Source organism: Haliotis asinina, chromosome 13, assembly GCF_037392515.1.
Source record: "Haliotis asinina isolate JCU_RB_2024 chromosome 13, JCU_Hal_asi_v2, whole genome shotgun sequence".
NCBI classification, from domain to species: Eukaryota; Metazoa; Mollusca; class Gastropoda; order Lepetellida; family Haliotidae; genus Haliotis; species Haliotis asinina.
In genome coordinates this window covers 13,293,810-13,365,898 of record NC_090292.1, presented here as the reverse complement: position 1 = coordinate 13,365,898, position 72,089 = coordinate 13,293,810, and the positions used below count along the sequence as shown (strand labels likewise).

The 72,089-nt window shown below is 40.7% G+C and overlaps 3 protein-coding genes across 3 annotated transcripts; 2 read left to right on the top strand and 1 right to left on the bottom strand.

Annotated features, from left to right (window-relative positions):
- Positions 1-31,788: 31,788 nt before the first annotated feature.
- Positions 31,789-33,245, bottom strand: LOC137260152 (uncharacterized). Its single transcript, XM_067797850.1, has one exon. It carries the CDS (start codon positions 33,238-33,240, stop codon positions 32,239-32,241), a length of 1,002 nt encoding a protein of 333 aa, XP_067653951.1. The 5' UTR covers positions 33,241-33,245; the 3' UTR covers positions 31,789-32,238.
- An 8,968-nt stretch (positions 33,246-42,213) lies between these two features.
- Positions 42,214-49,324, top strand: LOC137259353 (uncharacterized). Its single transcript, XM_067797030.1, has 5 exons — positions 42,214-42,245; positions 47,463-47,897; positions 48,018-48,153; positions 48,303-48,593; positions 48,701-49,324. The coding sequence occupies exons 1-5, from the start codon at positions 42,214-42,216 to the stop codon at positions 49,322-49,324; spliced, it is 1,518 nt and encodes a 505-aa protein (XP_067653131.1).
- A 2,065-nt stretch (positions 49,325-51,389) lies between these two features.
- Positions 51,390-69,242, top strand: LOC137260499 (sodium-coupled monocarboxylate transporter 1-like). The gene is made up of 16 exons (XM_067798173.1): positions 51,390-51,734; positions 55,097-55,165; positions 56,919-56,970; positions 59,448-59,515; positions 60,255-60,335; positions 61,662-61,735; positions 62,177-62,317; positions 63,396-63,531; positions 64,172-64,257; positions 64,986-65,101; positions 65,878-65,948; positions 66,156-66,242; positions 66,810-66,997; positions 67,396-67,496; positions 68,188-68,312; positions 69,036-69,242. Exons 1-16 carry the CDS (start codon positions 51,390-51,392, stop codon positions 69,240-69,242), a joined length of 1,947 nt encoding a protein of 648 aa, XP_067654274.1.
- The last annotated feature ends 2,847 nt before the right edge of the window (positions 69,243-72,089 follow it).

Sequence of the window (72,089 nt, the reverse complement as noted above, 5' to 3'; positions counted from 1 at the left end):
CAACGAAGGACAGTAAAACAACTAGAATATCACAATTGCAATTAAAACTAGCATGAAAAGTTAAAACTAATATCACTAATATACTATTTAGACAATACAATCTAAAACAGGCTATAGATCGCCAAAAACAGAAGGTAGATCACCATACTAAGGACCATGGGGACTTACAGTACCTTTGCTACCTGCATGGACCCTAGCTGGATTTACATCATCCCTTCAGCTGCTGGCGAGTGTAAAAAATGCTTGAAGTTACTGAAAAGTAATAGGTTACTGAAGACGTGTCGATATTTTCCAACACTTCAACACGTGGACACAGCTGTAGTGAAAGTGGGTGACTACTGCAGAAGTGGTATCTGTGGCCTATAAGTTTCTGTCAATGACCCCTCTCATGTGGAAGTCAGTACATCGGTCACAATAGCCGATTGGGCGTATCATAATGGACTCTGGGACCTGGCGGGAAAGCGAGTCGTTTCGGTTCAGGAGCATCAAGACTGGGCAGGTAGAAGGTGAGAGAAGTTGGTGAATATACACTAGTGTATCCTGGATGGCTTGTACCATATGTCCTTTCTCAGAATCCCCAACTGGCTGATAAACAGTGAGAGACTTTAAGCCTAAGTTTTTGTAGCCAGTGACTGCCATAATTTGAGCTGCACTGAAGTGACACCTTGACAGTAGTGTGGCCCCTGTGGCACAGATAGGGTGATTTTTGTACTCTGTGGATAGACTGCAATTGTTGCTTAGAGACATGGATTTCTGGAGAGTATTGACTTCAACGGGAACGTTGCAATACCAAATTGTGACCTTTAGTGTTCATTTACAAACAATGCAAACAAATTGTAATAATAATTGTAATAATTCAAACACATGTAAATAACATAATCATCGTTATTATAAAGATTTAAAAACTGACATGTTTGAACACCAATACTTTACGCATTTCACACAATTACAGGTCGAAATGGCGACAGGTGGCGCGACAGTGCGATCCGAAAGTCAATAACGTGTATGGTCTTCTTGAGCATTGACAACAACGTGGCATGGTCTGTACACGGAGACGGTTGATGAGGGCCATATGATGTTGCACCAGACTCCTTCTTGAGCATTGACAACAACGTGGCATGGTCTGTACACGGAGACGGTTGATGAGGGCCATATGATGTTGCACCAGACTCCCTCTTGAGCATTGACAACAACGTGGCATGGTCTGTACATGGAGACGGTTGATGAGGGCCATATGATGTTGCACAAGACTCCTTCTTGAGCATTGACAACAACGTTGCGTGGTGTGTATATGGAGACAGTTGATGAGGGTCATATGATCTTGCACCAGACTCCTTCTTGACCATTGACAACAACGTTGCATGGCCTGTACACGGAGACAGTTGATGAGGGCCATATGATCTTGCACCAGACTTGATCAGTAGTACGACTGAAAGTGTTCAGCTGCAGTTGTCGGCCTTCATCTCATATCACTGAGACTCCTCTGACAAGTGTTCTATCAGGTTTAAGTCTGGCTATTGAAGAGGTTGTATGCCGTGTTGTCTCTAGTTGCTCTGGCACGCGGGCTGTCCTGCTGGAAGACGTGGTTTCCATGACGACCAAAATGAGGCATTGGTGAAAGGTCTCAGCGCTTGATCAATGTAGCGGGCATATGTTACAACACTAATATTCTGGAACAGCACAGAGCACAGTTTGTGACTGAGAGGAGTAATAGCCCCCTCTGTGAGTATCTTTCCAGGGCACAACCATCTGCAAAACGTACGTGATTTGACCAGCGTGAACTCCAAACAGTCGTAAAGACCGATACATGTATTGCACCTTGGTTCTGTTAGCTTTAAACATACTGGTCACGGATTAAGTCCGATACTCGTTATCACTGTGACCATTGACAGGTTTAACATTAAGGGACGTAGTCAGCTGGTCTGTAAATTTCCAGTTTTCAATAATACATACCTATATAAAATATTGGTAAAACTTTGTCCAATTTTCCAATGTAAATAGTATTATGATGAAAACTGAACGATCTTCCTTGTAAGACATGTCGTCATCCAATGTATTCACAATTGTATTTGTGCCTCGTATGCCGAGTACACCTGCATGGGAGTAATACAAGTTCTGTTCTGTTGATATACAGCTTGTAGGTCTTTGCCTTGACATAGACGCAGACGTCGCTCAGACCTCGTCAGATCTCGGTCAGGTCTGACAGGTGCTGAAAATATCATTCCGGCATGAATGCAATATCTCAGTCTTTTTCTGTTTTCTTAAATAAGTGGAGTGCCTTCTACAACATAGGAGATAACTGTATTGTTGTCCTTCTGATATTGCCCCGAACGGATCAAAGCTGTACCCATTTTTAGTATAATGTGGATGTTTCAGAATTCTTAACTCTTTCCTTCTTCACCCTACATTCTTCTTCAGTCGTTTCAGTTGTAGTGCTGACGAACGTATATGGTTCAAGGAGTACCCTCAGTCTGGTAGCCAGAGAAATTACTGTGAAAGATCGTACTATGTATCGTCATCAAATGGCCAAGACAGAAAAAAAATGTCATTCATGCCCACATTTTACCCCCTTTATAGACACAGGATACTGTTGTTACAGGTAGGGCAAACGCTTTCCTTTGTTGATATCTACCGGTTGATGGCTACATATATGTAATCAGATTATTGAGAAAAGTTCGATGCAAGTTCTCTTCCACTGTATACCGAGTGATTAATTATAGAGTTGAAGCATGTGATTTACGACATACACTATCATCTGCAGTAGTACTGCCATACCTAGCATCGCATTTGTTACTCTCTTTCATAAGGTGAAATATCACTGGGTTGTCATGGTAACGACAATTTGACATACTAGGTATTGTCTTATTCTTTAATCTACGATTCAAATTTATATCAGATTTGACTTGAGCATGCTTAGAAAAAAGAAGCTGCAAGACGAAAAGTATTGTTATCGAACTTATAGTTCTATAGGTTTCAAGGCACCTGCATAAAAATCAATGTTCATTACAAATATCTGCTAATTAATGGCACGACTCCGAAATAATCATGAGCATGTGTTTGTGAATCATAATGAAACAGTGATGGTAAAAAGCGTGCATGCACATGCAGATGCACGTGCGAGTTAGCGAGATAAAATTAAAAGTCACTTCGACAATATTTCAGCCATATCGTGACCAAAACAATATATATATTATCAATAATGAAAGAAAGATTATACAATCCTGTCGACGAGGGGTAGTAAAATAACTAGAATATCACAGATACAAATGTAAAACTAGCAAGTAAATCTAAAACCTTTTAGGTATTGGGGACAAACATAGTCGATCAACCAAATGTACATTCAAAGGATATCGAAATCTAGGTTAAGCTATTTGAATCATATTTACAATAATAAAAGACCCAAACAATTTTCTAGTTTTCATTTACTTTTTTCCATCTTTTTGTCCCTGTCTGTATCACAGTCACAGAACGATATTACTTTCTCTTCCGCCCAGCCCTTACTGAAGCATGCCAGATATTCTCATGGGCAGTCAGCGTCTGTTATAATCTGCAGGAAAACTCACTGCAGTCATCGGGATACAGAGTAAACATATCTAATACCTATGATTAAGGCATCATAGCAGAACACAGGGGTCATTTCCTTAGAGCTTAAACTGATGGACTTTAAGTGTCACATATTTGGAACTCCGTCCAAAAGGGATCTTATGCTGTCTGGAAATATATATTATCTTTTTGTAATGCTTTGCTTACACTTAATGATAGGTGATTTTAAATGTGCATATGATGTTTTGAAGGATAATTTCAGCTGACTCAGATACTTTGTGCGGGTTTTCAACACTCTTTCCCCTTACGTCAAAAAAAAATAAAACCCTGTTGACGAAGAACAGTAGAAGCACTAGTATATCGCTGAAATGCAATTAAAACAAGTAAGAACCACCTCGGAGACATGAAACGAAGAATTTCTTCGTCAGATGATGAACCATTAACATGACGGCGGGTGTGCTTTGATGAACCCGGACACTTCTATTCCCCACACACCATGGAGTGTCAACAAGGGCAATGTTGCAGCGGAAACCAATCTGCAACACTAGTGTGACAAGGGTGTTATACTCAGATATGAAAACATCAAAAGCTGTAATGACGAAAGGAATAAATGTCAGACTAGTTCGGCCCATGACGTTCCCAAGAAATACAAAATTCAGAGGTTCGTATATCCAGATTGGTCCATGAGTCACTTCTGGCATTGAACTCTAGGCATGTTAACAAAACAAAATGTCATCCTTAAACACTGGTTGATAGACCTGCCATGAACAATAACTGTGAACCAAATGCTGTCCATACAGGACATGGCGTGACCAGCTGATTGATAGAATCGGGTCAATTCTACCACCCGTCTAGGTGAAGTAAGGGCCAAAGTGGTGTGTTGGGGAAATGGAACATTTGTCTAGATTCCAACTGCCCTCAACCATCACAGAGGCGCAACCCAAGGCAAACAGATTTAGAGTCGGCAATATGTCAGCCATATCGTAACTAAAAGCAACCAATAATTCCAGAATATTTAAAGAAAGACAGTAAAACGAACTAAAATATCATAGATGTCAATATAAAACAGCTTAATTGCAGGAGACAATGCAAAATAAAACAGACATATTGCCAAACAATGAAGGTAGATCACCTTACTTAGGAAAGTGGGGACTTACAGTACACTTGCTTCCAGCCTGGACCCTAGCTGGGTTTACACCATCCCTTCAGATGCTATGAAGTATTGACAAGTATCTAGTCATAAATTAAACTGACATTATACAGCAGTTTAAAATGTAGCAACTATAAATTCACATATTCACATTTTCTGCAAGTGTTTTGTACATGATTCAAAATCAGTTTTATAATAAGAGAGTAACAGTTACCATATTTCACGGCATGCGGTTTTCAAAGCACATTCCACAATGTGTAATGTTATCGTATTCATCACATGAACACGTGGTGGGTCTTGATCGATGCCCATGTATAGATCTACAACATAGGTGTTGGGTTTACCGTCCAACAAAAGTTGTCCTAGTAACAGTAGTTTGTTGCAGCATTAGTTCGATAAGGAAGCATGTTGCCTGTTGAGGGATCTTTCAAATGTTCATATCCCATGTGTGTGTGAAAAAAAGAAGCTCTTAATATGAAAGATCTGCGTTTTCTCCTGATAGTGTGTGAGTGAGTGAGTGAGTTAACATTTAACGTCACATCGGCAATATTGCAGCCATATCGTGACGAGAACATACGTGTCAAAAAGAATATATATGAATATTATGAACACCCTGTCGACGAAGGACTGTAAAACCACTAGACTATCACAGTTAGTGTTAAAACTAGCGTGGAAACTAAAAAAATGATAGTATCATTATTTGGACAGTGCACTATAAAAACAGACCATAGATCGCCAACAACAGAGGGTAGATCACCATACCAGGGACCATGGGGACTTACAGTACCTCTGCTACCTGCATGGCCCCTGGCTGGATTTACATCATCCCCTCAGCTGTTGGCGACTGTATGCAAGATTAGCCACAAATTAAAATGACACATATTCTACGATTAAATAAGTGGAAGATCAAATCTGACTTAAACCGTTTTGGGACTTACGTACCCTCTCAGGAGGACAATAATTTTACGGTACTTCAACCCCCCTCGAGGATACAGCCACTAACAATCTTAGTTGCTAATTCAACTTCCAATCATAAAATATTAATCTATTTACAAGTCATGTAACAAGTCTAATTCTTTTAAAAGCGCAATGATTAAATGAGCACTGACATTACTAAAAAGATCATTCATAGTTCTTGATTTAAAATACTGATCCCTTGTGATGGAATATTCCACACAGTCAAGCAGGACATGCTTGACTGTGATTCTTTCATCACAAGGGATACAAAACGGAGGATCTTCACCTTTAAACAAATACTCATGTGTATATCGTGTGTGGCCAATACGACATCGTCGCATGATGACCTCTTCAAATCTGGACTGACAACCCAAGTGAGTGTAACCAATGTAGGGTTTTATTTCATGTAGTTTGTTGATACCTACTTAAGTGTCCCACGTCTTCTGCATCAGATCACGGATGTAAGACCTAATGTTAGCTTTATAATCAGTGTAGGGAATAAGAAGTGGTGTCACAGATTGTTTAAGTGCTGCCTTAGCAGTAAGGTCAGCCAGTGTATTCCCAGAAATGCCCACGTGGCTGGGTAACCAACAAAATACGATGTCGTATTGGCCAGTAGCAAGATCATTATGCAATTCAATAATTTCTATTAAAAGTGGATGTTTGCAAGAAATATTTTTAATAGCCTGAAGGCAAGAAAGAGAGTCGGAATAGATTATATATTGTTTACGTTTAGGGTGTCTTTGAATATATTTAAGAGCCGTTAGTATGGCGTTTGCTTCAGCTGTGAAAATAGAACTGTTGTCTGGCATTCTAGAAGATATTGTTCTGGATCCAATGACAGTGGCACAAGCTACTGCGCCACCATCCTTGGACCCATCTGTAAATAAGGGTTTGTAATTGCTATATTTATGTTTTAATTGTTTATATTCTTGTTTATACTGTGATTCATTAGTTTCTGATTTTTTAAATGAAGTTAATGTTAGGTCGACTTGAGGCCTAACCAACTGCCAGGGAGGAGAAGAAAGAAGACGAGAGGGAGCTATGTTTTTCAGCTCAATGCCGGCCGAAGAAAGAAAGGGTTTAATTCTGTGCCCTAGAGGTGGAACCAGAGAAGACTTCTTGTCTTGTCAATCCCCATAAAGTGGATTGAACACACAGTTATATGCAGGGTTAGATTCATTAGAGTATAATTTAGTAATGTATTGTAAGGATAGTTTGATACGACGTTGTGTAAGAGATGGTTCATCAGCCTCAACGTAGAGACTGTCAATAGGTGAAGTGCTGAAGGACCCAAGACAAAGTCTTAGACCTAGGTGATGAACAGAATCTAATAGTTTCAGGTTGCTTTTGCAGGCTCCGCCATATACAATGGAACCATAATCAAGTTTGGATCGCACCAATGATCTGTATAAATGAAGGAGGGTAGTTTGATCCCCTCCCCACTTAGAATTGGAAACAACCTTCAGCAAATCTAGTGCCTTCAGGCATTTAACTTTAAGAGATTTAATGTGTGGTAAGAAGGTTAAATGAGAATCGAAACTTACACCCAAGAATGTAGCCTCCTTTACAACTTTGATTGGAGTGCCATTTAAAGATAGTTCTGGGTCTTTATGCGGTTTATATTTTCTACATAAGTGTATACAATTAGTTTTTGTTTGAGAAAATTTAAAGCCGTTTCCAAGGCACCATTTATTTATTTTATTTAAACACAACTGTAATTGCCGTTCAATGGTGCGCATATTTTTACCACGACAAGAAATATTATAATCATCGACAAAAAGTGATCCATCGATTGAATCAGTTAAAACCTTTGAGAGACTATTGATCTTAATACTAAACAGAGTGACCGACAAAATACTGCCTTGCGGGACACCCTGATCCTGAGTATAATGGTCAGACAGGTTTGAACCCACTCTGACTTGAAATTGCCTGTCATTTAAAAAGTTGGATATAAATTGAGGCAGGCGGCCTCGTAATCCAAAGTCATGTAAATCTTTTAAAATCCCATGTTTCCATGTCGTGTCGTATGCTTTTTCTAGATCGAAAAAGATTGACACAGCGTGTTGTTTATTAATTATGGCATTCTTAACAAAAGATTCTAAACGCACTAAATGATCGATGGTACTTCTGTTTTTACGGAAACCACATTGTATATCTGTTATAAGGTTATTAGTCTCCAAGTACCAAACAAGTCGATTATTTATCATGCGTTCCATGGTTTTGCAAACGCAGCTCGTTAGTGAAATTGGTCTATAATTCGATGGATCAGTATGATCACGTCCAGATTTAGGGATGGGCACAATTATGGCATCTCGCCACGAGGGAGGAAATTTTGCGGTTGTCCAAATGTCATCAAATATATGTAAAAGTGCCTCTAAACAGGATTCTGGCAAGTGCTTCAGAAGTTGATAATGAATATCAGCAGCTCCGGAAGCAGTATCGTGAGCTTGGTCAAGGGCAGTATGAAGTTCATGTATTGAAAAGGTTTCATTGTAGTCTTCCCCATTCTCTGAAGTAAAGTTAATATATTGCTTTTCCTGCTGTTTTTGATATTTTTGGAATTCAGGTACATAATTTGACGAGGAAGAATGTTTCGCCAAAGTCTCACCAAGTTTATTCGCAATATCTGATTTATTAGTCAATAACTGATTCCCATCTTTAAGATGGTGAATACTAGGTTTAGAGCCCTTACCTTTTATTTTCTGGACCATGTTCCATACCTTTGAAATTGGCGTACGTGAATTTATTTTTGAAACGTAATTTTGCCATGATTGGCGTTTATTTTGTTTAAAAGTACGCCTTGCTTTAGCATTTAAAATTTTAAATTTGTTTAAATTATGGACCATAGGACGGCGACGGAAATACTGTTCAGCTTTCTTCCGGGCCTTCCTAGCTTGTTTGCAGTCAGCAGTAAACCATGGTTTACGTATGTGTGGATTTGAAGAGGACTTCGGGATACATTCATCAGCTATTTGAAGAAGTTCTTTAGAGAAGATTTTTATCGGATCAGAAACATCAACAAAAGCATCAGGTGTTAGTTTTGCTGAGCAGCGAATTTCATACAAATCCCAGTCAGCTTTAGCAAAATTCCATCGTGATGATGGAGGGACATCAGAAGGTGTCACAGATTTTAGAATGGTAGGAAAATGGTCACTTCCACAGAGGTCATCGTGGACCGACCATTCGAATTCTGTAAGCAAATTAGAATCAACTAGTGATAAGTCAAGGCACGAATACGTGCCAGTGGCAGGATGTAAATACGTGTGAGAACCATCATTAAAAATGCACAAATCATTATTCAAGGAAAACTCTTCAAGTACTTTGCCCATGGTATTTGTATCATGAGAACCCCAAATTGGGTTATGACCATTTAAATCACCCATGATAACACATGGCTTAGGGAGCTGGTCATATAGAGCCTGGAGTTCAGACTGTTGAAGTGAATAGGAGGGTGGTATATAGAAAGAACAAAGAGTAAACACTATGTTTAATGTAACTCGGACTGCAACAGCTTGAAGGGGCGTAGCTAGAGGAACAGGACTGTGAATCACACCCTGTCGCACTAGTACTGACGATCCACCAGTAGCTTTAACTCCCGCGGGAGAATAGTGATGATATGAATTGTAAAGCCGTAAATCAAATTTATCTGTTGTCTTAAGGAAAGTTTCTTGTAAACAAATTACCGATGGTTTGTAATCTTGAATTAATAACTGCAGATCATTGAAATTATTCTGAAGTCCCCTACAATTCCAATGTATAATGTGACTTGCACTCATGGTGGGTTAATGGGTGAACGAGAACGTGAAGGAAGAACATTCCTTTTGGTTTGAAACGGAGTAGTAACCTCCATTTCCAGCGGTTCAAAAGAATTTTGAACCTCTACAGGTGGTTGCGAAGAAGGTGGCGCCTCCAAGTGTTGAAGCACCTTCGGCTTTTTTTTCTTGTGTTTTTTTTCTTTCCTTGTTTGACGAAGAACATTGTTCTCAGTGTCAGAAAGTTCTGGAGATTCTGGCTCTGTGATCTTCAATGGTGGGCTTTCGGTTTGAGAGGCCGAAGTATTTGTCATTTGACTTGATAGGATACTTTCACTTACAGATATTTGTTTATCATGAATCCATGAAATTTCAGTCTGGCACGATGTAGTCACTGTAGTAACTTTTTTCATAGGGGCAGGAGAAGATGCTACAGCTGAAAATGATAATGTACTTGGAACCGAAAACGGATCTGGCACCAACTTTTTGGCTTCAAAATAAGAAAGATTGTTTGTGCATTTAACTTTCATAATTTGTGACTGATAAACGAAGACAGGAAAGGACCTGGACGAGGCCAAATGCTCACCATCACAGTTTGCACACTTTATTGCATTGTTGCAATCAGAACTGGCATGAGTAACACCACAGCGAGAACATATCTGAGTGCGAGTACAAGTTCTGGCACCATGACCAAATTTTTGGCAAAGGTAACACCGGAGCGGATTTGGAACATAAACATCAACTCCGATGTTGAAGTATCCGGCTTTTATTGATTTTGGTATAGTTGGCAGGGTAAACGTGAAAAGATAAGTGTTGGTTTTTATCACAGTGTCATTTTGTTTCCTTGTAAATCGCTTAACAGCAATTACTCCTTGGTTTTTGAATTCGACCAGAAGCTCCTCCTCGCTCATGTCAGAAAGACAAAGAGCACGATCTCGAATTATTCCACGGCAGGAGTTAAGTGTATTGTGTGCTGAGACAACAACCGGGACATTTACAAACTGCTTTAATCCAAGCAGATTGACGGACTGTTGTCTTCGTATACATTCCACAAGAAGTGAGCCAGAGCGGAGTCGAGTCACGTTTTTAACTTCTCCACAGGCACCTTTGATGCCCAAGGATATGGCAAACGGATTCAACTTGATCGCATTACCATCGGAAGATGAAATGACAATAAATCTCGGCCAGTAATCATTAACTTCAGGTGTAAGTTCCTCATCAGATGATACACAATCAACATGACGGCGTTTGTTCTTCGACGAACCAGAGTATTGGTTGAGAGACATGGTGAGAGAATTATATTCGGCAAACTTGCTCCCCACCCGCCATCGAGTGTCAACAAAGGACGATGTTGCAGAGGAATCCAGTCTGCGTCATCAGGGCTACAAGTCTGCTATACTCCAGCAAATGTAACACGAATAGCTGTATTTGTCTACCAAAGTGACTGTCCAGCTGGTTCTGCACATGACAGAAATTTGGAGACCTACAGAATTCGGAGGCTGACATTATCCAGATTGGCCCATGAGCCACCGCCTTCTGACGTAGGACTCTAGGCAAAAACTGTAGATATTTTTTACAAATGTGAAGCCCAAACACAAAAGAGTAGGATAGTGGACTCAAAACATGGTATGTCCAACACAGGGCTTGACATGACCAGCCGATTGATAGAATCGGGCCCATTCCACCACCCGTCTAGGTGAAGTCAGGGCCAAAGTGGTGTGTTGAGCAGTAGGAACACAGTTCCAAGAACCCACTGCCCTCAACCACCAGGATCCCCTCCTCCACCGACACAGGGCCGCAACCCACGGCAAACGGTTTGGTGGACCAAATATCCCCCCGGGTCCACTACGGGGGTGTCAGCGAGCTCTTAGCGTTACCCAGCACCCACCACGAGGAGGTGGCTCGCCACGGGTGCCTCTCCTGATAGCTGTGAATGTTCTTGTCATTGTGTATTTTAGAATCTACTTAAAGGTCATTGGTATTTTCCCCTACAAGACACAGGTACCATCACTGAAGAGAACTACAGTCTACAAACGCGTGTCAGACGTTAAAGGAGATATACCAGATACTGTTCTAAAATTATTCAGAAATAAAGAACGGAATGAAAAAGAGCTTGGAAGTGTTTTCCATGTCAACATTTCAAGTGAAGCCAAGACGGGCATGTTTTCTGAGAGGCTATCGGATTATGATAGAACGATATTCAAAAAACTGCTGAAAGATTTCTCGAATCAACGCCAAGTTTAACATTCTTCCTCATCGATCATCTGGGATCCTACCGACATCACGGAATGATTCCTTGGGATGATGATATGGATATAATTGTCAATGAAAAGGAAAGGTCTAAATTGTTACAACGTATAAAATCTCTAGAACTGGAATATAGCTTTGACACTGGAAACTTATGCTGGAAACTGTTTCCAAGTCGGGGTAAAAACATCCGTCAATACAAGTGGAAATGGCCTTTTCTGGATATATTCTTTTACAGTGAAAATCAAACACACGTCGCCTTAAGGACACTGAAAAATGTGTCAGCCAGTAAGACGGACATATTTCCACTGATCAGTCGACCTTGACTGATGCTACCTGCACCGAAGAATACAAACCGTTATCTAAAACTGAGGTACAGCTCAAACAAATGCTGCTCCAGCACCTACGACCATAAGAGAGAAAGATTCCTTGAAAATGAACATGTATGCGTCTCTTGTCATCACCTTGCTCATATGTTTCCCTTTGTGAACAAAAAATTCCATAAAGCCTCAACCATTGAAATCCTAGAGGACGGGCATGTGGACTTCTTTCATAGAAAGGTATATATTTTAAACGAATAGGACAATGGTGTGAATATGGTGTGAAGTTGTTCAGTGGTCACGATTGGAACAAGAGTTGATGTGCCCTTGATATTTGTTTATGTTGCCTTTCGGTTAAACCTAATACAATTGCTAGCAGCTGAAGGGATTGTATAAACCCATCAAGGGTCCAAGCAGGTAGCAAAAGCACTGTACGCCCCTGTGGTCCCAGATATTGCGATCAACCCTTAGTAGTTGGTGACCAAGAGTCTGGTTTTAGGTTGTATTGTCTTCGTAAATAATATAGTTTTAGATTTGCATTAGTTTTAACCCTTGTCCTGCAACCAGGGACAAAGATGCAAGAATGAATATGTATATCCACAATATAATATGAATATGTTTTGTGTGGTCACTCAAGCATAACAACTGAATGTTGAAACAGTTAAGTCTACATTCACTCTGACACCCACTTTGGCGAGATATAAAAACTTGAGCCATGTGAAAGGGGGACCGTGGACGACGTAGCGGTAAAATCCTTATAATAATAATAAAAATGTGTAACACTTTGTTTCTTGTGGAGCCTCATATGAGTTGCACGATGGAGCCGAGCTGTGCCAGCGAGGATATTCACGAAGATGGTGTTACGATCACTCGACTGTGAAGACTGTCTTTTCTGTCAGATTCTACCCATGAAGGTTCGGGTTAGAATATTGATGTAAGAAGCGACTAATGGGATCTGGTAGTCAGGCTCGTTGACTTTGTTGACACATGTCATCAATTCCCATTGGAGAGATCAGTGTTAATGGCATTGGTCACTGGGGACCCATGAAGAGCCACCTCCTCTTGGTAGGTACTGGGTAACGCTAACGGCTCTTCTCCCATGTGGACCCGTGACAGAATGTGTCCACTGCACCCCATTGCTGGTCGTAAGAGGCGACCAAATTGGGCAGCCTGTTTAGTGTTATGGGGTAGTGCTACGGGGAATAATTTGAAAGAAATCCCCACAGAACCAGCAAAATATAACACTGAGAGTTCTGAAATTTTCAGTAACATGTATTCAGCAAAAACAAAGGCTAGATACAGAAAATTCAAAGTAGAGGTTACATAGGTCAAGCGGTGACGAAGGCAGTTAGATGTTATTCCAGTTAATCTCTATGTGTGTCCGTCGTCTCAAACACACCAAACAGCCTTTATTTACACAGTCACCGACACGTGAATGTTCGAGCGCATACGACCATCGCCATCAACGTAGATTTCTCTAGTAGTATCCCGGAAGTACAGATTAATCAAGGGAGGCAACTCTAGAGCACTTCCTTAAAGGCCTACAGCCCAAATACTAAAAACACTGATAGGATACGAAATATGACCCAAATAATAATTATTATTTAATCAATGATACAAATTTGCAAAACCACTTCTAATTGAATGTGACAAAATACAGAAAGCTACCATCTTACTATCTGTCGATATCTTAGCTGGACTCCATATTTCCTTATCTGTCCATAGGTCACTTAACTCAAGCAAATGCATTGTAAAGATGACATTTCTAAGCTTGATATAGGTTTTGAGTTAATAGAGCAAGGTGTGACACAAGTGGAACGTTTTACTCGGCGTCAAAATTGAGAAATACTTCAAGCAAACACCTAATTGTTTTCTTTAGTCTCTCTGTCTCCTCCAAAAACTATCGACGCAGGTGTTTCAAATGCCAGAGGTTTGGTCATGTGGTAAATTCATGCAAAAATACTATTACTTGTGCTCACTGTGGTGAGGAAACACATGCTACTGACGACTGCGAAGAGCAGCTTTAAGAAATGTGTCAACTGTTTGGGTCAACATTCATCCTCGTCAAAAGATTGTCTCATGTGGAAGCGAGGAAGGCAGATTTCTGACTCTACACATTGCACTGTTCAGTTTGTATGCTTCTAATTTAGGTAATGAGTTTGAATGGGTGGTCCATGATGACCTATGTGGGTGTGATCACTTCCCCACCATTCTCAAAACAAGAAAGCTGAACAATATTTTCGGCGACATCCTACTGTCCATAAATTTAACAAATTTAAAATTTTAACCGCCAAAACTCGACGTACATCTTAACGAACAGAAAGCACAAATACTAACGGTAAAATCATCAAAGAATTCAAATCCAATGACGAGTCAGACACTATTTTACATCCAGCTGCGGGAATATAGATATATCACTTTCTGACTAAAATTTATGTAACGAATTTGGATGGGTGAGTGACTGAGTAAATATTGCAGCCATATCGTGAAGAGAACAGTTTTATTTATATCAATATTAAAATCAATAAATTGAGGACGTGAAAATCTGCCATCGAAGGACAGTAAAAACGGTATACTATCACAGATATGAACATAAAACTAGCATGTAAAACTAAAACAGTGTAATGTATTTAAAGAAGACAATACAATATAAGACACGGGCTATAGATCACTATCAACTGAAGTTAGATCACCCTACTAGGGACCATGGGGACTTATAGTACATTAGTTGCCTGCATGGGCTCCTTAGCTGGATTTACACCATCCCCTCAGCTGTTAGCAAGTATTAAAACTACAGCGAAAAATTAACGCTTAAAACAGTGGAAAGTTTAAGTTTACTTGAATGTTAAGGGACTTACGTACCCTCTCAGGACAATGAGTTTACACTAATCTACACTACACCCCCACCCCCAGCTCGAGTATACAGGCTTATTAAGTAATTATCTATTTATAAATCCGCTAGCAAATCTAATTCTTGTGAAAATGCAATGATTAAATGAGGAGTAATATCGTCATAACGTTCGTGAGTTAGAACACTTATCCTTTGTGGTGGAGAATTTGGAGACCATGGTGATCTATGTTGGAGTGATCACTTCCCCGTCATTCTTAAAGGCATCATCCCAGGAGACGATCCAACTTTATCCAGACGAAACTTCTCCATGGTTGACTCGTCATTGCATAAAACACTTTGTTCTGAACACTTAAAACCCGGTGTTTCTTGTGAACAGCGAATATCCTATACAGCTGTTTTCTGATATGCTCAATACCATTCCTGACCAAGCTATACCAAAGTCCTGTGTACTTCCACACATTCGTTAGCCATGGCTCAATAATGAATGTAATCAGGCCAGAAAGTAAAGGAAGAAAGCTGAAAAGTATTTTCACCGACATCTAGATAACGTAAAAATACACTTACGCTCATTATAAAGCTACCATTAGATCTTATATCTGTTATCTGGTGCAGAAGACGTGGGACTCCCAAGTAGGTATGAATATATTACATCCGTTAAAACCTAATACTGGTTATACTTACTTAGCTATAGGTTGTCAGTCCAGATTTGAAGAGGTCATCATGCAACGATGTCGTATTGACCATACGAGACATACTCATGATTCTACCATGACTCACGAAAATGCCGATTCTGATTGGTTGTTCAGAAAAATCAGACGGTATCAATTCCGGATTGACACTCATCTGATTTTCGGGCCGCTTTACTGCACATTAACAAATCTTACCGTCAGAACTACCGCAATGATGGCGGATCATAACAACAATGCTATGGATTTTGACGCTGATAAAATTTGGAATTTCTATATAGGCGATATTTCGGAAGTTTACGAGAAATTTAATGAAATTCTCTACTATTGATACATCAAGTGAATTGACCATAAGCCTATTCTTCTAAGTAAAAAGCTATAAACATATCGCCAGCTTACAATCCAGTCAATAATTTTTGGCCGGAACTTTTATCCGATTTCACATTGAAATTACAATAAAATTTTAAAATTATATTTTTAGAAATACTCAACAATGCTCCTACAACGGAAAGAGACCCAGCACAGGTTGAAACAGAGGAAGAACGAAAAGCTGGCATTAGTACCGAATCTGAGGGTAATAGAATCGACATGAAGTTACTCAGATCTTCCTGTTTAATGTGATATCAAATGAAACAATGATAATTTCTCTCCTGGAAAACATAATATTGATCACTGGATTGTCTAGTCCAGACTCGACTATTTACAGACCACCGCCATATAGTTGGAATAATGATTAGGGCAGCGCAAAACTAAACTCATTGACACACTTACATCAACAGAATGCTAGAGTGCTTCATCTGTTTGACGTATATCTCAGTAACTTGATACTGGAATTAAAGCAGTACTGTTGATTTATGTCATTAGCCTCTGGAATACCCGCCAAGTGGAAGGAGAGTACTGAACGGAAAAGGGCATGAGGAAACGAAGCGAAAAACAGTTATTTACGTGAGATTTACGACAAGTCCTCCTACATGGGAAGTCTGAGAGAAATATCAACATCCTCCAAGATCTAGAATTTCACAGCGCCAGCAATGCCTTTGTCAGGATGTTAAAAAACTGAAAAACAAAGGGCCTTGACAATTCAAAACATCATGTAGCAATTTCAAACGCTTATCTCTCGAAACAGTTTGGCTCCAATTTAAATTTACTCGTCATCGATTCGGTAAAACATGTCTCTGATTTTCGAACACAGTATGTTTTTCTCCCATTGAAGAGTGAGGATCCTCTGATTGGTATCCCTTGTGTTGAAATAATCATGGTCAAGCATGCCTTGCTTGACACTGTTGAATACTCAGTCCATCACAAGGGATAGTGACTTTAAATCACGAACTATGAAGGCAGTTTTTAATAATGATCGTTCAAACTTAATTGTTGCATTGTAGTAATAATTATGCTTGTTAAATGATTTGTACATAGATGAATATTTGATGGTTGAGGGTTGAATTAGTAACTTAGATTGATAGTGTCTGTATCCTTGACGGGGGTTAGAATTACGTAAAATTATTGTCACCCTGAGAGGATACGTAAGTCCCAAAACTTTTGAAAGTCAAATTTAAACTTATTTTTTAAACGTAGTATTTTTGTCATTTGAAACGAATAGGCTAACTTTTCCTACAATGGCCACTAGGTGAAGGGATGATGTAAATCTAGCTAGGGTCCATGCAGGTAGGAAAGTGAATTACCTTGTGTAGTTGGCGATCTACAGCCTTTTCATTCCAAATTGTTTTGTCCAAATTGTGCTGTTAGTTTAAACTTCATATGCTAGTTTTATGTCTTTAAATTCGAATTGTGATACTTTTAGTTATTTTACCGTACTTTGACGATGTTTTTTTATGATACATACATATTCTTTAAAATCATGTTTATTCTCGTCACGATATGGCTGAACAATTTGCCGATGCGACGTTAAATAGCAACTAACTCAGTCACTATTGGTGACTGGGCTGTTGTGGTCCAGACTCGATTATTTACAAACCTCCACTGCACATATTGCTGAGTGCAGAGTAAAACTAAAGTCACTCACTTTACGTCACAAGCACGCAACTTTTTGTCTAAACTTCCTGTGTTTGATCAATGCAATATCAAAACAACCTGCACAGTATTAGTGTTGTTATCGTGAGTGATATGTATACATTGTTTCATTGAACAATGGTGATAAAGTAAACATGCCGTGCATCACAAACAACTTGTTACCAAAGATTAAATCTTCACTGTCGTTATCGTGGGTGAATCCCATTTAAGGCTAGTTCATCCGGGCAATACCTGCCAAACGTTTCATCTACTCGGTTGAATAAAACACCTTTCTGTGAAGGAAGTCAACATGTTCATCTTCCAGGATTTCAATGGTCGTGGTTTTGTGGAACTTTCTGTTCACAAAGGGAAACATATGCGCTAGGTGATGACAGAAGACACATACACGGTTAAGTTTCAGGAATCTTTCTCTTTTGTGGTCGTAGGTCATGTTGCAGCAGATGCTTGTGTTACGGAAATGTTTAAGGAATTCAAATGTATTCTTCGGCGCAGGTAACATCAAGTTCATGAAAGGTCGACGAATCAGTGGAAATATGTCTGTCTTACTGAGCACGGTTCTTGACTTGGTTTGTGTGACGATGTGTGTATGATTTTCAAAATAAAATAGAATATCCAGAAAGGGCCATTTCCATGGGTATCGGCTGGTCTTTTGGCTGTCACTCAGGAACATCTTCCACGACCCGAGTCCAAGATAATAGTTATATTCCGGATTCAGGGATTTTAAGTGCTTTAACAGTTCAGGTTTGTCATCTGCTCTAACTATAATATCCACATCATCGTCCCAAGGAATCATTCCGTGATGGCGGAAGGAGCCAAGTAAGGATCCGGCATAGAGAAAATAGGTTATAGTCGATGGCAAACTTTCAGAAAATCGTTTTATTAATTTTCTGAATGTCATTCGATCAAAATCTGTTATTCGCTCCAAAAACAGAGTCTTCAGGTCTTCACTTGGCCTGTCAGTATGGTAACCAAGTTGAGAACTCATTTCATCACTTTCATTATCAGGAAATAATTTTTGTACTGTTTTAAATATTTCTCCGTCTACTTCAGATATTTGCTTGAAGATTGTGGTCTTAACTGATACACGTTTCGTTGGTGGATAAATGCCAATAAATTCTGAGTAGATGGTCAAATATAGAATGACACATAGAATATTCACTGTTAAAAAGATGCCACAGAGACCTCTCATGATACTCTTGTATCTTCCGTTAGCCTCACCCCTGGCACAGAAATCTGTGTTCCCACCGCAAAGTCCACGAGATCAAATAACCAGGGAGGTCTAGGAAAACCTTGTGTACCTGTGGACAGGATTGTACGTTCATACTACAAAGTGGTTGTAAACCAGTTGACATGTATTTTTCAAGTTCTGGTCGTTTTTCGTGATTAAAAGGCCAATCTACCAGATCTATGTTTCACACCTTCTATATATACTCATTAATTGTCAACATGCAAGGTAATTACGTACATGTATCATGATATTGCATGGAGGCACAGACTAAGGATTTGGTTTTGTTTCAGACAAGACATGCAGAATTTTCCCATAAAATATGGAGTGAAGTACATAAGTACAAAAATGTTCCTGATCGTTCACAAAATATCAGTTTACCTCTACATTTGTACTTACCTTCAGTATGTGAGCACTTCCTTGGTAGTGCATGCATATGCAGCACAGATGTGTGTTAATTCTATACGACATCTGCGAGACAGATGGTCTATTTGTTTGAAGCTAAACGCATTTTAGAACTATTTAGGTTGTTCAATCAGACAGCTGTCAGTAAATGTCGTGGATACGTTGCCAATGGGAAAAAAGGTTTTCTCAAGCTTTCACCTGGACTGCCACACAATGAAAAGTTAAACAGTGACTATCACAGACAAATATAATGACATGGTATTTCAGGATTGCTTGAAAGATGATCAGGGTCCTGGTTTACCCGCCAAGTCACTTATTATCATAGGCAATGCACCACACCATATTGTGCAGAATGCAGAGGGCAAGGGCAGGGTCACACCACTAGGTGGCTGATGTCAAACTAGTATAAGGTAAAAATGCATACTGAAAGTTTTCATTTTCACCCGGATTGTTTCATTTGGTAGTGAAACAAGAAGGCAAAGTTATTAATATCCATTGCAATGGTAAAATACTCTTCATGACAACATTGGTAAAGGTTACAGTGTTTTCCGCATTGATTTAACCATAGGCAAACTGTAGCGCAGTCTTCTTATATGCCAGCGAAGCGAGCAAACTTTGGCAACGCACTTCCTTCGCTTTGGTTCGAAAATAAAATAGCGCCAGCAACAAAGGTACACTCCCATATCCTCACTTGGCTGTGCTCTCAGATTTCCAACCCCATACGTAATTATTACGCACATGAAAATGTTTCATTGAACATTTAAAGTGGTATTCAGATCGTTCTTCGCCTCTATTACTCGTGCCAGCTTCCGGTTCAAAGGCGTGAAGGAGTGAGTGAGTTTTGTTTTACGCCGCACTCAGAAATATTCCAGCTATATGGCGGCACTCTGTAAATAATCGAGTCTGGACCAGACAATCCAGTCATCAACAACATGAGCATCGATCTGCGCCATTGGGAACCGATGACATGTGTCAACTTAGTCAGCGATCCTGACCACCCGATTCCGTTACTCGCCTCTTACGAGAAGCATAATCGCCTTTGATGGCAAGCATGGGTTGCTGAAGGCCTATTCTAGCCCGGTACCTTCACGGGTAACGGCGTGAAGGAACAAGATTATGCAGAAATAAAAAAGAAATAGGATGTTGCCTAATTCTATCATGAACCTGTTGGAGTTCGTATGTAACTGTCGTCAAACCGAGGGAAGGGCGTTGCCAACCTTTGCTCGCTTCGCCGCGTATAAGAAGACAGGTCATATGCTGTATGCTTCGCTACTCCATTTGCGCTAGAGTTCTAAATAGATGTGATCTAAATAGATAAAGTTACACTCGGTACTGACCTTAAATAGTGTAAGACACGCAGAATGACAGTAACATTTAACGTCCCAGGGCCTCACCTGTACAGACATGACTTTATGTGAAAATCAGTGTTGTTGTGCTTGTTTTTAATGAGCAAGTAACATCATAAAATCAATATCAGTTCCAATCGTTTTGTTTCTTTTTTATGAGCCAAAGGACCGTTGGTCATGAAAAGTCATATTTTTCGATTGTGGTAACCACAAGACGATTTGTATACATGTTCAAAAGTTACAACAGTGATTATACAACTATTTCCTGCAGAATGGGTGCTTAATGCACCACTTAGTACAATAAAATGAGATCGACTCATTCAGCTGGATATATATTAACAAATAGCCATTAAAAACGCAATTTGACATTCATACTTTCTTTACTCACACAAATGTCAACAGATGCCACATGAATTGTGAATAATTTTACGACCTGATCAAACAGTGGCGAGACATCTCAGTAAACGAAAAACTGCCTATACACCGCCATAACATATACACATACGATTTTGTTAAAGTTTAGAATTACACTATTTTGGATAATACCATTTTCTTATGCAACAAAGAATTGGAATTTCGTGTCACCATAGTTGTTTTGTGTGTCGCTTCACCTCCGATCTACAAAATTCGGATCGGCTGAAAAGTAAGTCATTGTCTTATTTGGTTTATGGGACTCATGTTTCGGTATGTCATCATTGAAAACATTCAGGGGTTGAATGCTGCTCAGTCAAGTTCTTTGTGTGTATGTATGTAGACTATTCATAGCATATTGTAAACCAAAAGTTATTGTGTTCTGTAATCTGATTGGTTGAAAAACATGATCAAATGGTATTAGATTCCCGGAAACTGCAAGACTATTCACTGCGTATTGACACGTAAACAATTGTTTTGTTGTGTCATCAACAGTGGTGACGTAATTCAAATCATATTGTGACGTAAAGTTAGAATGACGTCACAAATGAGCAACTCCAGATGCTACCATGGAAACCAGCTGAAACGGCCAGATGACACTTCACTGCTGTACCCCTACTCGATGTAAATGAGTGCAGACAGTAAAACCCCTTTGGTTTTCTTTTTTGTTTACAATGTCGATAAACTTCATGTGTTGGCCAAATTCCGGGTGTTATTGAGTATTTGAAGCACGAGAATAATCGTTTATCTCCTAACTAGCATACTTATATCTACACCTGTGACGGTCCCGGGGTCCTGGGGTTGAATAGGCCTTCAGCAACCCATGCTTGCCATCAAAGGCGACTATGCTTGTCGTAAGAGGTGACTAACGGGATCGGGTGGTCGGGCTCGCTGACTTGGTTGATACATATCATCGGTTCCCAAATGGGCAGATCGATGGTCATATTATTGATCACTGGATTGTCTATTTCAGACTCGATTATTTACAGAGTGCCGCCATATAGTTGAAATATTGCTGAGTGCAGCGTAAACCTAAACTCACTCACTCACTTATATCTACAGAATGCTGGAGTGCTTCTTCCGTTGGATGTATCTCTCAGTAACTTTATACTGGAATTAAAGCAGCACTGTTGATTTATGTCATTAGCTTCTGGTATACCCGCTAAGTGGAAGGAGAGTACTGAACGGAAAAGAGCATGAGCACCAGGTTCAGTCGAAATCCAACTTGGAAACGAAAAACAGTTATTTTATTCAGAAATCCAAAACTACAAAAAGGCACCAGTTTTGGTTTGTTTATAGCTAAACGGCAGGAGAGTATGAAGCTGTTTAAAATAGGTTCTGCTCCGATAGCACCGACACTAATTTCAGTCGAAGTAAAACGTGATATTTTCTCCAACATTAGATAAATGAGACACAGTATGGTTCATAGATGTGTGACATAAAAATTATGCTCTCGGACCTAACTACTTACATGCACGTCTTTCGAATCATCCATAAACGAGTTACGAAAGTGCCAAACATTCAAAGTCAATCTGAACTTTCCACCTTTATATATTTGGCTTTTTTTATGGTATGGCTTGATTTGTCTAAACAGCTGCAGGGATGGTGTACTTATATGCACGTCTCTCGAATCATCCATAAACAGTATATGGAAGGACATAGAGAAAATCAGTCACCAGCACGCTGCTATGCATAGTAACATGGACTCTCTTTCCTGGTAAGTTGAATATATTGATTCTCGTATTGTGAAACAAGATGCTGCTATCGATAAGCCCGAAGCCTTCTGTCGAGATAACGCTGTCTTTTATGCACTTGCAGAACCACAAGACGATTTGATAACTGTAAGGATGGAGTGGTTTAAGGGGTTTGCAACTCCGTAAAATGTCGGTACTGTGTGAGACTGGTCATTATACGTGCGCATCGAATCGGCATAGAGTAACCAATTCAGGAGAGGCCACGCTCCCTCACAGCCCGGGTTCACTCGGAAAGGATAAGATCACTGACAGATAAGATTAATGTTTTGAATCTCCGCCCATAATACCACAGAAAAAATTCCGTTTCCGATCCGATGGTGTAAACACAACTGCAAATGATTAGGCTGTTTGAAAAATAGACACTGCTAAGTGCGGCCAAGATGTTCTTTTGCGTACTCAGCAATCTGTCACTTCGTCTCACAACATTCAATTCAACTTTAACATTTTAAAACTTTAAAACTTTAAAACAATACACTTACTGCTTAAATACCACCTCGAAACTTCCACTATTATCAAAGTGTTCACCACACAAACATAATAAACGGTTTCACAGCAAACTGTTTCATAATTTCACAATTTCACTTATGTTTGTTGAAACTATCCTCTACAAAATTCGGATCGGCTGAAAAGTAAGTCATTGTCTTATTTGGTTTATGGGACTCATGTTTCGGTATGTCATCATTGAAAACATTCAGGGGTTGAATGCTGCTCAGTCAAGTTCTTTGTGTGTATGTATGTAGACTATTCATAGCATATTGTAAACCAAAAGTTATTGTGTTCTGTAATCTGATTGGTTGAAAAACATGATCAAATGGTATTAGATTCCCGGAAACTGCAAGACTATTCACTGCGTATTGACACGTAAACAATTGTTTTGTTGTGTCATCAACAGTGGTGACGTAATTCAAATCATATTGTGACGTAAAGTTAGAATGACGTCACAAATGAGCAACTCCAGATGCTACCATGGAAACCAGCTGAAACGGCCAGATGACACTTCACTGCTGTACCCCTACTCGATGTAAATGAGTGCAGACAGTAAAACCCCTTTGGTTTTCTTTTTTGTTTACAATGTCGATAAACTTCATGTGTTGGCCAAATTCCGGGTGTTATTGAGTATTTGAAGCACGAGAATAATCGTTTATCTCCTAACTAGCATACTTATATCTACACCTGTGACGGTCCCGGGGTCCTGGGGTTGAATAGGCCTTCAGCAACCCATGCTTGCCATCAAAGGCGACTATGCTTGTCGTAAGAGGTGACTAACGGGATCGGGTGGTCGGGCTCGCTGACTTGGTTGATACATATCATCGGTTCCCAAATGCGCAGATCGATGGTCATATTATTGATCACTGGATTGTCTATTTCAGACTCGATTATTTACAGAGTGCCGCCATATAGTTGAAATATTGCTGAGTGCAGCGTAAACCTAAACTCACTCACTCACTTATATCTACAGAATGCTGGAGTGCTTCTTCCGTTGGATGTATCTCTCAGTAACTTTATACTGGAATTAAAGCAGCACTGTTGATTTATGTCATTAGCTTCTGGTATACCCGCTAAGTGGAAGGAGAGTACTGAACGGAAAAGAGCATGAGCACCAGGTTCAGTCGAAATCCAACTTGGAAACGAAAAACAGTTATTTTATTCAGAAATCCAAAACTACAAAAAGGCACCAGTTTTGGTTTGTTTATAGCTAAACGGCAGGAGAGTATGAAGCTGTTTAAAATAGGTTCTGCTCCGATAGCACCGACACTAATTTCAGTCGAAGTAAAACGTGATATTTTCTCCAACATTAGATAAATGAGACACAGTATGGTTCATAGATGAGTGACATAAAAATTATGCTCTCGGACCTAACTACTTACATGCACGTCTTTCGAATCATCCATAAACGAGTTACGAAAGTGCCAAACATTCAAAGTCAATCTGAACTTTCCACCTTTATATATTTGGCTTTTTTTATGGTATGGCTTGATTTGTCTAAACAGCTGCAGGGATGGTGTACTTATATGCACGTCTCTCGAATCATCCATAAACAGTATATGGAAGGACATAGAGAAAATCAGTCACCAGCACGCTGCTATGCATAGTAACATGGACTCTCTTTCCTGGTAAGTTGAATATATTGATTCTCGTATTGTGAAACAAGATGCTGCTATCGATAAGCCCGAAGCCTTCTGTCGAGATAACGCTGTCTTTTATGCACTTGCAGAACCACAAGACGATTTGATAACTGTAAGGATGGAGTGGTTTAAGGGGTTTGCAACTCCGTAAAATGTCGGTACTGTGTGAGACTGGTCATTATACGTGCGCATCGAATCGGCATAGAGTAACCAATTCAGGAGAGGCCACGCTCCCTCACAGCCCGGGTTCACTCGGAAAGGATAAGATCACTGACAGATAAGATTAATGTTTTGAATCTCCGCCCATAATACCACAGAAAAAATTCCGTTTCCGATCCGATGGTGTAAACACAACTGCAAATGATTAGGCTGTTTGAAAAATAGACACTGCTAAGTGCGGCCAGGATGTTCTTTTGCGTACTCAGCAATCTGTCACTTCGTCTCACAACATTCAATTCAACTTTAACATTTTAAAACTTTAAAACTTTAAAACAATACACTTACTGCTTAAATACCACCTCGAAACTTCCACTATTATCAAAGTGTTCACCACACAAACATAATAAACGGTTTCACAGCAAACTGTTTCATAATTTCACAATTTCACTTATGTTTGTTGAAACTATCCTCGCAAACTGTAGTTCCCGAACAGAAACAAAGATTTAAACCCTAGTAAAGGCTGAGCAGCGCTCATTCTAGCTGCTTTCATCTATTCAGACTTTTGTAAAGTGAGTGGAACTGCAAGACCGGTTTTGTACTCGTATAGCTTGTTATCGACAATAATCGGCATCTGGTACCTGCATGACCACTTCTAAAGAAAAGATGTAAGACTTCCGGGTTGTGTCATCTTCTTACAGTTTGGCCGTCGCATCGTGAAGGTGTGTAGTTCAATGAACCCACACAAGCAGAAATTCAATTGATTAAAGAATTACTTCTACACAAGAATGTACTTGTATTGCAAGTTTATGCAGACCACCGTGACGGCATCTGACGCATGAGGGAGTAGTCGATGTCAACATATGAAGCTGAGCAGTTATAAAGATTTATGATGACCATCACCAATACAAAAGCAGACTTGCCTGCCTATACGGCATCAAAAAAAATGCACGATGAGACAATGAATATCTAACGAAAAAAACAAAGAATATCTGTAGACAATAACTTTCCAATGAAGTCCACGCGAGTTTCAAGATGCCATGCTGTGCCTAAAAGGACCGCGCTGTGTGGTGCACCATGTTCACAGAACGGTACTGCGATCACTGGACCGTGAACAGAATTCTTTGCGCTAGTTGCACATCCTCCATATCTGACAATTACTGTTCAATTAAAAGTCACATATACTCTACGGGGTACACATACATAAAACATTTACTGGCATCGTCGTTAAAATTACTCATTTCGACATGTATATATTTTGAATCGACCTTCATGACAACAGTGCATTATTCTCTCCCGCGAACGAAAGTTTAGCCAATCAGAGGAGCGCGCCTCCGTGACGTAATGTGAAGTATACCTATGTGAGACACTGGAGAAGTCATGTACATTTCCGGGGTGTAAATGATCTTGTTTGCAGGTTTTTCGAAACCTGCAATAGTGACAATTCTTATGAAAAATGAAAGATTTATGTTTTCACAATCTTCTGTTCTTTAATCTAGTCACATGCTTTGCTAATCTTATACAAGTTGTTTTCGTGGTCAATTCTGTCACAATCGCTTGCCATAAATGACAGAATAGGCCTTCAGTAACCTTGCAACAATATTTAATGGATAACAAGATGAAAAAACGACGCAGCTCTTGATCTAAGATCACATGAATTTCCAATATTCGATCATGGATGCAGAATCGATTGGGAGCTTTTAAAACTTTCTGGACAGCAAATATTGTTCAATGCCCGGTGTGACCCCTTCTAGCACTGGTGTACGCCCGAACCTGGCTTTGCACTGAGGTGCTGGGTCTTCTGATGTCTCGAGAAGGGGTCAGACGCCATTCTTGTAGCAGAGCAGATGCCAAACCGTTCCTCGCCGATGGTTGATTGTGGCGTTTCCAAATACGACATCCCAGTTATTCCCAAAATGGCTCAATTGGGGATAGATCTTGAAGAGCTGGAACTTGCTTTCGTCACCGACCCGTGAAGGTCCCGGGGTAGAATAGGCCTTCAACAACCCATGCTTGCCATAGACGACGATTATGCTTGTCGTAAGAGGCGACTAACGGGATCGGGTGGTCAGACTCGCTGACTTGCTGGACAAATGTCATCGGTTCCTAGATGTGCAGATCGATGCTCATGCTGTTGATCACTGGATTGTCTGGTCCAGATTCGATTATTTACAGAGTGCCGCCATATAGCTGGAATATTGCTGTGAAAGTTATTCACACAACTGAATTATTGTTTCTGCCAAACTGTCATTAAACGGAAACATATATGATAGTACACTGGAACCCATATTTGATAATGCTGATACTTTGTAAATTATCTCATATCGGGTGGTCGGACTCGCTGACTTATGTAACACGTCCGCGGCTCCCACTTGCACAGATCGATGTTCGTGATGTTCGATGTTGATCACTTGATTGTCTGGTCCAGACTAGAATGTTTACAGGCCTCCGCCATATAGTTGTGATATTGCTGAGCGCGACGTGAATGTAAACTCACTAACTCACCACACAGATATGTAAAAAGGAGAGGGTGAACAATAGACTGGGCAATGTTTTACCCGTGAATTCACTTGTTATTACATGTATATATATGATGAACAATCCAGATAAAGTCAAGGTCGAATCACTATATGACGGACATCACAAACTCACTTTATAGCATGTTATATCACGGCATATGTTTTATCACAGCTTATAAACCTGCTGTGACGTCATCCTATCCTAATAGAATTTACTGTTTTTTTCTTTTAGTTTGGGGTTTTGTATCGAAATCCCTGCGATATTACAGAAAATATCGGAGGTATCACCTTGTGATCTGTACAGTATCCATTCTACTTGAAAGGAATACAAAACAGTTTCAGAATTTATTTAGTGAAGTTTACAGTTGTAGGTAACATGTTTGGCTCGAATTGACATTGTATGAAAACTACGAGTATTTTAGTTCAGGGCGTGGTGTTGAAACTTATATATATCCGGTTTGCTAGTATAATTGTCACAACCTCTTGATGCTCGTCAGACGGATGCTTCTAGGTCCTTATGGCCTCGCCTAGGTGTCCTGTAAGTGATAGATATACTTTTAAGAAAGAATTTCCGAGGTTTACGTTTCTCTACGGGGTTTTGTATATTCTAAGCATATAAAATGACTGTCGAATTGCTTTATCCTCCACAACCTGTAAGCAATAAGTTAGTTTACCATACTAATACATAGCAAGAGTTTATCGCCGACAATATGTCCAAAGAGAAAAATCGATTGCAGTTGACATACATATTTAGCTACAAAGGGACGACAGTGTGATTGTGAGAATTAAGCCTTGGTGTCAAATTGTTTGCAAAAGGATCACCTGATCCTCTTTTGTTAGGTATTTCGGGGTGAAATTAGAAAAATAATAAAAATACCCAAACTATATATTTGCGTAGATCGTGGTTTAATTAGAATAAAAACATCGTGTGTGTCGCAGTTATACAGTAAATTTTGTGTTTTAACACTGCGAGTTTTTACCGTCATGTGTGTTGATGATATTGAAGGACCGACGCGTTCGCTTCCTTTCCATGTTGACCACACTCTGCATATTGAAATGAGCGGGGTTAGCACAATTAGAGTTACACAGCCTTCCCTCACAAGGAACGGTTATTAAATATACGACAAATATAAATGACGCTTATAACGAATGTTTTCGTAATGACTTCGTTAATGAAATATGAAATATGTATAGAAATTTGCTACATTCACATTATTATAATACATAATTTAATATTTCTCGAACGTTTTACAGTGATTTCCGTGCTTGATACTAAAAATCGAGAAACTTGAAGCGCTCTTAAAATACTTGGTGATTTTGGAAACAGAATATTTCCTTTAAACACTTGATGTTTACTGAATATTTCGGTATATCTTACTGTGATCCTGCTATAGATTAATAATCTGTAAGTATCCGGCTGCATAATTCTCTAAAAGTGTATATTGTATTCTTGCCATCATATTTGATGTTGAACCATGATGGGTAGCCAGTAACTTTTGGTCCCATCAGAAATTGTCCCTCATTTGGCACCGGTGTTTCAAGCGCAAGATTAAGTTGTATGAGGCTTTTCAAATTAATAGTTAATTGGTAGAGAGTAAGAGAATTAAGTTTTAACACTAACTTGTTTTAACACTAACTTGCGGAATTTTATCTGTTTTCTATATTATATAATATCTTCTGTGTTTTTTAACATAAAGTGTCAAAACCAGCATCTGTCCAATCCGGCAGGTTGTCAACACCAGCATAAATTCTCAGTCCCATCAATGGCTTGTACATTTACTATCAACTCTACAATCCAGCACTTTGTCTAATCCGGATTATTTCTTCAGTCCCGGTGAGTGCCGGTTTAGACAGCTTCCACTGTACATCGTTCAGTCGGTTGTCTACCTCGACCATGCTTTACCACAGCCCTCCAAAAAGACATTTCTTTGGTAAGTTGTGCATGTTCTCTTAACTTCTTTTGTTGGTGTGTTTCTCTCAGGTTTTCATGATTTGCTTGCTTAACAAGAGGGTTTGGTAAGCTGTAAATAATCTAATTGAGCAAAATCAGTTTCTTGGATCTTATTATGCTTGAGTACAAATTTACATTGGTGGATGGGTGAGGATTGTTTTGCACAGTGCTAGCCGCCAAGGCGTTGGTCTGTCAGAAGTCGTCGTGGGGTCGTCAAATCTAGAATTAAACCTTTCAGAATGTGTTCAGTGTCGGCGTCATTGTCCCCACATTTTGTCAGTTCAGACAGTCCCACATCAATCTGTTTGGGAACCGCAGAATCGTCAGGACCACAGTCGTCATTGTCATTGTCCGCCGTTTGTCTTTTGGTACCAGAGTGTGTGTCTTTTGTCCTGAATAATTCCACTGCCATAAAAGAAACTGCGTGTAATTTGCGTGCTGTGTAGATGCTAGTCATGTCCAGAACACTGTGATCACGCCCCTTCAAAGAGGGGTAGTGATAAATTTGAAATCAGGCCTAAAGCTTGACATCCCGCTAAATTTAAACGACTGTGTAATGATTGTTTGATGGAAGCCAACAAGAGATCAGAACCTGTATTTACAGTCTGCAAGAAAGATACAAAATGCTTTCGTTAAATAATAGATCAACGCGGCATTGTGGAAAAAGATATTGAAACGGCTGCCACAGAAATTTGCCAATTTATTATTTACACCCCCCCCCCATCCCCGTTTGGACAGGACATGAGGAGAGTTAAAAATGATATTAGGCTTGTAAATTAGATACAACATTGACTTAACATTAATAACTTTCCCTGCTGCCCTGGTTATTAGAGTTAACTCGACCTGCCGTTTGTGTTGTTTGACCTCCTGGGTCATGCTCAGGTCAAGCTGTACAAGCTGTAGCATTAATATTATTTATATATTGATCCTTGGTAACAGAATGTGTTTGACTTCAAGGGATATTAGTAAGTGATCTACCGACCACGTGTAGATTTAGATATCTTCTATCTTTCACATTCTTGCAACTGGTTGTTTCGGATAAATTGATTATTCTCATATACATCAATATTACTATTCATTCCAATGGTTCGGTAATATATTTCCATCATGTTTTCTGCAATCACTTGTTAGCATGCAGCATCAACAGCACCGTTACAAGGTAAATGGTAACATATGGCGTGGAGAAAATCTATTCTATTATTTATAATGCAATTTAACAACGCACTGCATTGGCTTGCCGACAGGTTTATACACAGTATGGTGTTATTCATATAAAAATCGATAAAAGTCTTCGATATGAGCAACAAATGCCAACATTGTTGTAACAGTTAAACTATCTAACTATAAAGCTTCAACAGGATCCCTGTGTGCATATTTCCACCATACACGAGACATCACGAGTATGTATCCCGACATCCGTCATCCCCTTCATGTCATAGTCAGTTTCTAATTTAGTTTTTATTTACACCTAAATTGGACGGATACGTTTTAGTCCAATTTGGCGCCTGGAATGATACAGTAAAAGGTGCAATTTTTCTTTTAGGTGAGTGAGTGAGTCGATATTTAACGTCACATCGGCAATATTGCAGCCATATCGTGATGAGAACATACTTGACATATAAAGGAATATATGCATATTATGAAAAACCTGTCGACGAAGGATGATAGTAACACAACTAGAATATCATAGTTAGAGTTAAAAATTAGCACAGAGACGTGAGCGGCGGTATATTATACGCAACCCCTGCGCCGCTCGAAGCGTAATTACCGGGACAGAATAGACCTTCAGCAACCAATGCTTGCCATAAAAGGTGACTGTGGTTGTCTTAAGAGGCTACTAACGGGATCGGTAGGTTAGACTTGCTGATTTGGTTGACACTTGTCATCGGTTCCGAACTGCGTAGATCGATGCTCATGCTGTTGATGCCTGGATTGGCTGGTCCAGATTCGATTATTTACAGACCGTCGCCATATACTTGGAATATTGCTGAGCGCGGCGTAAAACTCAACTCACACACTCACTGGAAGCTTAATTGCGACCCCATCGTATATGGCGGAGCCTGCCACAGCAACTTAAAACTATTATATTCTGACCACCACCAAGGTCTAACACTTTGTTTGTTGATAGTGTCTCCGGGCCGATGAGCCATCTCATACACAATGAGAACATATCTGTGACGTAACACAGTTATTATGGAGACAAGTGCCTGAGGTGAAAGAACGTCGCCTACAGGCAGTCTGTGAAGTTCTGAGTTTCATATTTAACTCGGACACATGACAAATCTCTTTATCAAACTCGCGGACATGTAGGATGAGCATTTGTTTCAAAGGTATAGATTTACAAACATACGTAAATCCGGTCACAGCGTGTATTTTCCAACTGTACAGACATATATTTCAATGGTGTACTATCCAGTCTTTGGTCCTGTGATGGTCTGTGACAACGACTGAAAACTCTGAGGAAGTGAAATCCCAAATAATACACATGTTGCGACTGAAAACTGCTGTCGCCTTTTGGTTTCCAACAGCAAAACACGCGTCAAAACTCCTCAGTATTTAACACACTGACATCATAGCAAACATAATAACAGGCTATAGATCGCCAACAACAGACGGTAGACTGCAATACTTGGGACCATGGGGACTTACGGTGCTTTTGCTACGTGCATGGACCCTTGATAGAGTAATACAATCCCTTCAGCAGCTGGCGATTGTATGAAAATTTCCCGAAAGGTAACGTAAACAAACATAGAGGGCAGATCAACTCTTGTTCTCTTTTCGTGACCAGTGAACTAGTAAACAACTTCACACCATATTCGCACCATCGCCATATTCGTTTAAAATATACACCTTTCTTTGAAAGAAGTCCACATGACCGTCCTCCAGGATTTCAATTGTTGAGGCTTTATGGAACTTTCTGTTCACAAAGGGAAACATATGAGCAAGGTGATGACAAGAGACGCAGACACGGTTAAGGTATATTTCTCTCTTATGGTCGTACTTGTTGGTACAACAGGTGCTTATGTTGTACGACAGGTGTAGGAAGTCATATGTATTTTTTGGTGCAGGTAGCATCATGTCCATGAAAGGTCGACGGATCAGTGGAAATATGTCCGTCTTACTGACTAACACATTTCTGGTGGTCCTCATGACAATGTGTGTTTGATTTTCACTGTAAAAGAATATATCCAGAAAAGGCCATTTCCACTTGAATCGACGGAATTTTTTACTCTGACTTGGAAACAGTTTCCAGCACAAGTTTCCAGGATGAAAGCTATATTCCGGGGCCAGGGATTTTATACGCTGTAACAATTTAGGCCTTTCCTTTACATTGACAATTATATCCACATCATCGTCCCAAGGAATCATTCCGTGATGTCGGTAGGATCCCAGGAGGGACCCTTCGATGAGGAAGAATGTTAAACTTGGCGATGATTCAGAGAAATCTTTTAGCAATTTTCTGAATATCGTTCTATCATGATTTGATATCCTTTCAGAAAACATGACCGTCTTGGCTGCACTTGAAGTGTTGGTAGGGTAAACACTTCCAGGCTTTGTTTCATTCTGTTCGTTATTTCTGAACAATTTTCGAACAGTATCCGATATGTCTCCTTCGACCTCTAACATACGCTTGTAGACTGTGGTCTTTTTCACCGATGATGTCAGTGTCTTGTGAACCAAAATGCCCATCATCTTTGAGTAAATGCCAAAATACACAATGACAAGAACATTCACAGCTATAAGGAGAACACGTAGATCCTTCATGCTGAGAGCTTCTACCACTCGACCCGCACAGACACAGAACATGCGTTCGCAAGATCCCATAAAAGACCACCTGTTGCTTTATCGTCCGCACCAAACGCCCGATACAAAGACTAGCTTTGTTGGACGGGAAACCCTTTGTTGTAGATCTATACATGAGCATTAATCAAGCTCCAGCCCGTTTTCGTAATTCATATTGTACGTGCTTTGAAAACCAAATTCTGCATAAAATGGTAATTGTAAAATTACTGTGATTAATACAAAACGGATTATTTTGAAAGTTAGTGATATTTACAAAAGCTAATAGAAATTGTGACTATGTGAATTTATACTTGCTACTTTTGTAACTGCAGTATATGTCATTTTAATTTTAATGGCAAGACATGTTAACATGTGAAGGGGTGATGAAAACCCAGCTATGCAGGAAGCAATTGTACTATAAGCCCCCATGGTCATTATATATATATTTGTGTGTGTGTGTGTGTGTGTGTGTGTGTGTGTGTGTGTGTGTGTGTGTGTGCGTGCGTGTGTGTGTGTGTGTGTATTCAAATTTATATTGTCTTCTGCAGTTAAGCTTTTTTTTAAGTTTTAGATTTACATATTAGTTTTGTATTGATATCTGCGATTCGTTTTACTGGCTTTCAGATTTTAAACAACTTAGCTTTATGGATTCTAGAATTATTGCTCGTTTTTAGTAACGAAGTGGCTGAAACATTGTCCTATGCGAGCTTAAATCTAAACTCACTCTCTCACTTACTAAACAAATGACTGGTGTGATTGTATGAACCGTGCCTGGCGACAATATCAGTTACTAGTGTGAGCATCCGGAACAAAATAACACCTGCCAGTCGATTGTCTCGATTTCTGTTTACAAAGAGCTATGAAACGAAAGAGGGATCATTTATGTAACTGTACATAAGTATAATCGTGCAATTAATGGTCATTCTCCTATTTTTTGTTTTTGTTTTCTTGTTAGTTCTAAGCATGAATGTAAATAATAACTGAATCAAAAATAACACTTATTCAGAAAAATGTAGTGCACATTTTGAAATTTTGAAATGCTTACCCGGTCGTGCTTGGAGCCTTCGCTGCCTGTGAACATGCCTCGGACAACTTTTGAGATGCACGTGCATTTCTGCTTACATGGCCGATCGCCTGGCTGGGCCGATATTTTAAAATTGTCCTTGGATCCGTACAGATGGTGCTTCATTAATGTCCACGTATACACCCGTGCATTAATAAAACACCACCCTATATTGTCAATAAGATGTGATGCTACAGAAACGTTGGGGTCTAGCGATCAGTTTAACCAACATGTAGATGAAGAAGCCCTGTCCACTGACAGTTATAGAAATGCCATAACCTTTTCTATTCTTTCTGATGGTATATGTGAGGGGACGGAGGTTTTTGCCCAAATTAACTCATCCTCAACTGGAAGCTTTCCTTTGACTCTTTTTGTTATTGTCGTTCGGGAATTATCGTTAAGCAGGCATCTAAGCGGTTTGCGCGTTGAAATGTCAACACCAGTTGAATAGGGTCTTCGGCGTGACGAGCGACCGCTTTAACAACTAGGCTACCCCGCGGTCCCTAGCTCACGATTGACACCATCAGCCAGCTGGTGATAAGGAATAGAGGTTGCCAGTGGACGCCCTCTTTACTGTCTGTAATGCACTGTTAATACATCACAGGAAAACTGTACAGGTTTAGAGAGCACATGTATCGTTCATATAAATATCGATAAAAATATTTGACGTAACTAACACATGCTAATTGTGTTGTCGCCGTCCTTGACTTTAAAGTTGCACTACGATCCCTTTAAGTATATTTAGATCATCGATGTAGTATATATCAATTACCCATGTGAGTATATTTCTATAATCAATGAGAGTATATGTCCGATATCCATGTGATTATATTCCATACTATATGAGTATACTCCTGTCATCCATTAGAGTATACTTCCATGATCCATGAGAATATACTTCCATGATCCATGGGAGTACATTTCCATTATCCATAAGGATATACTTCCATCATCCCTGTGAATATACTTCCATGAAGTATATTATAAAGTACATATCTCCCGTCATGTGTCTAAATTGCTATCACCTGAAGGGATGGTGTAAATCCAGCCCATATTATACTGTGTTGTGCTTTATATTAAACTGTTTTAGATTTATTTACTAGTCTTAAATGGATATCTGTGATATATTAGTGGTTTTAATGTTCCTCGTTAAGAGGGTTTTAGCTTCTAATTTTCTTTCTATACAGTGTAATCATTAATTGTTCTCGTCACGATATGGCTGCAATATTACCGATAACAAGGCGATATTTGTTCACTCACTCACTCCATATATAATCCATTCGAGTCTAGTTCCCGACATCCGCCACATGCCGTGATATCATAGTCAATTCCTAATTTCGTTTTTATTTACGCTAGAAGCGTATAAATAATTTAGCACAATTTCACGTTTTGGAATTGAATATATTGCCATAAGGACAGAGTAAGATGCATGCTTCCTTGAAGGTTAAGTGACGTTATAATGTACACCACTACACCGATGCGGAGAACTGTTCCGCTCCAAGCTTGATTGTGGCTCCATCGTATATGGTGGAGCCTGCAAAAGCAAATTAAACTGTTGGATTCTGTCTATATTTTCAACGAATCGAATCCTGCTATTAACTATGTCGTAAATCCAGAGGGGTGGGAATAGCACCGTTCCCAGATACAACAAGAGTCAATCGTAGAATGTCTCAGTCATTTCAAGTTTCTGGTCACACATACACATCCTTAGTAACGAGTGTGACCATCTCCTGCAACAACGCACAACCATGCTCGCCGTCTCATCGATGTCCTCAGCCGACAAGTGAATTCATTTGGAAACCTATTCCACCCGTCCCTGGGAGCGTCTGCAAGTTCGTGTAGGTTCGTTAGGTTTCCTGGTTGTCTTTCCACCTGGCGATTCAGGTGACCCCACAAGTGCTCTCTGGGATTAAAGTCCGGTGAGGGTGCTGACCACGGAACAACTTCTGAGCATTCATTATGTTCAAGATAAATCGGGCTGTGTGTGGCCTGGCGTTGTCATGCTGCAGAAGCGTTTTCTCCCTGATGTTCCTGGGGAAGAAATGCTATTACTACGGGCTGAAGAATGCCATCTCTGTGTCACTTAGCCTTCAAATTTCTACGTATTACGACCAATTGCGTTCGTTTATTCCCAAACATTACCCCTCAAACTATCACACTGCCTCCTCCAAAAGAATTGTCTTCTTGGACGCAGATCGGCGATAGGCTTTCTCCCTTTGCGAACATGGTGAATCGACGTACGTCTGTAAAAATCTCGCAGCCAATTTCGTACAAGCCAGCGACGTACAGTAACTAAGTGAGTGAGTGAGTTAATATTTAACGTCACATCGGCCATATTGCAGCCATATCGTGACGAGAACATACATGACAAAAAAGAATATATATCTGCATATTATGAATACCCTGTCTACGAAGGACAGTAAAACCATTAGACTATCACAGTTAGTATTAAAACTAGCGTGGAAACTTAAAAAATTACAGTATGACTATTTGGACAGTACAATATAAAAACAGGCCATGGAGGGTAGATCACCATACCAGGGACCATGGGGACTTACAGTACCTCTGCTACCTGTATGGTCCCTGGCTGGATTTACACCATCCCCTCAGCTGTTGGCGACTGTATGCAAGTTTAGCCACAAATTAAAATGACACATATTCTACGATTACAAATGTGGAATATTAAATCTGACTTAAATCGTTTTGGGACTTACGTACCCTCTCAGGAGGACAATAATTTTACGGTACTTCAACCCCCTTCGAGGATACAGCTACTAACAATGATTAAATGAGAACTTACGTTACTGAAAAGGTCCTTCAGAGTTCTTGGTTTAAAATAATTGTCTCTTGTGATGGAATATTCAACACAGTCAAGCAAGATATGCTTGACCGTAATTATTGCATCACAAGGGATGCAGAACGGAGGATCCTCACCTTTCAAAAGATATTCATGCGTATACCTAGTGCAGACAATACGACATCGTCATATAATGACCTCTTCAAATGTGGACTGACAACTCAAGTAGGTGTAACCAACAAATGGTTTTATTGCATGTAATTTATTGATACCTACTTGGGTGTCCCACTTCTTCTGCATCAGATCACGGATGTAAGATCTAATGGTAGCTTTATAATCACTGTAAGGAATAAGAAGTGGTGACACAGATTTGTTGAGTGCTGCTTTAGCAGCAAGACCAGCCAATGTGTTATCAGAGATTCCAACAACGCCAGACTTCGAAGTTCAACAACCTCCAGCAGCAGACAGCACCCTAACCCATCGGCAAAAGCAGAGAGAGAGACTTTATTTCAGCATTGGAGGCCGCGTGGCCCAGAGTACAAATACAAAGTATTCACTGAACTATTTTCATACAATTCTGTTAACTATAAATGTACATTAAGGTATGGGAGATTAGGTACAATTATACATATTCCTTTCAAGGTAAATGGTTAGACCTTTCATGATGTTTTTATTTGTACATGACATCAATTGAATAAACTTATCTCTTGTTGGATATTGACAAAAAATATTTGGTAGGAGATTATGTCTACTTTCCTTAAAATATGGACAAGCAAGTACGAAATGAAACTCATCTTCAATAACTTTTAAATTGCAGTGTTCACAAAACAAATCACTCTGATCAGTACATTTGTTAGAACGCAGTTTTTGAATTTTTAAACAATGTGATAAGCATCTAAACTTTGCAAGTGTTTTAATCAAATCTCTATCAATATCCGCATTTAGATACTTTTCTTGTTCAAAGACTGTTTTATAAGAAGAGTAGGTTTTCAAGAATGAAGATGCTTCTATTTTCCCATACCAAGACTGAATGTTTCACTCTATACATGTCTGTTTATTCAAAGTCATAAAATGACATACATTTTCACATTCTTGAAAAATCCAAGCATATGAATAGCCAGTTTGAAATAACAACATTCTGACATGAGAAGTCCAGTTTACACTGCCAGCTTCATCTTGGGCTTTAAGCATATTATAACAAGCACGGGGGTATCGTGTGGAGTCCATATGGATCAATCTACACCAATACTTTATACACCGGCAGAAGTAATTAACTGAAAGATGATAACGTCCTAACTCACCAAGAACTGCATTTGATGAAGATCGTTTCGACAAACCAAGATAATGTTTGAAGAAATTACTCTGAACTCTTTCTATACTTTCCTTAAAGGTAAACCCCCAAATCTCACTGCCATAACATGCAATGGGTGCGTTTTATGTATCAAATATGGACAGAATAGCCTTCAAAGAAAGATCTGGGTAACTTTTCATGAACTGGTAGATAGGAAAACAGGCTTTCGATGCTTGATTTGCAAGAGTTTCACAGGCCGTTGACCAACACAGTCGTGAAGAAAATATTACACCTAGATATTTATAATACGTGACAGTTTTCATTTGGATGCCATTATAATACCACTTTTCAACATTTCTAATCATTCCACCGTTACGAAACACAATAATGTTTGACTTTTCTATATTAACCACTAATCCCCATTTACTGCAAAATAATTCTAAAACATTCAACTTCCTCTGCAAGTCAACCACAGAATCTGCAACTAACACAATGTCGTCTGCAAATAAAAGTATCTTAATAACTTCAACAGGATCATTGACAAAGATACCATGGCAATCGTCATTTTGCAGATCGGAAGCAAGCTGATTTATAAAATATGAACAATAAGGGACTCAGCATGCAGCCTTGTCTTATGCCACTAGATGTGGAAAACATGTCTGTAATAGTGTTTCCAACTTTAAAAAAAGCACGAACATTTTCATACATGCTTACTAAGACTTTGTAAAGTTTTCCATGAATTCCATGTTGGAGAAGCTGATCTAGCAGTTTGTTCCTATCAACTGAATCAAAAGCCTTCCGAAAATCTATGAATGCAGCGTAAAAACGATGTTTAGGTTTTCTGAGATATGTTTGTGCTGATGACTGCAGTACAAAAATATTATCTGAGGTGGAATAATCCTGCCTAAATCCGGCTTGAGCTTCAGAGAGAATATTATTCATCTCTAACCATACTCTCAGTCTGTGTTCTATGATACATGTAAACACTTTCCCCAGAGCATTTAATAAAGAAATACCCCTATAGGTATCTGGGTCAGTCAGATCACCTTTCTTAAATAATGGGAGAATCATTCCTTTGTTCCAAGATTTGGGAAACATTCCACAGTCTAGAACATAATTAAATAACGACTGTATATAAGGAATCAGATGTGGAGAATTTTCATACAACTCGGGTGGAATTCCATCTATACCCGGAGCTTTATTTTGCTTTAAAGACTGAATGGCTTTAACAATCTCATTTTCGGTAATGCCTTCAGATAACATAGTTGAGTTATTATAATCAAAGCAAGTTAAATGGTCATGTTCTTTGATAAATTTTGCTACGGAAACATCAAATTCACTAGTTTCTGAGTTAGGATTTAGCAGGTCTTTAAAGTAATGGTACCAAACCTCTTGTGAAATACCGTTTGATCTGTGTTTTGTTTGTAACAGGGATTTTACGGATCGCCAAAAAGATTTACAATCGCTGTAATGTAGATTTATACTATCAGTTTGCTCCGTTTGAAAAGCCTTCTTTTTTTCCCTGACATACTTTTCTGAATTCCCTCTTGCTTTGTAGGAACTGTTCATGATTTTCTTTACATTTTTGTGCTCTGAGGAGCTGTAGTTTACTATATTTCATTCTTTTCAAAATTGAACATTCCTCGTCAAACCACTCTGGTTGTTCATTTACAGCAGTTCCACACTCAGAATATGGAGCTTTCTGAAAGTGTTCTCCAGATAATTGTATAAGTTTAATCAAACAGACTACCGCCTCATCTACATTCACATCTACACACTGGAGGAACCTATCCAACAAATCTGAAGCCTGATTTGAGCTATAGTTTTCCATATAAACATCTCTACCCGTGTCGGACCAGATGTACTTCGTTATCGGGGTGGTGGTACATGTACCTGACAAACCTGTCTCATAACTAGCAGCATGGTGACTATCAAAAGAGATCTGGCAAGAAACGGGTAAATGGTCCGAATCTGTTCTACTATGTACAAACGAGTTTATCACCTTACCAAAATACCCAGTTGACACCAAAAAGTAATCAACCAAACTTGTTCCGGCTGGTCCAACATACGTAAAGGAGCCACACAAATCTCCAGACGTTCTACCATTCACAATATGCACATCTAGCTGTTTACATAATCTTAACAACAATAGACCATACTTACTTACTTTTCATCTTGCGTCTTTCTGGGTTTTGAAAATTCATCAATACTATACAGTTCACCTAAATCTTTGAAACGTTTATCATTCTGATTTTCAATCATAAAGTCATCCTTGGATGCAGTTCGGGCATTAAGGTCCCCGAATATAACAATATCTGTGCACTGATCGTATTCTGATCTAATACATGCGAGACGTGCACTGAGCTGGTCAATCCCGCTATCGTCCACGTCTCGGTACATCGGGGAGCCCTCAGGAAGAACATACACTCCACCCAGGATCGCGGTTGTGGCCTCCGACTCTAGTTTCAGGAAAACACAATTGCTCCAGGAGTCATGGATCAGAGTCAGGTACTGTGCGTAGGATTTCCGTACGTACAGAGCCACACCGCCTGAAAATCGGCCAAAGTGCTTAGTTCCACTGGCAGGCGACATGTAACATATGTGATTAGTAAATATAATTTAATCTTTTCAAGGCACCCGTGAACGACCACCTCCTCGTGGTGGGTGCTGGGTCATGCCAAGAGCCGTTCACCCCCCGTAGTGGACCCGGGGGGATATTTGGTCCACCAACCCGTTTGCCGTGGGTTGCGGCCCTGTGTCGGTGGAGGAGGGGATCCTGGTGGTTGATGGCATGGGAGCAGGACCACTGTTCCTAATGCTCAACACACCACTTCGGCCCTGACTTCACCTAGACGGGTAGTAGAATTGGCCCGATTCTATCAATCGGCTGGTCACGCCATGCCCTGTGCATGGACAACATTTTTTATGCAGTTATTGTACATGTTTGTACATTTTTGACACTTAATGTTTGTGTTTGAAATTTTATCGTATATGTCTGCCTAGAGTCCGATGCCAGAAGGCGGTGGCTCATGGGCCAATCTGGAGATGATGACCTCCAAATAATGCATGTCTTTAATTTCTTGGCTTGGGCCGAACCAGTCGGTCATAAAATTGGTAGGCAAATGCAGCTGTTTGTGTCGTTTCCTCTGGAGTATAACATCCCTGTTTTCCTAGTGTTGGCATCTTGGATATCCGGTGCTATTTGACACTGTTCTCGCTGACACTCCGTGGTGGGTGGGGAGCAGGGGTGCTGAATATTGTTCCTTTCATCACGGCACTTACACCTTCTGGTTCTTCTAGAAACGAAAAAAGAGACGCTTGGAGGATTTAGATCTCTCTACTGGAAATGTGTGTTCTAACAGTGATTCATGGGCTAGATTTGTTGTTATTGAGTCTTCAGACTTCCTTCCAATTAAACTTAATCCCTTTGCAATCTCGAAGGCCATCTCAGGAATTTGTGGAGAAGTTAAAAAAGTGTGCACGGAGACAGCCATCTCTAAATCTTTTATCAATCAAGACATTTGCAAATATAGAGGTTGTTGTATCTGTGCATAGAACCCTTAATTCTTGTCGTGGCATTATCCGTGACAGAGCACGCTGTCTCGCTGATATGTCAGAGGGGGAAATTGCTTCAGAGTTGGCAGATCAAGGTATATCTTCAGTGAAACGTTTTACAATCAAGAAAGAAGGACTGATTGAGAAAACAAACACCTATTTACTGACTTTTGACCGTTCATCTCTTCCAAAGTCTATCAAAGCTGGTTATTTTAACATCGGAGTGGATGTGTATGTCCCCAGTCCTCTCCGTTGTTATAACTGTCAACATTTCGGGCATGGATCGCAATCATGTCGAAACCAATCAGTATACCACCGCTGTGGTGAACGACATGAGGGTTCCGACTGTGAGCGAGAATATAAGTGTGCAAACTGTAATGGTCCCCATTCTGCTTCATCAAGGTCCTGCCCCATGTATCAGCGGGAATCTCAGAAAATCAAATGCCTAAACAATATTTCATACCTCGAGGCCAAGAAATTGTTGACTCCATCAACTCAAACTCCATCAAACCTGAACTACTCGGCCGCAGTCTCTCGCTCTGTAGCAACTTCCTCCGTTTCATGTCAGACTGACGTGACATGGGTAACATCCAATAAACCCATTCCTTCAACTTCAGCCCTTCAGAGTACTCCGCAAGTCACACATTCTACGTCTGCTTCTCAAACAGAAAATCACCATGAGCAACAATCTGAAACGTCTGTTTCTAAACCAGTCAATGACAGTTCAAAACAGAAGAAAGGAAAGAGATTAAACAGAGACAAACAATCTACTGTCCCTTCCTCTCATAACGTTTTAACACAGAATACATTTGCACCTCTAGATATGGAGGTTACTCTGTCCTCACAGGACACACGGAGGAATAATCCCTCCTCACATTCACGTGGCCTGACTCCAATTAAGCCACCATGAATCACTTGACAAATCTAATTCAGTGGAATTGCAGAGGACTGAGGAGTAACTTAAGTGAAATACAATTACTCATACACGATCTTAAACCCTCAGCATTGTGTCTACAAGAGACATATCTAAAAAACACCGATAACTTTAACTTAAGGCGGTATAGTGATTATCACTCTTTTGCCCCTCCAGGTGATAAGGCTACTGGGGGTGCTTCTATTTTGGTACATCAGAGTGTCATCCATAGCCCTGTTACTCTAACTACGGATCTTCAAGCTGTTGCTGTTCGTCTGACCTTGCACATTGCATTGACATTGTGCAGCTTGTATTTACCTCCTTCTTCTAATATTCAACAATCGGATCTTCAAAATCTGTATGATCAACTTCCGAAGCCTTGTGTCATCATCGGCGATCTTAACGGACACAACCCGCTTTGGGGTAGTCCTCACACAAATACTAAAGGAAAACTACTTGAAGAATTCATTTCAGATAACAATTTGTGTATTTTCAATGACGACTCTACCACTTACCTACACCCAGCTACGGGATCATATTCTTCCCTGGATTTATCACTAACCGATTCCAACTTATATAATGAGTTTGAATTTATCACTAACCGATTCCAACTTATATAATGAATTTGAATGGCATGTCCATGATGATCTATGTGGGAGTGATCACTTCCCCACCATTCTCAAAACAATCGACCCTGGTGATGATCCACCTTTATCTAGAAGGAATTTTGCCAAGGCTGATTGGTCATTATATACAACATTATGTACTGATCTTTTAAAACATGATGTTTTTGCGAACAGCGATGATCCAATACAATTATTTCCTGATTTGTTGAATGATATTGCTGACCGAACTATACCCCAGGCCTCTGCAGTTCCACATATTCGTAAGCCATGGTTCAATAACGAATGTAAACAGGCCAGAAAGTGTAGGAAAAAAGCAGAAAAGTATTTTCGCCGACACCCTACCGTACATAATCTAGACAGAGTTAAAATTTCCAATGCCAAAGCTAGACGCACTTTTAAGCAAAATAAGCGGCAGTCTTGGCGACATTATGTTGCTAAAATCAATTCACGCACGTCTGTCTCAAAGGTATGGAACATGATTCAAAGAATAAAGGGCAAAGGTTCTAAATCAACAGTTCACCATCTAAAGGATGGTGAAATTGTCTTAACTAATAAAACTGACATTGCAAATAAACTTGGTGAAACTCTTGCAAAACATTCATTCTCATCCCATTACCTCCCTGAGTTTCAAAAATACAAAAGGCAACAGGAGAAGAAGAGATTAAATTTTACCTCGGACAATGGTGAAGATTATAACGAATTATTTTCGTTGCATGAGCTCCAAACTGCCCTTGAGCAAGCTCATGATACAGCAACAGGAGCTGATGATATCCACTATCAGCTCCTGAAGCATTTGCCCGAATCGTGTTTGGAAACACTGCTAAAAATATTTGATATGATATGGACTACAGGGAGTTTCCCACCTTCGAGGTGTAATGCCATTGTAGTCCCTATATTAAAACCTGGCCGGGATCATACTGATCCGTCTAACTACAGACCAATCTCTTTAACGAGTTGTGTCTGTAAAACCATGGAACGTATGGTGAATAATAGATTAGTTTGGTATCTTGAAACCAATACCCTAATAACAAATATTCAATGTGGTTTCAGGAAAAGTCGCAGTACCATTGATCATTTGGTACGTATGGAATCCTTCGTTAAAAATGCTATAGTCAATAAACAACATGCTGTATCAATTTTCTTTGATCTTGAGAAAGCTTATGATACGACCTGGAAGCATGGCACTTTAAAGGATTTACATGAGTTTGGTTTGAGAGGCCGTTTGCCTCTTTTTATATCAGAGTTTTTAAAAGACAGGCAATTTCAAGTCCGAGTGGGATCAACCCTGTCTGATCATTATAATCAGGATCAGGGTGTTCCACAAGGCAGTATTTTGTCTGTAACACTCTTTAGTATCAAGATAAACAGTTTAGCCAAGGTTTTAAATGATTCAATCGATGGATCACTTTTCGTGGATGATTTTGATATTTCTTGTCGTGGAAGAAATATCCATACTATTGACCGGCAACTGCAGTTGTGTTTAAACAAAATTAACAAATGGTGTCTAGAAAACGGCTTTAAATTTTCTAAAACGAAAACCAATTGTATACATTTCTGTAGGAAATACAAACCGCATAAAGATCCAGAATTGTTTCTAAATAGTACTCCCATCAAAGTTGTTAAGGACGCAAAGTTCTTGGGTCTGATTTTCGACTCACATTTAACGTTTCTCCCCCATAGCAAGTCCCTAAAAAATAAATGCCTGAAGGCGCTGGATTTATTAAAGGTCGTTTCTAATTCAAAGTGGGGAGGTGATCAAGCTACCCTCCTTCACTTATATAGATCATTGATACGGTCTAAACTTGATTATGGCTCCATCGTTTATGGTGGAGCCTGTAAAAGCAACCTAAAACTTTTAGATTCTGTCCACCACCAAGGTCTAAGACTTTGTCTTGGATCTTTCAGAACTTCACCTGTTGACAGCCTTTATGTCGAGGCTGATGAGCCATCTCTTGAGCAGCGACGTATAAAATTAGCTTTACAGTATATCACAAAACTATGTCCCCATGAGTCAAACCCTGCATATGACTGTGTCTTCAATCCTCTCTATGAGGATTTATACAATAAGAAATCTTCCCTTGTTCCGCCTCTTGGTTTAAGAATAAAATCACTTATTTATGCTGCCGGCATTGAGCTGGATCATATAGCTCCTTCCCGTCTTCTTTCTTCTCCTCCTTGGCAATTGGTTAGGCCACAGGTCGACCTAACATTAACTACATTTAAAAAATCAGAAACAAATGAATTACAATATAAACAAGAATATAATCAATTGAAACATAGATATAGCAATTATAAATCCTTATTTACAGATGAGTCCAAGGACGGTGGCGCAGTGGCCTGTGCCACTGTCATTGGATCCAGAACAATATCTTCTAGATTACCAGATAATAGTTCTATTTTTACAGCTGAAGCTAACGCCATATTGACAGCTCTTAAATATATTCAAAGACGCCCTAAACATAAACAGTATATAATCTATTCCGACTCTCTTTCTTGTCTTCAGGCTATTAAAAATATTTCTTGTCAACATCCACTTTTAATAGAAATTATTGAATTGTATAATAATCTTGCTACTGGCCAATACGACATCGTCTTTTGTTGCTTACCCAGCCACGTTGGCATTTCTGGTAACACAATGGCAGACCTTGCTGCTAAAGCAGCACTCAACAAATCTGTGACACCACTTCTTATTCCATACACTGACTATAAAGCTATCATTAGGTCTTACATCCGTGATCTGATGCAGAAGAGGTGGGACACTCAAGTAGGTATCAACAAATTACATGAAATAAAACCCTACATTGGTTACACCTACTTGGGTTGTCAGTCCAGATTTGAGGAGGTCATCATGCGACGATGTCGTATTGGCCACACACGATACACACATGAATATTTGCTTAAAGGTGAAGATCCTCCGTTTTGTATCCCTTGTGATGAAAGAATCACAGTCAAGCATGTCTTGCTTGACTGTGTGGAATATTCCATCACAAGGGATAACTTTTTTAAATCAAGAACTATGAAGGATCTTTTTAGTAATGTTAGTTATCGTTTAATCATTGCGTTTTTAAAGAAATTAGACCTGTTACATGACTTGTAAATAGATAAGTGTTTTACGATTGGAAGTTAAATTAGCAACTAAGATTGTTAGTGGCTGTATCCTCGAAGGGGGTTGAAGTACCGTAAAATTATTGTCCTCCGGAGAGGGTACGTAAGTCCAGAAAAACAGTTGAAGTCAGATTTAATCTTCCACTTTTTTAGTCGTAGAATATGTGTCATTTTAAATTGTGGCTAATCTTGCATACAGTCGCCAACAGCTGAGGGGATGGTGTAAATCCAGCTAGGGACCATGCAGGTAGCTGAGGTACTGTAAGTCCCCATGGTGCCTAGTATGGTGATTTACCTTCGGTTGTTGGCGATCTATGGCATGTTTTTATAATGTACTGTCCAAATAGTGATAATATTAGCTTTTAAGTTTCTACGCTAGTTTTAAATACTAACTGTGATTGTCTAGTGGTTTTACTGTCCTTTGTCGACAGGTTCTTCATAATATGCCTATATATTCCTTTGTATGCCACGTATATTCTCGTCACAATATGGCTGCAATATTGCCGACGTGACGTTAAATGATAACTCATTCACTCACTCACTAATCTTTTCAATGTCATGTTGCCATGTTTCCACCTAACAGATAATATCAAACTTATGTAGGAAATTGATTAAAGCGACATTTTGTACTTTAGGCATAAGGCCTTGGATATTCCATGTGCATATATTAAGAATAGAACTTTCTAAAGTTTGTCAGGATTTATGATTAAAATTAGAATTAGAATTAGAGAGCCACTTCCCCTGGATAGTACCTGCTCGTGGGCCACGGCTGAGTCCCTAACTGACGTCCACCCCTCCTGCGTGTGTTGCTGCGGCAGGTGTCTGTAGTTACCGGCACCGGCTCGTTTCGCCCCTCTGTCTCCACCCTGGACCAGACTCTCGCCATCCTCCATCAGCCATGAAACCTACACCAAGAAAACTGTCATCAACCTGAGCTCCAAACAACTGACCACTGCCCAGATATCCCTCCTCTGTAAAGGCCTGAAGTTCGTCCCCACCTGCAGTAACATCAAGACTGACGAGTACATCACCAGCATCGAGAGCGGCCTACAACAACTGGCTCCCAACGGCAACATTGACTACCTCCGGCACCAGATAGCAGACCTCATCAAGCAGTCTCCTAAGCAACGCAGCAACCTGTCACCACAAGAGAGGAAAGCCATCAACGAGCTCCGCAACGACAAGAACATCACCATCACCAAGGCAGACAAGGGCAAGGCAGCCGTTATCATGGACACTCCTGATTTCCATGACCTGGTGAACAAAACTCTGAGTGACACTTCGACTTACAAGATCCTGCCCAAAGATCCCACCGCCAAACTTGAACGCCAGCACAAGAAAACTCTCTAGACTCTCCATGACAGCAACCAGATTAATGACATTGTGTATAATAAGTTAAATCCTAAGATTCACAAACAGCCTGTAAAAACTAGAATCCTTGTGTGTTCCAGAGGGTCTGTCTTCCATAACACTGCCCACTTCCTTGCCAGACTGTTTGCCCCTTTGGGGAAGGAAGGTAAATCCTTCATCAGTGACTCCTCTTCCTTTGTGCAAAAACTCTTGGACGCTAAGTTATCTGGCCGTATGGTCAGCTATGATGTTGTTGATTTGTTCACAAACATCCCTCTACCTGAAGCTCTTGATGTTCTCCGTGCTAAGTTATTTAGTTATATTGACACCCTTGACACCAAACCATTGACAGTATCATCAACCTTGTGTCTAGCTGTTGCTTCCAGACCTCGTACTTCACATGGCAGAACAACATCTACCAGCAGATCCATGGCCTACCCATGGGCTCACCTCTCTCTCCGCTGATAACGGAAATCTTCATGACCAGCTTTGAAGAATCTGCCCTATCTACATCGCCATTCCAACCGTTATGTTGGTATAGAAAATTTGATGACACTTTCACTATCCTTGATCGCAACCACAACCCTGCAGAACTCCTTGACCACCTTAACAAACAACACGCCCGCATCCTGTTCACGATGGAAGTAGAAGCCCAACACAAGCTGCCATTCCTAGACGTATCCCTTGACAACTCATCTGAAAGAATCGTTCCCACTGTTCCAATCGTTCCACCCACACTGACCAGTATATCCACCACCTATCCAACCACCATCCACAAATAAAGGAAGCCCTAGTCTCCACCCTAGCCAGACGTGCCAAAGCCATCTGTGACCCAGCCCACCTCCAAGACGAAATCGACCACCTCAAGAGAACTTTCACCACCCTCAATGCATACCCTAAACAACTCGTTGATCAGACTAGAGCCACAACTCTCCAGCATCAGAACGACCGCCTCAATAAACCTGAGCCTGCACCCATCCCAGTCAACATTCCATACCAAGGCAAGATAAGTCATCAAATCAGTCGACTCCTCAGAAAAACTGCCAGTGTTGATGTGACCTTGTATTCTGATAAGACATTGAAAAGCATCATTAGAGCAAATGGAAGAGGTGGCAGTGATCACACCAACCCCAAACCCAGAGGCTGCATCTACAAGATAAACTGTGATTGCGGCAGCAGCTACATAGGTGAAACCTGCAGACCATTCAACATCAGACTCAAAGAGCACAAAACTTCAGTAAGAAAATTAGATCTGAAATCGGCCGTCTCAGAACACATCGTCAACTATCCAAACCACTCCATCAACTGGAAAAACACCGAGATCCTGGCTTCCAACATCAGTGATTGGCGGAGAAAAGAAGCTTTGGGAAGCAATAAACATCAGAAGATTAGAACCTCAGATGAATAGAGATCAAGGCGTGTACCTACCCTCTGCCTGGTGTGTCAACAAGGACACGTACAATCTATCAGCTGTGTAAACAACCATGTACTGTCAAACATTCCTCCCTTTCATCTCTCCTATGTGATTGTACATACCTAATTACATTTATGTGCTTGTATATACATCTTTCCTCTCTGGCTTCATGTATACCTATATATATTCTGCAATGTTACCTATGCTCATTATCCACCTGACTAAGGGGCAAGAACTAGCCTTGAAACGTTAAAGAATTAAAGAAGTTGTCATCCATAATAGTGTCTTGTATTACCTCATCAACTTCTAAATGCTTTTGAAGAATCTCATGGCTGGGTAACCAACAAAAGACGATGTCGCACTGGCCAGTAGCAAGATTATTATACAATTCAATAAATTCAATTAGAGCACACCTTGATCCTTTATTTCAGATCCTATATCAAGGTCCGACATATCATCAAACAATCGACCACGATCTCTCACAATACCTTTACTTGTGTTCAAGGTCTAGTGAGCAGAGACCGTGACCGGAATGCCCACGAAAGATTTCATGTTCATCAGGTTCGTTGCTTGTTGCTTTTTCCCGCATTCGTCTTGCAGGGCACCCGAACGCAAGCGTCTAATGTTTTTCACCTTCCCAGCAATACCTTGAATATCCTTGGATACACCAAAGGGGTTCAACTTTAACGGTGTCTTGTCAGGAGTCTCAATAACATCGAAACGCGGCCAATATTCAATCAATGCAGACGGTCTATGGTCAGTATCAACAGGGTCAATGTCAAGTGGACGTTTTGTTTTTTTGGTTGGGGTTTCATACGCCATAGTTAGTGTAATATGGTTCATCATCCGAGCTCCCCACCCACCACGGAGTATCACAAGGACAATGCTAAAGCAAGCGGGCGTCCAGCTTACAGCACCAAGGATACGAGGATGACACACTCCAGTAGAAGAATTACAAAGAATTAATCCACCAGATTGGCCCATGAGCCACCGCCTTCTGGGCATAAGACTCTAGGCAAAATTCGTCTACCCTGTATCAACTCCGAATAAGCGAGTGTCATCTGGAGCCCCTACCCAACACACTTCAGGGCTAAGTAACGGTAAATATGCGATCGTGAAACAGTAGGTACAAATGGGACTATAAACCTTCTGTGTCACAGCAATGAAAAGTGACTGAAACTGTACTCATAAATGTGCCTACAAATCTGCCACAGCAATAAAAGATACCACACGAGGTTCATTTGTGGTTGAACGTATATGGTGTAGTCTGTTGTTTACAAGCACCCTTCACAACGCCCGTACTCAACGGAGAGAAAGGGGGACAGAGGGACTGAGGACTACTTTGGGTTTACGTAAGCAATAACAAGGTCACATCATGTGTTGTCATCTTCGAGGTTCCTCATTAGAATTGGTCTTCAGGGTCGCTGAGGGACTTGATACATGTTAGATTGATACTCGTTTTGTTGATCACCGGATTGTCTGATTCAGACTCGATTACATACAGACCACATTCGTATAGATGGAATATTGTTGAGACACCCCTAAAATACAGTGAATATGGATCCCAATCCACAAACGTTACCACCTGTCGCAACTCTACAGTTTACATCAAACTTACGAATGTCGAATGTTGTGGCGCGAGGAACGCTTTCTAGAACGGGACCCTGAGCTTCATAAGCTATGTCACCAACTGTACCCGATTGTTGAGTTGATTTATTTGTGGCCGTTCTAACCCTTTACATACCGAAGATTGTTCGCAGCTCAACGGCGTAACTTGAGAATGTAGAACATAAATACATCTTCCCATAAAACTGCAACAACTTTGAACGAACATTATGCTGCCCACACCTGTACTCAAACGTTTACGGGGGGAAAAACTTGAAAGCCGTTGCATGATGACACGTCCTTTTCTTTTCGCAGTGTATGCTGGTCTTTCTCTTGGCTTCCATAACCTATACAGATTTAAAGTGAGAGGCACATTTATGACCATATTGTTCTCCTGTCACGTGACTTCACACCGCATGTGAACGTCTCACGGAATCAAGACAGCTCGGGTAAAATGGCGGAAGAGCAGCGAATTTTCGGAGTGGTGGATTATGTGGTGTTTGCTCTCATGCTGGGTGTGTCTGCAGCTATTGGGATTTTCTATGCATTTTGGGGAAACAAACAGAAAACGACGGGAGAGTTTCTGATGGGAGGACGAGACATGCAGATTGTGCCCGTGGCCATTTCCATCCTCGTGTCCTTCATGTCTGCCATCTTGATTCTGGGAACCCCTGCGGAGATGTACAACGAGGGCACCGAGTACTTCGTGTACCTGATTGGCCTGATGGCCGCCATTGTGATTGCTGCTGTCCTCTACGTTCCACTCTTGTATCCCTTGAAATTTACGAGTTCCTTTGAGGTAAATTACCTTCGCAAAACTTTGAAGAATCTTGACATGCTTTCAGGGCATGTTGGGTTTTTTTGCGTGCTGGGAGGTTGGTGCTTTGGTCCTTTTGTTTATTTTTGTTTGGTTTTCATGGTTTTTTTATGTCACCGGAGACGCCATTTGCGTATCATTCGAATTCCACAGGAGCCACTTTAACGAATGGTGATTAAGTAGTTTTATTGTTTGTTTGTTTGTTTGAGACGACCGTATGCCAGTAACTAGGTTTAGAAATTAGAAATTAGAAACCCGGGATTGATATCATAAACTAAGTACCACCCAAATGACAGTTAGATGAAAAGCGATCATCCAATTCAGGGAACATATAGCCTAAAATTCTAAATCCGAAGTCCTTCCGGAATCTAGGTAGTAATTTAAGAATTATTGTGTTTGACGTACGTTATGTCTACAGCTGACATAATGCATGAGAGTATTTTTCAAAATTGACAAAACATCCACGGTGTATGTACTATTTTGAGCCTAGCACCCTACTTCGAAATATGAATGTGAACCCAAACCGTCAAAGACGGAAAATAATGAATCTCGAATACTTTTGAAAAAAAGATAATGTATGCAAAAAATTAAAAGGGAATATATCAAGAACACATTTGGTTGCGAAAAAAGAAATGTGTCTTGCAATTCCAGGATCGTCACTCGAAAACTTTCCCTGGAAACGTTGATGCGAATGTCATAGGAAGCGCTGTTAGACATCATCTGACAGGGTGGCATTCTTTTTCATAGAAATTTCTTCCAAGGAAAGACCCGTAAGAGTCGGGGTAGAACAGGCCTTCAGTAAGCCATGCTTGACACAAAAGGCGACGAAACTTCACACTTACTTTCTCACTCACGGAAATGGAAACGGTATCTTCAGTCCTATTCGCCCAAATCATATAAACTTTGTTGTCTCACATGCTGATCTCTGCAGCTGGAATGAAGGACAATGCAAACAGTGTGCATGTATGACAAATGTGCAGGCAGATGTGCATGCCTTGTTTTAACGCACCGAGAGCACCGAAAGTTCGACATATCGACCTCTTGTGTCGTATATACGGTGTATGGTGAGGTTTCCTCCGGTTCGTGTACTACGGGCTGTATACGCCATGTTCTAATATAATAACTTCACAACAAGCTACCCGTGAAGGTCTGGGTTAGAATACTGGCCTTCAGTAACCCATGCTTGTCGTAAGAGGCGACTATCGGGATTGGGAAGTCACGCTCGCGGACTTGGTTGACACAAGTCATTGGTTCCCAGTAGCGCAGATTGATGTTCGTGCTGTTGATCACTTGATTGTCTCTTCCAGCCTCGATTAAATACTATCCACCGCCATATGGGTGGAATATTGCCGTATGCGGCTTAAAACTAAACTCACTCACTCATATCTACTCTGTTTGACTGTGAGAGAAAATGGAAAGGGTGTGTTTACCGCCGTTTAATTACTGGGGCAGGTCAGGTTATAAACCAATAAAAGCCAAAGATATGTCTTCAACCAAAGATATGTTGGAAAAAGGTCAAGGTTGGATGTGAGATTCGAGCCAGTATACGGCCAGGAGGCAGCAAAATGCGTCGAGGCCGCTTATATTCCATGTCTTTTGAAAACACTGCAGGGTCCCAATCCGTGGTGTGTGCAAGTGTTGCACTTTACTGCCATGGCGAACGGCCTTCAATGATGTGAATATAACCTTCGCACGCTGTCATTTATATTACCTATTTAATACCCCGAAGAGTTCGGTTGTATATCTCTGACTACTTTCCGTGATTCTCAAGTATGGCAGGGATTTATGAGAAGACATTATGTTGAGAGGCACAGTGATTTATTGAAATGTAATGTACTTTCTGTGATATACATACATGCTATGTATGTGAACCTATGGTTAAAGTAGTCGAGAACCCATGGCAACGTTAACTATACATACTAGTTTAGCTGGGCTAGTATTCAGATAGATCTATTCAAATTATACGACTTTGAAAAGTGAGTTAATATGTATAACATATGTACATGGTCCTGTGTCCATAATGAACTGCAGAAATGCACACACACACACACACACACACACACACACACACACACACAGGGAGAGAGAGAGGGGGAGGGAGGCATGGTGCTGCCGTTCTCTGTTATACTTATAGAATAACATAATATCATGCCATGTCATTTTAAAGGAACATATCAAATATTGACATGGTTTGTGGTGTTTCCTTACTCATTGTTCAACTATTGACAGGATAGTATCGAAATCTGTATGATATGACACAGTACATCTTGACACGCACTGTGTGACTGTGTGTGTCTACCATTGACGTTCGGCAACGACGACATTAAAGGATTGAAGAAAGCCTTGGGATTGTTGTTCCACGTCAGAACCAAAGCTTATCTCAATTCAGTTAAAGCCAATTGTTGATTTTGGCTTGACGTTACGTCACTCAACTTATCTGATTGAGGTTAAAGCGTTCGTTCGTCACGTTGAAGACCCGGGTTTGATTCCCAACATGGGTAGAGTGTCCGCCACCGTGATATTTGCTGGAAAATTGCTAACAGCGGCGTAAAACCATACTCACTAATCTTACGCGTGCTCGAACAGGGGCAGGTCCGGAGAAACAAGTGACCGGGGAGAGTACAAGAATGTTCTGTTGTCTCAAGAAATCACGAGCATTATGAAGCATGAAGTTACGCCTCTTTCCATAAATGAACGACTGCACATTGGTCACATCCCTCTATCGAAGACCTCATGAGACGTAATGGTTCACATGTCATAACTCAGTTGCCGTATGTACACCTTGGCCATGTCACCTTAGCTGTCCACACGTAATCGCGCCTCGTCAGTGGACAAAACACCTTCCCCATCCTGTCTCCAGTAACGTAGGTGCCATCTGCACCAGACGAGACGTGCTTGTAGGTGACGTTGGAGTAGTACCGCAGGCCGTCGAGGCCGGTTATGTTGCCCCCTACAGTCGGTTGGTATAGCCCAGGAACTGACTGGACATAAGTCAGGAATGCTCCGAGCTGTTAAACCGTTCATGTTCCCATTATGTTGAAAACGTCTCCACAGAGATGAGGTCGTGTTTTGATGTCTGACACCAAAATGTCTGGCCACATTAGTTTTGTCCGTTTCAGTCTCTCCGGTGTCGTGACATGACGTACGCGTTGTGTAGGCTGAAATTAATTTGTTGCCTACATCATTCAGAGGCTAGGAAATATTGTGAGTGAGTGAGTTAATATTTAACGTCACATCGGCAATACCTCAGCCATATCGTGACGAGTGGAAATATTGTATTTACCAAAGTAAGGATTTACCCAAATATGTTCTGCATTGCCTAAATATACCGTATTACATTGCAGTATCTGGAGAAGAGGTTCGACTCTCGTGCTGCCAAACTAACAGGGACATGTATCATGATAATTCAGCAGGTGCGTGCCTGAAATACCTATAACTGCATGTAAAACTTGGTCTAGTGTGAGTTTGTTTCTAAGATCCTTCTTGTTACTCACATCCTCTTTTTTGCACACATCCTTTGTATTACCAGAACAATCTCCTTCTTCCTCACACCCTTCTTGTTCCTCTCATCCTCCTTGTTGTTCACATGCTTTTTCTTCCTCATCCTTCTTGTTTCTCACATCCTTCTAATAGCTACCATCCTTCTTGTTGCATACATCCTTTTTGGTGCTCACATTGTTCTTCATGCCCACATAATTCTTTTTGCACACACCCTTCTTACAGCTCCCATCCTTCTTGTTACTCTCGTCCTTCTTGTTACTCTCTTATGTTATTCATATCCTCCATGCTAATCACACTTCTTTTGCTGCTCACATCATTCGTGTTGCCCATATCTATCTTGGTCATTCTCCTACAATCGCCAGCAGCTGAGGGGATGGTATAAATCCAGCTAGGGGCCATGTAGGTTGCTAAAGTAACGTAAGTCCCCTTGGTTCCTAGTATGGTGATCTACCTTCAGTTGTTGGTGATCTATAGCCTACCTTTATATTATGTATTGTCCAAATTGTGCTGTAGTTTTAATTTCATCTGCTAGTTTTAGACTCGAATTGTGATACTCTAGTTATTTTACCGTACTTTGCTGACGGGTTTTATAATATCTACATGTTCTGTATAATCATGTTTATTCTCGTCACGATATGGCTGAAATATTGCCGATGTGACGTTAAATTATAACTCACTCACTCACTCACTCTATCTTGGTGCTCACATTCTTCGTGTTGCCCATATCTCTCTTGGTGCTCACATCCTTCTTGGCGATTACACCATTCTTCTTGTCATCCTTCTTGCTGTACACGTACTTCTTTTGCTCACATCCTTCTCTTAGCTGACACCCTTCTTGCTACTCACATCCTTCCTCTTGCTCACATCCATCTTGCTCACATCCATCTTGATGATCACACCTTTCTTAGCTACATGGTGACAGTCATGCTTCTTATTGCCATCATCCTTTTATAATCGTATTCTTCCTGTTGCTCCCGTCCTTCTTACTACCCATATCTTTCTTGTTACATCCTTATGTTACTCTCATTCTTCTTACCGCTCACTTCCTTCATGTTACTCACACCCTTCTTGATGTTAACACTCTTCTTATTACGTCCTGCCTGTTATTCACATTGTTCTTGTTGACCACATCCATCTTGCTGCTCATGACTATCTTGTTCGTCATATCCTTCATGTTGCCCCAAAACATCTATTACCTCCCCCTTGTTGCTGACGCCCTTCTGGTTGTCCATATTCTTCTTGCTCACATACTTCCTGCTGCTGACACCCTTATTAGTGCTCACATCATTCGATTTGGTCACACACGTCGTGTTGCTCACATTCTGGTTGCTACCCGTATCCTTCTTGTTGCTTCCATCCTACTTGATTCTCATATCCTGCTTTATATTCATATCCTTCTTGCTGATCACATCCTTAATACTCACAGCCTTCTTGCTGTTCACATCTTTGTTGTACAACGTCCTGTTTGTTGCTTATATCCCTCTTATAGTCGACATCCGTGTTGTTACTCTCATGCTCCTTGTTGCTCGCACCCTGTCTGGTACTCACATCCTTCTTGTTGCTGACATCCTGCTTGTAGTTCACATATCCTTCTTGTAGTTCACATCCTTCTTGTAGTTCACATCCTTCCGATATATTCTCAAGAAGTGTTTGTTGCATTACCAGGTGCTGTATATGGGAGTTGCATCGTTTGCTCCATCAACGGCCTTAGAAGCGGGTATGTTTTAATTGTCAAATTAAAACCCCAAAGGTGCTTATCTGTGGGGACGATTGTCTGTTCTTAATTTCAGGTCAGCTCTGAATTATAATAATCAGCTCGCCACTATATTATACAACATATATGTATGTATTGATACTCATTGATAGATTTTGTGTTGCGTTCGAGCTTGTCTCACGTTAACTAGACACACTTACAGAAAACGATCTTAGCAACGACGACCTAACATGTAGGAAGCGCTAAGAACTCTTCATGTAAGCGGACGCAGGCTCACGATCCACAAAGCGTTCATAGCGCTACGACATTCGTAGATCTACAGTAAACCGTAAAGTTACGACAGTTCGTAACCATCTCGAATGTTTAGTGGATCGGGATCCTGGTCCTTAAAGGGTACTAGACGTACGAATTATGTAGCCACGTAAGACACGCTATTTTTTACAACAACGTTTAGGCAACGTTGCTCTGCTGCAGTAGCACCAGATTTGATTCTGTTTAATTTTCTTCGCCATTTTCCAACTGTGGTTGCTGCTAACAGACATCCGGTGATAAAAAGCATCCCATAAACACTCGATGAGGTTTAGATCTGGAGACATAAAGCACAAAAGGCCGCTGTCAATCTTGCTGCGTGTGTTCATTCTCGGGTTTCAAAAAGTCGTGTGCTTGTTGTATAATGGAAATAAAGTGCGAAAGTCACTTGTGGGACGTTGCACCATTACGTTGTCCCAGACGTGTCCTCAACATGCTCCGCCTGTTGGGGTGAACTAGCCCACATCATGACACTTTCGCCTTCAAACCTGTGTACGTCCTCTACGCTGTATCAAACACAACATTCCCCTTGCCGTCACTAAACCAAACACGTTACCATCGCTGTGGTGGTCTACTACGATGCTGGAACCTGTCTCGTTTAGACGGTTCCTCGTCACTGCCTGGCCTAACATCCCACGCAGTCCAGTATTAGTTGTGGCTGCGGAGGTGGTCGTGGTGACTGTCTGCGTTAGCCTGTCCTGAGCTTCATTTCCATCCCGTGGACGTCCGGATCTGGGTAGATCACGTGATGAACGCTGCACCTGTAGACGGCACCATAATCATGGAATGGTGCTTGGCAACGCGTGGGAAAGTTGGCCTCTTGTCTGCAGTCAGCCGATGGCGTTGATCCTTTTAACTTCAGTCAGTGACCCAATAATTCATGCTGCACGTTCAATTCAATTTGGTGTGATTGGGTTTAGTTTTACGCCACGCTCACTAATATTCCAGCTTTCATTCCACCCTAAAATCACAAATAACAACCAATACATCAGAACAAATACGAGGAATGGTCTAAAATTTCTAAACCTACAAAAGGCCTACATGTGCCTACATTCTAGACTGCTCTATGAATATCGAGTCTGGACCAGACTATCCAGTGATCAACAGCATGAGTATCGATCGGCGCAAGTGAGAGATGTGTCAAACAAGTCAGTAAGCTTGAGCACCCGATCCCGTTAGTCGCCTCTTACGACAAGCAAAGTCGCCTGTTATGGCAAGCATGGGTTGCTGAAGGCCTATTCTACCCCGGGACCTTCACGGGTCCCGATATGTTTTACCTTTCCTTAGCCTACAAGCACGAATCACTCCCTTGATTGCTGACTATACTGTAAGTTCCTTGGTCTTTAGTTGTGAAGCTCTCTTAGGGCTACGACTGTCGTACCTGCCATAAATTAACATTAACGTACAAGTATCGTAGCGCCAAGAGAGCTTCGAAAATCCAGGCCCTGGATTTAACAATGCTCGCCTTGGTAAATGATATCGCAAGGTAAACTATATCGCAAGGTAAACTATATCGCAAGGAGTCTTGAACCTACTTATGCAAAGAAGCAGAACAGGGTTAAACCTTCCGCAGCGTTATTTGAATTAGTCTTGAAAAGCAGTCTGACAGGGCTGCTCAATGTAACTTGTTTACCGGTATTTACCGGTTCAGTGATGAACACGATACGCATTCCGGTACGCTGATCGAAAACCGGTTTGAGATGCATTCGGAAAATTTCGTAAGACCCGGAAATCTTTGGATATTTCCGTTTTTCAAACCTAAGGTCAAGTTAAGTTTGGTTTGAACGTGTGTTCTTAATTTTGTTTCAATTTTAGAAATGTTTTGAAACTGAAACTAAATGTTTTAAATGTTTACTCATTAATGATATTGACATGATTAAAAGTTTTTATTAATGCTTAAAAATTCATAACATTTGCATTTTTGTTTTTGTTTTATGAATGAAGCATTAACTCGATTATATGTTCTTTTTTTGTTAGTAAAAATTCTTGCAATTTATTACAATACATATGGTATCTCAATATCTCGCAATATCTCGTAGTATGAAACTTCTCTGCAATACCCACCCCTACAATTTGATGCACGGCTAGAAGGGTAAGATCGTTGTCGTTGTAGGGTTTACAACACGAAAAGAAAGTGTCGTGAATGTTTTAAGTTACTGTATGTGTTTCAGTCACCGGGTTCCCGACCTGGGCCACGATCATCACTGTGGGCCTAGTATCAACATTCTACACCTCACTGGTGGGTACAATACAATGATCGCAACATCTGCAGTTCTTAACATGATACAGATTTCCAACAGCGATCTTCTCGAGCCAAGGGCAGTCTGCTGGATGTTCTTATTACGGAATCTCTTCGACACTACTTCATTTGCCAGCAACCCGTCCGTTGAGGTCTCATCTTGTACGGCACTTGGGTGGTATGCGTGAATGCTACGTGGGCTGGTCAAAAAGTTCTAACCCTAACCCTACATAACTTGTAAACACTGGGTATACATACGGATACATCAGATTTGAGCTCGTCATTACCGGTATAGGGTTGTCCGTGGAGATGTCCCTTCAAATTTGGACATAGGTGAAAGTCGCATGGGACTAGCTCAGGTGAATATGGAGGATGAGGAAGTTCTTCGAAGCCACATTGATGTACTGCAGACATTGCCAATCGAGACGTGTTAGACGAAGCATTGTAATGTAAAATCAGAACTCCAGCCCTCAACATCTCTGACGTTGTACTCGTATATATACCCCAGTAGGCTTCAAGGAGCTGTTGCTTTCGAACTAGTTGGTCTATTTGAGTAAAATAACTGGAAACTGGACTGCTGACGAACAGTCAACAATACTCCTAAGATTAGTTGGTATCACCAGTCTAGAATGTAGGCGTATGTAGGCCTTTTGTAGGCATAGACATTTTAGACCAGCCCTCGTAGTTGTTCTGATGTTTTGGTTGATAATTTTGATATTGCACGTATATTTCATTTCAGGGTGGAATGAAAGCAGTTGTGTGGACAGACGTGTTTCAGTCAGTGGTGATGCTTGCCGGACTACTAGCAATAGTCATTCAGGTATGATTGTGAAATATGCCTATATACACATCTATCAAGAACAGTGAATCAGTTCACTAAAACACAGATTTGACGGTGTGTGACAGAAGTGATATCTGACGGACACATGAAGTCTAGGTAAACGTACTGCTAGACACATATTAGATGCTCCTGCGCACTAAACGCATTTGTGACACGAGAGGCGGTACAACGAATTGGGCGAGTACACTTGGCTGCTACAGGTAGCTTGAAGATTATGCACGTGCAATACATGCTAACCGTGACATGAAATCAAGACCGCTACTGAACAACACCCGTCTCGCTACTGCTTTACACCTGTCTCAGTACTGTTAAGCAGATTTTGATATTTATCAGACAACCTGTCTCCCTCTTGTTTCAAAGGGATCGTTCTGTGGGGCGTTCCCAAGTATGCAAATTGGGGTCATTTGTCAGGTCGTGGATCATCTTATATGAGTTTACCAGTAGTCTCAATATTATTCGTTATACTAGTACTCCTTTACAGAATCTGAAAAACACTAGTAACATATCGTGTCAGGCAACATTTGAGACTGACCAATCAGAGCACTGCTTACCAAATCGCGAAATTGTACATTTGACCATACCTTTTGAACTTTTACCTCGAAAAGGTTTGTTCTGGGTACCCGTGCGATTCCGAATGTTATTTTCCGCACGATCGCTTCCGGGTGATGCACATGGGACATGCTACAAGACTTATCAACAGTGAGTAAACAGTCGTTGAAAACAGCCTTTTCAGTCAATATTGAAGGATGATAGCTTACGGAAATACTGGCTAATGGTAACCATTTCAACAGAAAGCCTTAAGTGTATATACTGCAGGTCATATATATCTGTGTTTTCCGTGGATTTCCATCTGTTGAGGGGTCAGTGTCAGTGACCTGGCACAGTAACTATTTATTATCTGATTGGCTAAATCCTTTCGATCGTTTCGCGCTTCATAGGTCGCTCAAAGCTTACCTGACGCGACCTCCTACTTGGGTTTGTTGGACGTTGTAGAGGAGTGTAACGAATGACACGAAGTTTACTTCCACTGGTATTATGGTGACGAATTATGCCAGAATTCATACTTGCTTAGTACAATTTCTACAATAACCATTAAACATGAAAAATGTCATCTTTATTATCGGCAAATGAAACAAGACGAAAATCCATATTTTCCTTGGGTCATAATATTTGTAAATATGTAAACATATTCATTACATCGTTTTCATAGCTCAACAAATTGGTAGATATGATGCATGAGTTAAAGAAAACAAATTGGGTACATTTTTATAGACGTCATTGTACATGCACATTCCATTACTACAGGGATCCATCGTGGTAGGCGGCATGGGAGAAGTGTGGAGAATAAACGAAGAATGGGGAAGAATTAATTTCTTCAAGTATGTATAACTCTCCCCTGATTGGACACGCTTATTTACAGACCCTTGACCAATCGCTAAAATAGACAACAAACAAACAAAATATGAATGTAAACAATGGAAACCGTGTCCACTCCCTTTGGGATGTATAGATCAGTGGGAATCCTGGTTAGAATAATGGTATTTAGCAATCCATGGTAGAATAGGCCTTCAGCATCCCATGCTTGCCATAAAAGGCGACTGTGCTTGTCGTAAGAGGCGACTAACGGGATCTGGTGGTCAGACTCGCTGACTTGGATGACACTCGGTTCCCAGTTGCCCAGATCGACGGCCATTCTGTTGATCACTTGATTGTGTGGTGCAGACTCGATTATTTATTGACCACCGGCATATAGCTGGAATATTCAGAATGCAGCGTAAAACTAAACTCCCTGCCTCTTAGATGTTATAATTGTGTTTCAGCTTTGACCCAGACCCCACAGTACGACATTCTTTCTGGTCACTAGTTATCGGTGGGATGATCAGCTGGTCAGCGACCTACGGGGCCAATCAGGCCAGTGTCCAGCGCTACTGTGCACTGCCAACACTGCGGAAGGCCAAGCTGTAAGGACCCTATGGAAAGTCAAGGGCAGGAGACTTCGTATTGGTGTATTATCAAACAAAAGCGTTCACTGAACGTCGCAGGTTTTGTTTATGGGACATGCTTCCAAACTTTGGTGTTTACTATTAAATTCTTTGTCACACCTGGAGTAGAAACATTACCCCGTGTTGTATTTTGTCAGTGAATGAACAATGTGGAGAGTTCTATAGACATACAACTTCTTAATTATTTATATGATAATACCGACGTGTTGGTGCAGGTAGTAACGCCGCCCAATACTTCAGACAAACCAGTAGTGTTAGTAGCTACCCCGTATCGTCGATCTCTCCTAATAATGAAGAATTTGTATATCCGTAGAGTCCACCCACTTCGTCATCACGCCAGCTTCTCAGTACCTATCAAAGACGTTGTCAGTAATGGTTTTGGGAACCTTTCCAGCAATCAAAAATACTCTTCACATATTGCATGGTTGCAATCGAACCTTGGTCTATGGCGTGACGAGCGAACGCTTTAACCTATAGGCCACCCTCCGCCCTCTTCATTATTTGAAAGATTCCCCACATGGACACAATGTGTGAAGCCCCCGGTGATATTGCTTGAATATTGTTAAAAGAGGCTTCACTGCACTCACTCATATTTAATCAGATGTCGTTATTTTTATACAAAACATCTGCCAGACCAGTTAATGTCGGATATGTGAAATGTTCATAACAGAGCGATAACCGATAACTCTGTATCACGAGCACGCTGTTTTATTAGATCAATGAACGCTTGGGGTATTATCTTTATAGATGCTTTAAAACAGATGTTATCTGCAGACAGTGTGCTGTTATAGTATTCCGAATGAAGGATTTAAATGACCTGAATCGGATTGTATTCGCCCGAAGGATTCGGTGTTGGGCTTTCGTTAAACGTAAGGTAAGATATGATATATATGTGTGTTGTGCTATTAGATTTGACCGATCTATCGAAACCATTCCATTATTTACTGCCCGCCATATAGCTATTGTATTCCTGAGTGAGGCGTAAAACGAAATTCACTTACTCACCCACTCACTATATCACAACTTTTACCTGCAGATCTGTGATGCTGAATGTGATTGGTGTCATCATCCTATTGACCATCGTCTGTCTAGCTGGCATCATAATCTTCGCCTATTACGCTCAGAAAGGATGTGATCCACTGTCGGCTGAGTACATCAGTAACTCAAACCAGGTAAACCATCAGAGAATGAGCTACCCGTGGAGGTCGGTGTTAGATCTGGTCGTCAGCAGGTTATCCTTGTCGTAAGAGTCGACATACAGGATCGGATGGTCAAGTTCGCTGACCTGATTGACAAATATCAACGGTTCTCAGTTTCACATTCTCATAACGTCAGTCACTCGAGTGGCTGGTCCAGATTTATTTACAGATTACAGATCAGCGTCATGTAACTGAGTGCGGCATTAAACAAGAAAGAAATCAGAATGAGTATCATTTTCTGATTGAAAAATGAGTCGATGATATCACGTCGCGTAACCTTGCTCTCATAGGATGGCATGGTTCGAGCGTTCATAGCCAGTGTTCGATTTCCTACTCACAACAGCTGTTTAAACCCTTTCCTGTTATCCAGTGTCGTCAATAACTCAGATGTAACACCACTGACTCACTGACTCACTCACTGACTGACTCACTGACTGACTCACTCACTGACTCACTGACTGACTGACTGACTCACTGACTGACTCACTGACTGACTCACTCACTGACTCACTGACTGACTGACTCACTCACTGACTGACTGACTGACTGACTGACTGACTCACTCACTCACTCACTCACTCACTCACTCACTCACTCACTCTTTTCCTTCCAGCTTATACCCTACTTTGTGATGGAGGTGCTAGGGTATCCAGGTCTCCCAGGATTGTTCATCTCTTGTCTCTTTAGTGGAGCGCTCAGGTAAGAACTGTTCATTATATATAGGGACTGTTCAATTTAGTGTAGGACTCAGGTAGGACTTAATGAACTTAGTGAAGCACACATCTAATAACTCTTCATTTTAGTGGAACAGTGAACTAGGAATTATTCACTGTAGCTGAAAACCCAGGTAGGAACTGTGAAAACTGTGGTGAAACACTTAGGTAGGTACTGTTCAGAGAATTGAAACACTCAGGTAGGTACTGTTCAGTGAATTGAAACACTCAGGTAGGTACTGTTCAGTGAATTGAAACACTCAGGTAAGTACTGTTCAGTGAAGTTTAGTGAGTGAGTGAGTTTAGTTTAGTTTTAGCAATATTCCAGCAATATCACTGCGGGGGACACCAGAAAATGGGTTTCACACATTGTACCCATGTGGGGAATCTAACCCGGGTCTTCGGAGTGACGAGCGAACGCTGTAACCACTCGGCTACTCCACCGCCCCTCAGTGAACTGAAGCACCCGGGTAGTAACTGTTCAGTGTAGTGAAACACTCAGGTAGGTACTGTTCAGTGAATTGAAATACTCAGGTATGAACTGCTCAGTCTGGTGGAACACTGAGGTAGTAACAGTTAGCTTTATTAGAGGAATAGTATGATCAAATATATTCGAAAAGTAGAGAACACACAGTTCAGCCATCTCTATGCTTCTTTGTCATGGACAAACAAACATTGCTCTGTGTCAGTAACCCATGTTCAACGTCCTTGCAGCACCATGTCGTCCTGCCTGAACGCCCTGGCAGCCGTGTGTTGGGAGGACTTCCTGAAACCGTTCCTTGGTGAAAGACTGAACGAGGGGCAGAAAACACTCGTCACTAAACTATTAGGTTTGCATTTCAAAGTTGTTCTTAGTCCTTCCTTGCGACGGAAGATCCATAATCAAACAAAAATGATCGTGTGAAGGTTGTCATACCATGTTTACTCACTGTCTGCAAGGGGGAACATTTTTTTTCTTCGAACCATAGTACCTTCTGCTGACAAGGCACAACTTTGTCCAATATGAAGGATGACTATTTTCACAGATTACCTACACTTGTAACTGATTAGGTATGGGTTTGTACCGTACATAGTGACCTTTGTCTTCTGATGACGTGACCATGCCCGTGAAGATTCTGGACCCGTATTCTCGAAACGTTCGTAGATTTATGAATTCTTACCCTAGACCTTAGTCAATGTGTTGAGAATTGGCTTATAACGTTTGTACGGTTACGAACGTTTTGAAAATAGTTCGCCTGCCTGTCATCGTATCATACCTACGTAGATCGATGCTCATTCCACCGCCATATACTTAGAGGGGTGGTGATATAGTCTAGTGGTTAATGCGGTCGCTTGTCAACCCGGGTTCGATTCTTCACATGAATAATTTATGAAGGACATTTCCGGGAATAATGCTGGAATATAGCTAAAAATGGTGTCAAACTCACTCACTCACTCACTCACTCACTCACTCACTCATGACCAAAATGAACCGTACCTTATTACAAATGGTACGCAACAACAACATAGCTGCTTGTTGTCTGGTATTGACATTAACTGGTATTGACATTAACTGGTACTGACATTAACATGCCAAATGTCATGTCATACACAATTCCTTTTGCAGTGCTGTTTTTCGGTGGCGCTGGTGTTGGGATGTCGTTTATGGCGATGAATTTAGGCGGAACGGTGCTGCAGGTGAGATGAATCATTCCCTTTAACAACGTTAGATCTAAACACCAGCAAAATTTACCTCAAAGTAACTGGTCAGCATACTGTGCAGGTAAATATGCTTGACAGTTAACTCAAATAACTTATTCCAGTTATTGATTAACGTGGAGGAAGTTGAAAAAACAATTTTGAACGAGTCATGGAGTAACACATTTGTTTCGTGGTTTCTTTAAGGCGTCGCTGAGCTTCACCGGGGCTGCCACGGGGCCTCTGCTGGGAATGTTTCTTCTCGGCGCCTGCTTCCCGTGGGCCAACTGGATTGTAAGTTCAAAATCAGACATTGCTGACATTTCATAACAGGCTGATCAATGTTAATGTTAACACAGTACGAAAACAGCGAATACAAAGCAGTCTCATACATATTTAGACTGCTTTACGTTTTCATCACAGTTGCTCCAGCACCATTATTTTCTATTTTGCGTCTACTTTCAAGTTCTTCTCCCTTACATCTCAACACACTGTGTTTCTACCTTGACTGCTTGATATTATTATATCAATTATATTATTCAGTTATCATCAGCGACTGGGAGCAGTGGTGTTTTAGTTTATCAGTGAGTGAGTAAGTTTAGGTTTACGCCGTACTCAGCAATATTCCAGCTATATGACGGCGGACTATAAATAATCGAGTCTGGACCAGACAATCCAGTGATCAACAACATGAGCATTGATCGGCGCTATTGGGAACCGATGACATGTATCAACCAAGTCAGCGAACCTGACCACCCGATCCCGTTAGTGACTTCTTACGCAAAGCATAGTCGCCTGTTTATGCTATATCTTCTGCAGTTGTCGGTGGTATTTTTGTGTATGCTATATTGTCTTTTACAGGGAGCAATGGTTGGCGGTATTCTGGGTCTTGCGTTTCCCCTGTGGATCAGCATAGGAGCCTACACTGTTGTGGGAGCCCCAACTGGCCTTGAGTTCCCTACAGACAACTGCAGCGTCCCCAACACCACCGACTCCATGACGACAACAATGTCCTCCATCATGACTACTCCTGGGGGACCTGTCGAGCAGTGAGTTGGGTGTCCAGTGATTTTCGAAATGACTGTCAGGGTCGTCAGTGCAGAGTGTCGAAGTTTTAAACTTCATGACTAGTTTTGCTACTTAAAAGTAAAATAAAATGAATTCGTCCACGGAACATCCCCACTCTTTTACAGCACAAATTTCACACCACCACTCTTGTGTTTCCAGGACCTGTCGAGCAGTGAGTTGGGTGTCAAGTAATTTACGAAATGACTGGACAGGTTGACAAGCCTGAGGGTCGAACTTAAACTTCAAGATTAGTTCTTCTACTGAAAAGTAAAACAAATTCAATGCGTATACAGAACATCCCTCTCTTCCTGCACAAGTATCACATCTTCTGTTTTCAGCAGAGATTTCGTACCCTCTTTTCTGCTGTATTGTGTTTCAGCACAGGAATCTCCGCCCTGTACACGGTGTCGTATCTGTGGTACCCGGCTATTGGGGCATCAACGGCGATTGTAGTTGGCCTGATTGTGAGCGCGTTGACAGGTCAGTTAGAGTTGATGTATACCGACGTGTTCAGGTCTTGTTCACACTATAAATGCACATCTATACATTGAATTGTAGATCCATTCTGTGAAAGGAGGACTACATGTACGGATATACAACATCCGTATTCTGTATAGGCGACGTATATCCATTCAAAAGATGTATATCCAAAAGAGAATAGTCCCCCTTCTTCATCTACCCATCTTCTAGAAGGCCAATCAAAGAAGTCGTTCATTTGCTTTGAAATTCTTATGCTTCCAGGATAGTTGCAACGTTTACATGTCCACATGCAATGACTGGGCATACAGTTTGGACCATGGTACGCTTTCACACGTGTATGGGACCTTTAACATTTCAGTTCACCTGATTTGCTCCTTTTTGCCTTTCTTTTCACTTACTCGTAAATTTTCCTTTCCTTTTGAAGGTGGTTGGGGGATATCCTATTTGACAAAGCGTTCGCTCGTCACACAAAAGACTCGGGTTCGATTGTCCACATGGGTACAATGTGTGAAGCCCGTGTCTGGTGTCCCCCGCCGTGATATTGCTGGGATATTGCTAAAAGCGGCGCAAAACTAAACTTGCTCACTCACCCACTCCTTTCCTTTTCAAACGTTTACAAATTCCCTAGTACGTACACTTATACTTCCTGTACTTATCATTTAACTTAACCATTTCTGATCTTGACTTTCAGGGATGAATAGCATTGGTGATGTAGACACCAAGTATCTGATACCTTTCTTCGATCGACTCATCTGCTGCCTTCCAGGCCCCGTCAGCAGGTGTCTCCGCTGTAACCAGGAGTTCCTAGATCCAGAGGTATTGATCAGCGTGTTGAACGCAGATAGTCTGGGTAGTAAAACAATCAAGATGGTTGCTCGCGGGTTTGCATACTGATCGATGTCATTCATTTACAGTAGTAATGTTTTGTAACAGATTACTTAGTTGAAGGTGATGAGGTCGAAACACACATTAAAACGATTGGACCAGATCATGATTGATTAGGATATGGTGTCAGTGAAAGAGGAAATACAATTGGACAGATACAGGCAGGCACACAGACAGAGTGTTTATTTCAGTAAAAGCGACAAGGCCCCAAATGCAAACTTTACCACTCTGTTTTACAATATGCGCATTTACACTTAGTTTTCTTTTATTATTTATAAATCAGACATATATATCTTATTACATCACTGAAAATAGTTATCCACAATTAATGTTGATGTACATGAATGTGCTTGAAATAGTTGAGAAATGAACTCAGCATTATGCATGGTAGTAGTGTATAACACACCACACACAGGGATACATTGACACCGAATTCGTTTTACTGACACATTTAATGACACATTATCGACAAAGTCCTATAACATCCAGAGGTTATAACATCCAGAGTTATCGCTCTTGAAAAAAAACAACAGTGGTAAACAAGAATCATTCAAGTTAAGACAATGCCTGTTGAAAATGGTTTGTTCTGTGACTGATATTCCGCCTTGTCTAATTCATTACATTCATTTTCTCAAGATGTTATTTGTTTTCCAGGAAATAGCATCTGAAAAGGATGAGGAGATCGTGGTAGCACCATCTGGGGAGATGCACAGAAGCATAGGCAAAGAGAAGTTACCTCTGGACGAGTCAAGCCACATGCCTGTGTATGGACTGTCGTATAAAGAGAACACAGACACAAAGAATGGATTTATTAACCCAGGTGCCGATGATGAGAAACAACAAAACGGAACAAAATTCTAACCAGTTGATCTCAGTTCCCCCCGTAAATAAATAGCTCGATTTGTCACATTTGTTTTGTTTTTTTTTGTTAACATACATAATGTTAAGTAAAAAAAATTTGTACAACACAATATCATGTGGCTAGTTTAATTATTATCTAAAAGTGGAAATTAACCTCCATTTATGTTCCTCTTGTTGCTTAGGTTACGGGTTACGTTAAACTGCGAAATACAATCTTACCGATCACAAATGTGAAGATGTTCTGTGGTAGAAGTAATGAAAGAGTTGGGTTCTGAAAGCAATAAAGTACTGTCAGTGTCTCCACATGTCAACATCTAACAGTCATCAGGAAACATGGTGTCATTAACCACGGCTTTCCGAACCGTGTTAACAGTATCCATGGTGTGAGTAACCATGGCGACATTAACCGTGGCGACAGTAACCATGGTGATGGGAGCCACTGGGCGTTGCTCTTTAATAACACCGTCTTAATGACATCATTGATCCAGTTCACTCTAGTTGTAACACCCCCCCCCCCCTAAAAAAAAACCAGTAAATAAAAGAAATATTGAATTGGAAACCACATGTCACGAGTCCTATTTCTAAGTGTGCCTATAATTGCTGAATAATGGCGTTGTGCATAGTTCCATATTACCTGACATTTTTCTTTATGTATATTGCTTGGACCTAAACCTGCAAACATAACGGTACAGGGGACTCACAATTATTCTCTGTTCAAGGATCTTTATGGAGAACATAATGGTCCCGTAAATGAATGAAATGAGTTTTTCAATATATAATTTTGAAATCACTTTCTTGTTTGGAATCATATATTTCTTTTGTTTTAGACTGATGTCAGTGTGCTATACCCACAAACACACACACACACACAAATGTGCATGTTGCGATATACATCCAATCATCACGACTCCTTATTTGCAGTCGGTATGTTACACTACAAGCATATTACACGTAATTATGTACTGGCCATATGCTATACCACAAGCAAAGTAGACGCCATTAGTCTCAGACTGTGTTTTACCCCAGCTTCTGAGACTCCAGTACATACAGGCCTTTGGTTTTGCCAACAGACTGCATTATTGACATCTTACAAAAGAGGACATAGTTTACGGACCGTCCTGTAATAATACAGAAATCATATACTCACTAACAAACCGCCGTCTTCGCGGGTCGAAGATCAAAGATTCGCATGACCATCTGTCTATATTTGCCAACAACACATCCTTGTTCCTGGCCTCCCGTGGACTGTATCACAGCATGCCTTTCTTTCACACCAAACGAACACTTCTTCATGAGGTGAGGTGAAATGGGCATTAATATTTCCCTCATATGATGACGTGGAGGCGTGTGTATGTATGGCTGCTTATACTAGCCCAGACGTAGGTGGGTTTATAGTGCAAGCTCACTGACATACCATGCGGCAGTTAAGCAGGAATACCCCACTCGGACACATAATGACCCCGAGCCAACCAGTCCTTGTTGCATACACTAATGCCAAGCACCAGGCTGGGACTACCAAGTACCATATTTTGACGTCTTTTGACATGGCGTGGACGGGGATCGAACAGGGCGGACACTCTAACCACTACACCACTAGGGGAGGAGTAGGGAATCAGATGCACGCAGAGAAGATAGATAATAAATCAGAAACGACAACCACACCGACGAAATGATAAACACTGACAACAGGCAGAGTCTGCTTGGAGCCTATTTATTGTCGCCTGTGTGATCATCTTTATTTCTTCCAAAATTATGAAGATTTTACATACTGCAAGAATATTACAAGTTGAATAAACAATGAATCGGCTACAGTTACTTGTGAGAATAATTTAGAGTGTGTGCGTGCGTGTGTATGCGTGCGCGTGTGCGTGTGCGTGCTGGAGAGAGACTTGGCGTCCAGCTCTGACATAACAAAATGGCCATAAACGTACCGTTGTAACCCTGGCTACGCTTAGCGGTGTTAGTTCTTCAAACAGCCTATTCATTAGCAGTTGAGATGTCACCACCGGACTGGAAACCGAATTCTGTGTAGTGTTATTGGCGGATAGTCAAAGCAGTAATCTTATCCTGTGTCAGTAATCTTATCCTGTGTCAGTAATCTTATCCTGTGGAAGTGAACCGAGCAATGATGTGGGAACGTGGCCCATCTTTAATTTCTTACTTTCTGCCTACTCGATGCGCACGTACAATGTCTGGTCTCACCCAGTGCCTAGATTTTACGAAGATGCAAAGCACTGAAACCGTTGTACGCTTACATCTATTGATTCTGCAAGTGCACATGACACATTATAACGACAGAAGGCTTCGAGTTAAACAATAGGAGCATCTTGTTTCACAATATCGTCAACATTCTAGGAAAGTGCGCCCATGTCATACTGAGCATAGTAGGTAACTGATGCTGGTAACTGATGCTGGTAACTGATGCGGGTAACTGATGTTTCCATGTCCTTGTCTATACCCTTTATGGAGTGAGTGAGTGAGCGAGTTAATATTTAACATCACACCTGCAATATCTCAGCCACATCGTAACGAAAACAACTTACACAATAAAAATGAAGATATTTTGAAGAATAAGGCCTGTCGACAATAAAATGCTAAAATACTAGGGTATCACAGACATGGATGTAAAACTGGGGTGGAAAACTAAAATTTAGCCATACCATAAAAACAAAGATGCTACGACCAAAACGGTGGAAACTTCACACTGACTTGCTTTGGGACTTACGTACCTCATTTATGGATGATTCGAGAGACTTGCATGTAATAGATAGGTCCGAGAGCATAGTTTTTATGTCACTCATCACTGAACCATACTTTGTCTGATTTGTCGGAGGGAATATCAGTTTA

Excerpts from the sequence above, each read along its gene's own strand:
- LOC137259353 (XM_067797030.1), top strand. The coding sequence starts at position 42,214 with ATGTCGAAACCAATCAGTATACCACCGCTGTG. Across the intron at positions 42,246-47,462 it reads ATCAGTATACCACCGCTGTG|CCATGAAACCTACACCAAGA; the intron begins GTGAACGACATG and ends ATCCTCCATCAG. Across the intron at positions 47,898-48,017 it reads ACCGCCAAACTTGAACGCCA|AGGGTCTGTCTTCCATAACA; the intron begins GCACAAGAAAAC and ends TGTGTGTTCCAG.
- LOC137260499 (XM_067798173.1), top strand. The coding sequence starts at position 51,390 with ATGGCGGAAGAGCAGCGAATTTTCGGAGTGGTGGATTATGTGGTGTTT. Across the intron at positions 62,318-63,395 it reads ACACTGCGGAAGGCCAAGCT|ATCTGTGATGCTGAATGTGA; the intron begins GTAAGGACCCTA and ends TTTTACCTGCAG. Across the intron at positions 66,998-67,395 it reads CCTGGGGGACCTGTCGAGCA|CACAGGAATCTCCGCCCTGT; the intron begins GTGAGTTGGGTG and ends ATTGTGTTTCAG.
- LOC137260152 (XM_067797850.1), bottom strand. The coding sequence starts at position 33,240 with ATGTTCTGTGTCTGTGCGGGTCGAGTGGTAGAAGCTCTCAGCATGAAG.